The sequence below is a fragment of the Haliotis cracherodii genome, unplaced genomic scaffold (genome assembly GCF_022045235.1).
Source record: "Haliotis cracherodii isolate W230 unplaced genomic scaffold, xgHalCrac1.p SCAF_12, whole genome shotgun sequence".
NCBI lineage: Eukaryota > Metazoa > Mollusca > Gastropoda > Lepetellida > Haliotidae > Haliotis > Haliotis cracherodii.
Window position 1 is genome coordinate 12,085,623 of NW_027266267.1, and position 72,089 is coordinate 12,157,711.

The 72,089-nt window shown below is 40.4% G+C and overlaps 4 protein-coding genes across 4 annotated transcripts; all 4 read right to left on the reverse strand.

Moving 5' to 3' along the window:
• Positions 1-928: 928 nt before the first annotated feature.
• LOC139457551 (hemolin-like) lies at positions 929-9,999 on the reverse strand. The gene is made up of 9 exons (XM_071238927.1): positions 9,945-9,999; positions 8,688-9,008; positions 8,093-8,416; positions 7,393-7,713; positions 6,585-6,884; positions 5,692-5,805; positions 5,345-5,454; positions 4,355-4,744; positions 929-991 (listed from the first exon to the last, which is right to left on the reverse strand). The coding sequence occupies exons 1-9, from the start codon at positions 9,997-9,999 to the stop codon at positions 929-931; spliced, it is 1,998 nt and encodes a 665-aa protein (XP_071095028.1).
• A 5,740-nt stretch (positions 10,000-15,739) lies between these two features.
• On the reverse strand, positions 15,740-23,945 carry LOC139457552 (uncharacterized). The gene is made up of 9 exons (XM_071238928.1): positions 23,867-23,945; positions 22,941-23,261; positions 20,788-21,108; positions 20,090-20,410; positions 19,327-19,623; positions 18,119-18,145; positions 17,677-17,781; positions 17,102-17,117; positions 15,740-16,670 (listed from the first exon to the last, which is right to left on the reverse strand). Exons 1-9 carry the CDS (start codon positions 23,943-23,945, stop codon positions 15,740-15,742), a joined length of 2,418 nt encoding a protein of 805 aa, XP_071095029.1.
• Positions 23,946-28,354: 4,409 nt separating this feature from the next.
• On the reverse strand, positions 28,355-41,096 carry LOC139457553 (uncharacterized). Its single transcript, XM_071238929.1, has 9 exons — positions 41,024-41,096; positions 37,877-38,197; positions 34,103-34,429; positions 32,885-33,205; positions 31,374-31,673; positions 30,717-30,734; positions 30,140-30,238; positions 29,771-29,786; positions 28,355-29,018 (listed from the first exon to the last, which is right to left on the reverse strand). Exons 1-9 carry the CDS (start codon positions 41,094-41,096, stop codon positions 28,355-28,357), a joined length of 2,139 nt encoding a protein of 712 aa, XP_071095030.1.
• Positions 41,097-61,044: 19,948 nt separating this feature from the next.
• Positions 61,045-72,052, reverse strand: LOC139457025 (uncharacterized). The gene is made up of 4 exons (XM_071238473.1): positions 71,698-72,052; positions 70,922-70,969; positions 61,768-62,094; positions 61,045-61,376 (listed from the first exon to the last, which is right to left on the reverse strand). Exons 1-4 carry the CDS (start codon positions 72,050-72,052, stop codon positions 61,045-61,047), a joined length of 1,062 nt encoding a protein of 353 aa, XP_071094574.1.
• Between the last annotated feature and the right edge of the window lie 37 nt (positions 72,053-72,089).

Sequence of the window (72,089 nt, forward strand, 5' to 3'; positions counted from 1 at the left end):
GCTGACAATGCTGCTGTTAACTCGTCTCTGGGTCAATAGATCTTAGTCCCTCTTTGACTAACACAAGGAAGAATGCATTTGAAATATTAACCATTCATAATCAATGTCGATACAAGTTAGAATCAACCATGGGAGGTATTCTGTAATGGTGAGTTTCGAATTGTTGTCTCCGTATGTAAGTAAAACATTGTAAGGAAATGAAGCAGTGCCGAGTCCTTTATTCAGAACATTTCACAGACCATAGCCAATACTCACATATATAGGGTTTATTCGCTTTTGTATTAAGGCAAAAAAGTGTCACTCATGTATAACCAGTTGTGTGGACACTCGCTTGTGTGAACACTCGCTTGTGACATTTGGAGTGCTTTCGGTAACACTACCGAAGTCTACCAAGTCCTAGGTAATTACAACATTCCATTGACAGACTGTGTTTCGCCAATGTTGTCGCGAAGCAAGCTCTACGATCGCATACCAAGCCACGACAGGGATGTGTCATTTACCATATGATTTGAAGTCGGAACACATGTCATATTCTGGTTGAAAGAATCACATGCTTTACAGTAATACAAAAGTGACGGAAGTATTTCCAGGATATCGTAGCTTGAAAATTATCATTACTTACAGAAGGAATGTGGCTTGTGAAAATGGCGGTGTTTTTCGGAAGCTGTGCAACATGTCAAAAGCCATAAATCTGTGATGTGCAAAAACATATTCTAAACTGCGTAACTCAAGTTGCTGTTGGCCACTATAAATATTTCAAAATAGGTAAATGTCGCATGGTGACCATTCTTCCAGGAAGGTATGTTCAGGAAAACCCTTCCATTATTGCTGACTTATTTCAAGGAAAATATAATCCGTCCAAAGAAAGACCACAAAATGGGGGAGACCAAGTATTTCGTTCATGTTTTTAGACATTATTGCCATCACACTACCCTCGCACGATGACATCTTCGTAAACGTCATTGTTTAAGTGCCGGGTTTCATCAGCTAACTGGATATCTTCATCGACGTCATTGTTTAAGTGCCGGGTTTCATCAGCTAACTGGATATCTTCATCGACGTCATTGTTTAAGTGCCGGGTTTCATCAGCTAACTGGATATCTTCATCGACGTCATTGTTTAAGTGTTGGGTTTCATCAGCTAACTGGATATCTTCATCGACGTCATTGTTTAAGTGCCGGGTTTCATCAGCTAACTGGATATCTTCATCGACGTCATTGTTTAAGTGCCGGGTTTCATCAGCTAACTGGATATCTTCATCGACGTCATTGTTTAAGTGCCGGGTTTCATCAGCTAACTGGATATCTTCATCGACGTCATTGTTTAAGTGCCGGGTTTCATCAGCTAACTGGATATCTTCATCGACGTCATTGTTTAAGTGCCGGGTTTCATCAGCTAACTGGATATCTTCATCGACGTCATTGTTTAAGTGCCGGGTTTCATCAGCTAACTGGATATCTTCATCGACGTCATTGTTTAAGTGCCGGGTTTCATCAGCTAACTGGATATCTTCATCGACATCATTGTTTAAGTGTTGGGTTTCATCAGCTAACTGGATATCTTCATCGACGTCATTGTTTAAGTGCCGGGTTTCATCAGCTAACTGGATATCTTCATCGACGTCATTGTTTAAGTGCCGGGTTTCATCAGCTAACTGGATATCTTCATCGACGTCATTGTTTAAGTGCCGGGTTTCATCAGCTAACTGGATATCTTCATCGACGTCATTGTTTAAGTGTTGGGTTTCATCAGCTAACTGGATATCTTCATCGACGTCATTGTTTAAGTGCCGGGTTTCATCAGCTAACTGGATATCTTCATCGACGTCATTGTTTAAGTGCCGGGTTTCATCAGCTAACTGGATATCTTCATCGACGTCATTGTTTAAGTGTTGGGTTTCATCAGCTAACTGGATATCTTCATCGACGTCATTGTTTAAGTGCCGGGTTTCATCAGCTAACTGGATATCTTCATCGACGTCATTGTTTAAGTGCCGGGTTTCATCAGCTAACTGGATATCTTCATCGACGTCATTGTTTAAGTGTTGGGTTTCATCAGCTAACTGGATATCTTCATCGACGTCATTGTTTAAGTGTTGGGTTTCATCAGCTAACTGGATATCTTCATCGACGTCATTGTTTAAGTGTTGGGTTTCATCAGCTAACTGGATATCTTCATCGACGTCATTGTTTAAGTGCTGGGTTTCATCAGCTAACTGGATATCTTCATCGACGTCATTGTTTAAGTGCCGGGTTTCATCAGCTAACTGGATATCTTCATCGACGTCATTGTTTAAGTGCCGGGTTTCATCAGCTAACTGGATATCTTCATCGACGTCATTGTTTAAGTGCCGGGTTTCATCAGCTAACTGGATATCTTCATCGACGTCATTGTTTAAGTGTTGGGTTTCATCAGCTAACTGGAAATCTTCATCGACGTCATTGTTTAAGTGTTGGGTTTCATCAGCTAACTGGATATCTTCATCGACGTCATTGTTTAAGTGTTGGGTTTCATCAGCTAACTGGATATCTTCATCGACGTCATTGTTTAAGTGTTGGGTTTCATCAGCTAACTGGATATCTTCATCGACGTCATTGTTTAAGTGCCGGGTTTCATCAGCTAACTGGATATCTTCATCGACGTCATTGTTTAAGTGCCGGGTTTCATCAGCTAACTGGATATCTTCATCGACGTCATTGTTTAAGTGCCGGGTTTCATCAGCTAACTGGATATCTTCATCGACGTCATTGTTTAAGTGTTGGGTTTCATCAGCTAACTGGATATCTTCATCGACGTCATTGTTTAAGTGCCGGGTTTCATCAGCTAACTGGATATCTTCATCGACGTCATTGTTTAAGTGCCGGGTTTCATCAGCTAACTGGATATCTTCATCGACGTCATTGTTTAAGTGCCGGGTTTCATCAGCTAACTGGATATCTTCATCGACGTCATTGTTTAAGTGCCGGGTTTCATCAGCTAACTGGAAATCTTCATCGACGTCATTGTTTAAGTGCCGGGTTTCATCAGCTAACTGGATATCTTCATCGACGTCATTGTTTAAGTGCCGGGTTTCATCAGCTAACTGGAAATCTTCATCGACGTCATTGTTTAAGTGCCGGGTTTCATCAGCTAACTGGATATCTTCATCGACGTCATTGTTTAAGTGCCGGGTTTCATCAGCTAACTGGATATCTTCATCGACGTCATTGTTTAAGTGCCGGGTTTTATCAGCTAACTGGATATCTTCATCGACGTCATTGTTTAAGTGCCGGGTTTTATCAGCTAACTGGATATCTTCATCGACGTCATTGTTTAAGTGCCGGGTTTTATCAGCTAACTGGATATCTTCATCGACGTCGTTGTTTAAGTGCCGGGTTTTATCAGCTAACTGGATATCTTCATCGACTTCGTTGTTTAAGTGCCGGGTTTTATCAGCTAACTGGATATCTTCATCGACGTCATTGTTTAAGTGTTGGGTTTCATCAGCTAACTGGATATCTTCATCGGCGTCATTGTTTAAGTGTTGGGTTTCATCAGCTAACTGGATATCTTCATCGACGTCATTGTTTAAGTGCTGGGTTTCATCAGCTAACTGGATATCTTCATCGACGTCATTGTTTAAGTGTTGGGTTTCATCAGCTAACTGGATATCTTCATAAAGGTCATTGTTTAACTGCCAGGTTTCATCAGCTAACTGGATATCTTCATCGACGTCATTGTGTAAGTGTTGGGTTTCATCAGCTAACTGGATATCTTCATCGACGTCATTGTTTAAGTGCCGGGTTTCATCAGCTAACTGGATATCTTCATCGACGTCATTGTGTAAGTGTTGGGTTTCATCAGCTAACTGGATATCTTCATCGACGTCATTGTTTAAGTGCTGGGTTTCATCAGCTAACTGGATATCTTCATCGACGTCATTGTTTAAGTGTTGGGTTTCATCAGCTAACTGGATATCTTCATAAAGGTCATTGTTTAACTGCCAGGTTTCATCAGCTAACTGGATATCTTCATCGACGTCATTGTGTAAGTGTTGGGTTTCATCAGCTAACTGGATATCTTCATTGACGTCATTGTTTAAGTGCCGGGTTTCATCAGCTAACTGGATATCTTCATCGACGTCATTGTGTAAGTGTTGGGTTTCATCAGCTAACTGGATATCTTCATCGACGTCATTGTTTAAGTGCTGGGTTTCATCAGCTAACTGGATATCTTCATCGACGTCATTGTTTAAGTGTTGGGTTTCATCAGCTAACTGGATATCTTCATAAAGGTCATTGTTTAACTGCCAGGTTTCATCAGCCAACTGGCTATCTTCATCGACGTCATTGTTTAAGTGTTGGGTTTCATCAGCTAACTGGATATCTTCATCGACGTCATTGTTTAAGTGCTGGGTTTCATCAGCTAACTGGATATCTTCATCGACGTCATTGTTTAAGTGTTGGGTTTCATCAGCTAACTGGATATCTTCATAAAGGTCATTGTTTAACTGCCAGGTTTCATCAGCTAACTGGATATCTTCATCGACGTCATTGTTTAAGTGTTGGGTTTCATCAGCTAACTGGATATCTTCATCGACGTCATTGTTTAAGTGTTGGGTTTCATCAGCTAACTGGATATCTTCATCGACGTCATTGTTTAAGTGCCGGGTTTCATCAGCTAACTGGATATCTTCATCGACGTCATTGTTTAAGTGTTGGGTTTCATCAGCTAACTGGATATCTTCATAAAGGTCATTGTTTAACTGCCAGGTTTCATCAGCTAACTGGATATCTTCATCGACGTCATTGTTTAAGTGTTGGGTTTCATCAGCTAACTGGAAATCTTCATCGACGTCATTGTTTAAGTGCTGGGTTTCATCAGCTAACTGGAAATCTTCATAAACGTCATTGTTTAAGTGCTGGGTTTCATCAGCTAACTGGAAATCTTCATCGACGTCATTGTTTAACTGCCAGGTTTCATCAGGTAACTGGATATCTTCATAAAGGTCATTGTTTAACTGCCAGGTTTCATCAGCTAACTGGATATCTTCATAAAGGTCATTGTTTAACTGCCAGGTTTTATCAGCTAACTGGATATCTTCATCGACGTCATTGTTTAAGTGTTGGGTTTCATCAGCTAACTGGATATCTTCATCGACGTCATTGTGTAAGTGCTGGGTTTCATCAGCTAACTGGATATCTTCATCGACGTCATTGTTTAAGTGCTGGGTTTCATCAGCTAACTGGAAATCTTCATCGACGTCATTGTTTAACTGCCAGGTTTCATCAGCTAACTGGATATCTTCATCGACGTCATTGTTTAAGTGCGGGGTTTCATCAGCTAACTGGATATCTTCATCGACGTCATTGTTTAAGTGTTGTTCTTCATCTTCAAGTGTCCTGTTCATCTGAACATCTTCATATGATGAATGGCGCAATCCACCCCATCTTGACCACGTCACATCACTGCTAGCTGTAATATAACATCCATTACATATGGTTTAAACAGGCTTGCTTTTGAAACATCAGTAACATAATGTTATCAAGTAGAGGCACAACTGCAGTCCGCTATAGTCACGGATGTGATATCCATTTACGACACGTGTACAGCTTTATCTAACTATCAGAGACGACTTTCAGAAACCCCAAGTAATACCATTATTCCACCCAGTGTACACTTAAGCAGATTTAGAAGGTTCCCTTATGTTACCTCTGTTTGTCTTCCATCGAAGGAGTAACGCCAAGACGACAAGGGCGACTACTGTGATAACGACAGTTGAACAGCCGATGATAATGAACATGGCACGTGAGGTCGCGGCTGAAACTTATAAACAGTCATACAAATAACGTATGATGGTAAATTGACTATACATCTACCTAAGCTGATTAGATTACCAAGTAATTAAAATCAAAGGACGCTCACGTGGCCAATTATCTTTTTCACTGTATACATTTATAGCTTTAAGCGATGCATGGTCTAGGCAATGTAGCTCACTTGGTGCAATCAAAATGATCAATCCATTCTTGACAATTCGCATTCATTTGCAAGATGCAGGGTATATGATCAATTTCCATATTGAAATATATATGGTAAATCAGGAAATTTTTACAATACCTCGCTAATCAATTACACCTGTGTCATTTAATTGTTGAACAAGGATAACTCTTTGCAATTGCGCTCAGATTACCTAGAGGTTTCTTAACACGACATCCATTTGGCTCTGTTCTCTGCAATTGCTGCATGTATCCGTATGAGACCAGACATGAAGACGTTGTTTGCAGAGAAACAACATGTCTTTCTTATTGAGATAATCAATACTCTACATTTGATCATGTTACGTTGTTTTCCCTGCCTCAGTGAGAAATTACTTCTCAGAGAAATCTTATTGAAACCTTTATATCGTCTGTATAACTATTTCAAGAGTGCATAACTGTGTCCAAACGAGTCTTCATGTCAGTGTAAAGAGATTGATTCTGTACATAATCCATATGGATTTACCATCCTTCAGAAATCGTTAAAAAGTGGAGCAAACTTTATGTAATATATGAAGACATCTATAACCTTGCACACTGTTTATATTGTGTCAAAGTAGTGAAACATACGCTGTCGCACAATGAGGACAAAGTTGCTGCTCCATCCTGACACCTGTCCACCCTCCTCTGTACCCTGACATGAGTAGTTCCCACTATCCTCCTCTCTGACATCAGCGATTGTCAAGGTGGAGCCTGACACCTGATGCCTTCCTCCACTCAGCAGCCTGGCGTTGTTTCTTCTCCAGATGTAGGACATGGTCAGATTGTGGTCCCGGGGAAGACTCCGGGACGTGGTGGAACAGGACAAGGTTAGGTTCTCACCCACAACAGTGAGTTCAGTGGCAGTGATGTGTGTGTTCTCTGGCTTCCCTGGAATACACAGCAACGTATGTTTTGAAGGGTGACATATCGACGAGACAATCTTCAACGTTTGCATTTAAACAGAAGTAATTACGTCACAGTATACTGTAATTTTACCAATTCCTCCAGTTATTGAGCAATGTTAATATTAAAGTAGTGGAGAGATATGGAGATATATTACAAAGTGATATTACTAATTTATCAAGGACATAATCTAGTATTTCAAATTCCTTTCGAAATACCACATGTAAGTACATTGAAAGTCCTTTAAGTACTTTAAATATATTATATAATATATATTTTATATTATTTCATGTGGTTAACTGTCGACTTGCAGATACCTCAATCGTTTACCAGCATATTTCCCCAATTTTTTCTCTTTCAATATATCAAATAGATTAATCACTCTGAATATATATATCGAATTAACAGAAGTATTGACATATAAATATGAAATATTTCCCCTTTCATTCTTTACGAGAACGAACCAAAATATTGACAGTTTGTATTCACTTACTTGAGACAATCAGGGTATGTCCACACTGAGGTACACGGCGATATCCGCTGACACAGAAGTATTTGCCAGCGTCAGCTGCTGTGACATTATATAGCAACAGACGTGCAAGGACAAATTCAGATGAAGGACTAACTCCCTTGATCTGCAATCGTGAGGTGTAGATATTCCCAACGTTCCATTTATCAGATAGCGTCCACATAAAATGTGGACCAGAGGGCGACGTGATGTAGGACCCGTTCTCCAGGGAGGGCATCTTCCACGTCATCATGGCATCCTCTCCTTCAGACACCACAGTGTAGTTCTTGTTATCATCAGACCAGTCTGTAATATATTTACTTATTGTAGTTAACATGAATGTCAATTTACTTGAAACTACCAAAAAACGGTGATTCAATCATAATCTACATTTCGCTTTTACACTTAACGTGATGTACATATGATTCAGTGACTTATTGAGTTTCACAACACGTTGAACAGTTTTTAAGTAATAGCCATGCTTGGCATCATCTTGTCGGGGTAATGGCCAACGTTACTCTGGTAATATATATTTACTATCCACATTACTCAAGATACCGCTCACCAAACACACATGATCGGGGTGAATGTTGGTATGTGTAGTTAGATCACTCGTCATTACTCGTGCGCTTTATCTCTTGACGAAAGATCACAAATAATTGATCTGCATGTTGACACCACTCACTTATAAGGACAATCTCCACACTCGACTCAGACTGTATCTCCCCCACTCCAGCCTGACACTTGTATCTGTCGTTCTCCCGCCAACCATCACGAATTGTCAAGGTGCTGGTGTGGTTTATCTGTCTCCCATCATACACGTAACTCCTGGTCTCAGATGACGCCATGTGATTCCTACCTCCACTATACAGACGGGCATCGTTTTCTCTCCATGTGATTGACACAGTTGGGACGCTATCCGGATAGATCCGTAGTCTACAAATACAGGTAAGGTTTACAGGTCCACTGTTTTCCACTTCTTCGGCTTGGATAGAGATGTCTTGAAACCCTGTAAATCAGATTTCTTTTGTTATTTCATGACCTATTATTTGGCACATTATAAAGTATAAAGTGATCGCGTCTCAATAACATGTTTCTATAGCCTCCATGACTACACTGTTTGAAACGTTAGTTTAAGTAGCTAGTGTGTATTTCAAAATTCCAACAGCATGTACTTGGCTATATAATCTTGAACGCGACCTTAAACCTCTCTGCAGCTATTCTGCAGTTTATATCTGGCTTGTGACAGGTACAGATACTTGGATGCAGATAACTCTCACCAATAACATAAAGTGTTTGTCCACAGTTCTGCATCCTTGTTCTTCGATACGGCGGACGTGTCGGGTCCAGGTGACAGCTGTACTGACCAGCGTCAGAGGGGGTCACGTTATACAGCTGGAAACTGAAGGTTCCACGTGTGTAGGACAATGAGTCTCCATTAATCCTGGTCCTCAGTTCCTTATCAGCAACTGTTACTTTATTGCTGCCTGTTATCTGAAACACTACCCTGTAATCCTTCATCACCTTGAACTCCCTGATGGGAGACATTGCCCACGTCACAGTCACAGGATCTCCAAGGCGAGCATAGGCGCCTACAGCAGCTGAAACAAAGGCCAGTACTGATCGGTGTAAATATGGAATTTTATTTACAAAGTCACAACATATAGTGGAATATATGGTTTTCAATTAAGAAATAAATACATATGCGATTAATTGTATTTACGTTGTATTGACAATAATAAGTCTACAAGCTCAGTATTTCTGAAGCACTTGTTTATTGTTATTAGACTATATTGCCTATTGTTTTAGGTGTCTATTACGGATACCCACAGCTACAGCTATCGTTGATGTCGTATATGCAAGCGCCCACTAGCTGTGTATAAATAGACCTTAATTGTAACTCGATATTTCGAAACATTACAACTCGTTTCTGATCCAATTTGGTTTTGTCTCTACATGTGGGGAGAATTCACTGATTCCTAACATTGAGAAAAACTTGCATCTCCCCTGGTCTGATGTGTGTGCCTGTGTGTTGGTGTGTGTGTATGTGTGTGTGTGAATGTGTGTGTTAGTGTGTTAGTGTTTGCGTGTGTGCGTATGTGTGTGTGTCAGTGTGTGCGTGTTTTAGTGTTTGCGTGTGCGTGTGTGTGCGTGTGTGTGTGCGCGCGCGCGCGCGCGTGTGTGTGTGTGTGTGTGTGTGTGTGTGTGTGTGTGTGTGTGTGTGTGTGTGTGTGTGTGTGTGTGTGTGTGTGTTGGTGCGAGTGTGTCTGTGTGTGCTTTAACGATGTATTCAGCAATGTTCCAGCTATATGACAGCCGCCCGTAAATAATCGAGTATGGACCAGACAACGATGAATAACGATGATGCGCATTCAACCAAGTAATTATTCCCGACTACCCGACCGATTTGATCGCTGCCAGCATAGGTTCCCGGGGTTCATTTCATACCCGGAATCCCCACTGGATAGAAATTCATGTTATTCCCGTGTGTCCTGGCTAAACGAGCTTTGTTAGTTAAACGTATCAAATTCACTCACTTGAAGCTCTTGTGGTTATCCAAACACACAGCAGGGAACACCAGACATGATACATTGTGATGTTTATCCCAGCAGACGCAATCCCGGTCTAAACATCTCCACTCATCCAGATCTAATGTATTTTAGACAGCCAGTGCCTCTTTTCAAAGCTTCAAGAAAACTTTCCGCATTTTATAGTACTGTAGTTTCATTTGCCGTTAGCTGACACAGAGTACAGACATTTCATTAAGGAGCAGTACTAGAATGCTCTTCCTGACTGAAACTGATTCAGCGCTGATATTTCAGACAACTCATGGTCATCCATATAAGGTATTTCTTGTGGAAATATGACAAAGTATATTATATATATTTGGATGGCATCACAACTGATGGAAGTGTTAAGTTTACGTGTGTCATGTATAGCTATAAAGAGTTCAAAGAAAATAAGTTCATTGAGATAATGTCAAAGCATGGCACAAGTGACAAGGGAAATCTGAGGTTTGAACTTTGTAGTGTAAGAGTAGGAGACAGTTCAGACTTCATTTTGAGATAAATATAAGTGGGTGAGCAATTTGGGTTTAACGGCGCTTTTAGCAATATTTCAGCAATATCACGACGGAGACGCCAGAGATGTGCTTAACACATTGTATCCATCTGGGGAGAGAAGACGTTTTTTGGTATTGATTGCATGCATAGTTAAGGTATGAAGAACATATTGAAATCCGTATAATTATCAGAGTTGAAAACAAGAAGATATCAGTAATACATTCATTTTCTCAAGTCAATGTGAATATTACCAAACTTAATCCCTGTTATGAAAATTATATTGCATATGTCTGCTTGTATGTAGCTTTTTCACTTGATTGTACTGTCGAGTATTGGAGTTCGATATATCGAAATAATTGACACGATACAACTCGAAATTATGACCAATATTTCAAAGCATCAACGAAACGGGGTTTTGTGAAAAAAAACAAAAAAAACAATAGGTAAATGAAATTCAACAGGTGACCTATTAATTTGGGCAAACCTGAATGGGAACAGTTCTTCAACTAGGATCTCTGGAGCATAATGTCTCCGAGTTCGGTATCCATCTAAATAGAAGGCGCTCATGTTTGTCCATTGGCTTAAGCACACATGCGTATAGAAATTATGAATTGTTTGTTAACGGTTTATCCATATGCGTATACAGCATTTAACATGCATGCAATATTGCTTGATTACCCTACATGCCTACATAGTATAGTGTGAATATTGAGCTGCAGTTAACAAGTACAACCAGAGCAATAGCAAGTAACATCCTTCTTTTAATCATTTGCATGGCTAAATTCTTATGTACCATCTAGGTAAAGTTTAGAAAGTAACGTAGAAAAGATTATGCAATCTCAATACAGACCAAAGAGGTATGTTATCTAGAAAGTCAAAAGACACCTATGATGTAGTGTATACCCATGCGCAAAACTGTCACAGTGTCCTTTTGTATCATATGTTTAAGAAACACAAATTCTGAAAGTGTATAAGTCCTGGTGGTTATTTGTAGTAAACATTGAAACCTCGCTTTTTCATTCCTGATAGTGAGTGAGTGAGTGAGTATGGTTTTACGCCGCTTTTAGCAATATTCCAGCAATATCACGGCGGGGGACAGCAGAAATGGGCTTCACACATTGTACCCATGTCGGTAAAACGAACCCGGGTCCTCGGCGTGACGAGCAAACGCTTTAACCACTAGGCTACCCCACCGCCCCCATTCCTGATAACGACATCGGTGAAACCTCAGTCCTCATTCGACATGTTCGACAATGTGTACAGGATAAGTGACGTGATGTGTGACGTTCTTACTCATTAGAGTTCAGGTTTCAAATGTCAAGGTATCAAGTAATACTTGTCTATCATGACAAATTATTTTTGCGAACACAGTTAAAAGTGAATATGATTAATCTTTTTAATCAAGTGAAAATAGTCAAGACGCATACATTAATATGATCACAGCTACGTGTGCCCCTAATCATATGCTTGTTGGACACTACTGTTACGTAAAAGATGAGTCTATCAAAATCGCAAATTCCCGACCAATCAACTTTGTTATGTTCCACTGTTGAACAAAGATTACTTAAAGATGTTAAGAACAGGAACATGTTCCTGCCTACTCTTCTGTACCCATTCCCATAGGAGGATGAGTTACAAAATATAGATAGATACCGTTGGTCCTCAAGGTGGAGATCAGGTATATGTTCACTGGAAAAGTCCAACCCACTAAGCAACACAAGCTGACTTGTTTCCTTTGGTAATTGACTATTACATCGGGGCCTCATTCACTGTGATCGCATCATGATTTCAGGAATACCATGTGCTATATTTGGAATTACTCTCTCTTAGAAAATTGGGTGAATGTCAATATAAGCAAACTACAAATTACATTTTACTTATGTAGCAACGTCAGGGCGGTGCTTGGTTGTGTTGTGAAACTTTCAACATTTGATATTATGTATTCTGCGCTATCATGTATTTAAGTAATAACGACTCGTTGCCGTTGTCTTTATTTATCGTAAAATATAACACTGCTGGGAGATTAACCATGGATCTTTTTGCACATATGTAAATATTGTAACATGAAACAGAAGAGGTAGTTTTACTGGTCTCTTTTTAATCTAGCTCAGGTGAGTAGATCAATGGACGGGAATTGGCTAGTTGACAACTTTGAACGATATGAGATCATCGACATGCAAACCTTACTAACTCCGCCTTAGACACGTTTCCACAGTACGCCTTATATCGCCCCTCTATCCACGATACAATCTTTGCTGGAGCAGGTCTTAAATGCGACACATTATAGTCCTCTGATATCTCAGTCAAGTCATATTTGTTACGTGTGTTCAACATGTTCTATTCAACTCAGTCATGTCATTTCTTCGTTACTTGTATTTTGAAGATGCATTACTTCAATCAAAGAGATATAGAAGACGTCTGTTTCTCTGTTTCATAACATGAGTAATATCTCATGCTGGCTGTAACAAAAGAAAACAAACTCCGAAAACTGTATCCTATTTTGTTCACATGGCATTTTAAGATACATAAACACATGACAATTATTTTAATGCTTACGAGTATTGACACAGATAAGTACATATGCGCCCGTACGCACTATAGAACGATGGACACGAACGTATATAAGTTGTATCCACTGTCTGTTTAACGTCATGTAGGATCACAACGTGCTTCCAAAGTAAACTGTATAACAACAAAACATAACGTTGATGACATTGAAATGACTTTCGTAAAAATAGTTACAATTCTCCTATACATCTAACAAGGACACCGAAACACCGAGTGTAAAACTAATTACGCCTGTGATAACTCATCACGGAAACAGAAAGTCCAATTGCAAGGTCAAGCGGTTTTCGACGTTGTGAGGCAATATGTGTCTTATAATGACGACATCCTTGTATGGTTGGCGGAGGCTTGGTGGTAGATCGTTAAACACTTCTTGGATAAATGATTGATTCTTTGTTCATTAACACGGACATGGTGGCACATTTACACAGTGTAGGAACAACAAACAGGGGATTCGTTCATGATTCTTCCTTCATAAACACTGACATGGTGGCACATTTACACAGTGTAGGAACTACAAACAGGGGATTCGTTCATGATTCTTCCTTCATAAACACTGACATGGTGGCACATTTACACAGTGTAGGAACTACAAACAGGGGATTAGTTCATGATTCTTTGTTCATTAACACGGACATGGTGGCACATTTACACAGTGTAGGAACTACAAACAGGGGATTCGTTCATGATTCTTCCTTCATAAACACTGACATGGTGGCACATTTACACAGTGTAGGAACTACAAACAGGGGATTAGTTCATGATTCTTCCTTCATAAACACTGACATGGTGGCACATTTACACAGTGTAGGAACTACAAACAGGGGATTAGTTCATGATTCTTTCTTCATAAACACTGACATGGTGGCACATTTACACAGTGTAGGAACTACAAACAGGGGATTCGACCATGACTGGCCCCAGTGATGTGTATGTAGGAAGATGTACTGTTTGACACTAGGCAACAAAACATATATGTATGTTCCCTGCAACCACTCACTGATATCGATGTCATTGGGAGCCGGGCGTTGTATGCCGTAATTTTTAAATGAAGTGAGTTAGGTAGTAGGGCTTAACGTCACATTGATCAGTATTTCAAATATGTTAATCGCGTCGTCTTTGAAGGAAATGAATTCACGACATACTGTAGGGGCTCTCGATTCATTGAATCACGTGAGCACGGTTAATTACAGCCAAACCACCATAATCAGAAAATATCGGATCCTGACACAACTACGTAACGTCACTTTGCACATTGAACTAAACGACTGGACCACTGGTGTTTTCACTTACTTTATCACAACTATTATGTGTAGGAGGTAATCGTCCAATACTTGTTGTAAGGTACGGTTAAGACAATCAACCGTGCATATTCTTAAAATTCACTTTTCATCGTTGTACTTCATGAACTCCTCGCTCTAACAAATTGCCTTATCCTTCACAAATGCAAGTTATAATCTGCTATCACGTGATACCTTTAAACGTCCACAAGAATCCAAAATATATCACGACTTCTAAATTTGTCTTTTGCAAATAATAGAACTTTGAAGACTAACGGCATAACATCAGGTTATGTGAATATGCACACACACATACACTCGCACCCACCCACACCAACGTACATTTAGATGCTGCGGTTTCGGTCTGACACACATAGAGTTGGTTCCACTCAGACCAAATATATATATATGTGTTTGCATGTTCGTGCAGCTGTTGTCAACGATGTTTGAATCCCTTATATACGTTAGGATGGAGTCATGTCATGGTAATATGATTTTAACCTATTCTCCATAATTAATTTCCCGAGCATGAGATCGGGTCAACATTATGTATACAGTGAATTTCAAACAGAAAGTAAATGGATTTGTCCAAGAAAATATAACAAAATACTGCTTCGTGCCCTGATAATTATAAAATAGGTCAACTGAGCCTGTCACCAGGAGGATGTGAAACCATGCCCTAGATGTGAAACAGTGACCTGTACATATTGGAACCTGCTCCATCCAAAACAATGGTTGATAGCATGAGCTACTTCTGCAGGTCCACGTGTGTTATGACATTGTGGCTTCATTTATTCTGCATGTTACAGGTAGAATGTTAGTCTATGGAATTTCTTCTTTTGGAATTATAGAAAAACAAGTTTAATGAGAAATTTTATTAAAAACGAACTGTGTTTATGGTGATTAAATATCGCAACCTAGTATGAATGAAACGATGTGACTGATTATAGTTATGAAATACACTAAAATATGAAGAATTATTCAAAACAGCTTTGCATTGAACATAATGACAATAGAAACTTGCTATGTACACAAATCATATTGAGTTCAAGCCGTGACAAAAGTTGACAGTTATCCAAAGAGAAAACATTAAAAACAGCAGGTCGAGTATGTCAGTTGACACGGGACAACGGTCATCTTATGTGAGAACAATAGCAAGCGTATTCAACACTGTGGAATATGTGACATGTATTATCAAAGTAAAATAACACAAACAGAGAACTTAGTACACAGAGCAAGGCAACATCCCTATTTGAGAGTGATTGTCGTATCGCCGGACCCGCAGCCTACATGAATCTGAAATGTGAACCAAATACTGGGAATAGGACGTGCTCATCAAATGCATGTGCTGTAACCTCAGATAACGGCAGATGACGTACTAATGTTCGGTTGGCTTGGCTATTAGTCCAATGAGCTTCATGCAGGTTATAATACTTCATAGTCATGGCACTGACCTTGCCCCATAAGACCTTCATATCCGTCATCGCACGAGGGTTCAGTTTCATCAGCTTTGTTTACATCTTCATAGAGGGAATTCTGCTCCATGTCAGCACTGTGTTTTGTACTGTCAATCTCTGATAAGACCTTCCCTACCAACTCCTGATGTGCTTCAGCATTCTCGCTGATGACATCTTTCTCATCATTGCTACACCTCCCTTCTCTTGGAGTGTTAATGGGCATTGTTTCAGTAATGACATTGTCTAAGTCAGACATGATTTTCAACTCGGTGTGTGATTGAGCATCTACGGGAGATCTGACTGACTCAAGGTCTTCTGAGGGGCGTTGAAAGGAGATTCCAATTGCATCTTTGCTTTCATCAGGATAGTATGTCTCGAGATGGTTTAACATAATTACAGTAACACCATCGTGGACTGTTTCAGGTTCCTGTACAGTCATACCGTGTTGCATCACAGACATATTTTCATCCACTTCGTTTTTCACGTGCCTTCTATGTACCCTGCTCTCTGAGTCTGAAGTAGTTTCTGGTTCAGTATGATCCAAATGTCCTTGGTCTGGTTCCGTGGGTGCTTTGGGAGTCAACAAACTGTCCTCTTGACAGCCCAGGCTACAGGTAGCATCTGCCTTTTGTTCTTCAGCTGCTCCTAGGCGTGGCATATACATTTCATCGATGATATCATAACCAGGAGGCATGTTTTGGAGTGTCATTTGGTCCATACTGAGAGCTCCAAATGAAACCCCTTGACAGGCCGAGCTACTTGAAACATGTGGTCTGTGTCCTTCAGCTGAGTCTTTTTGTGGAAGACATGCATCCTCAATAACATCATACTCTGGATCAGTCATTTGGTGGAGGGATAGATTTGTATTGTCAGTAGGTGTGATGTACCAATCACGAAACCTGGGGATATATAAACGAATAATATGTCATTTGCGATACGGCACACTCTCAACTATTACAGCACTACTAAAGAATGTTAAACGTATGAATGCTATGACAATATACTATATGTCTACAATATACTAACAGAACATGACCGATTCCGTGGCCTAGTGGTAGAGCGTCCGGCCGGTGAGCGGAAGGTGCGGAGTTCAATCCCTGGTGATACCAAAATACGTTAAAAGATGGCGCTTGTTGTTACCCTGTCTGTCACTCGGCATTAAGGGGCTAAACAACCCATGGATACATCAAATCCATAACTGTTTGTCCACATAACGAATTGCATAAACTCAATCAATGGACAGGTAATTATTCAATTATATTCTTAATACATTTCACTCACTCACAGGGTAATATTTGTACCCATTAAAAATCAACACAACATGACGTACCTTCGATCGCAGTATTCTGCAAGAAAATACCAAAACCAACATGTTTTATTATCAATCTACTGTCCATAATACAATTAAATCGGCCCACATAATATAGAGGCACTGGAGGGACAATGGTGCTTTGTCGGACCAATACGGCTCTTCCTTACATTGCAATCACAGCAAGGCAATAAATTGCTGCCACCACACTTCGTTAGAGCGTGGATCATGGATCTTGCAAATAACTGGTACTACTTGGAAACATATAATTAAGATCGTAAATTAATAGATGTCATTGAATGGGTGTATGTGAATAACCCTGGGCCCATAGCAAGGCAAATATGACAAGACCTGTATAATAACATAATAATACAGTTCCTTCCTTAAATCTATATGATACCATATATGTTACAGGTACAATCAAAACCCGACATCTTCATAGGACGGAATTTGGTGTACAGATAAGCAATATCCATATGCCGATCAAAATATTCCTGACGAACTACCAGAATCATTTGATTATACAATTACAAGATCAGTATATTTACATTTACAGATTGCATTTTACAGCAGTGGTTTAGTATTGCAAATCTTACCCCTGATAGACTTCCGTCTGAGAAGGACCACAACAGCAATGGCAAACAGAGTGATAACCTCCACTGAACAGCCAATGATGAAGCCAATGGCAGCTGTAGTCGTATCTGAAACATCTACAAAGGTTTAAGTATTTACATGTATCAAAATACAGAGCAGACTTACAACTGTCATGTGAAACATCAACTTGGAAAATGTGAGCATTAGTGTGATTCTAGAGCTTCTTGACAGCTTTGAAACACAGTATTTGTCTTCTGTGTAACGTAGTTGTATATTGCTGGTCATGTGTCACTTCAATTCAGATGAATTTGATACTTATAAGGAAGAGAATTTATTGATGTCAACTTCATTATTAAGAGAGACAACGTTTCGGCGTATATGCTTACTCCTTCATCAGCATATGCTCCGAAGAAGCTGTTATACCTAAATTTGAAATAAACTTACATGTGCCTATGAATGTTGAGTTTCTTGCTGTAAAAGAAGATGAATTCATGAAATTGTCATCAGTAACACAGTACCCATATTTAGTTCCAAATAACATGAACATGGTAGAATAGATCTTCTGGATTTGATATTAGTTGAATAATGTCCGCCAGATGGTTTTAATTAGGGACTGACTTTTACGTATTGTGAGTTCATTGGCGTATGAAGGTTCATACTCCAATGAACTCGCACAAAGTGAAAGGTAATTCTTTCGAGTTGTATATCACTGTTTTAAACCTCGGATAATGTATTATGCAACTTCATGCAGTACATGTGACTTCATGTTTACACTGACAGCCATACAATAACCAACTGTAACACAGAATAAGATACTTCATCAGAAGGAGAGGTGACATGAGCGTATGTATGTGCCAATTGCTCTGTAGTTTAGTTACAACAAATAGATTCTAATAATATCATCAGTCATCCCTTAAGAACTACCTCAGTGTGTCGTAATACATTTAAATCGTATATAGCACGTCAAAATGGCCGACACTAAAAACGTGAGGGGAGAGATTTCCAAAGCTGGTCATGAACCTGTGGCGATTACACGTGTCAGCCATCATTGATTACTAAGCAGATCATTGAAAAGTGATTATGTAGATCTATCAAATAGATACTGAGGTAAATATATACTGTTAACTGTCAATTGTCAGTCTTAACAAGGATTGAGTCCAAGGTTTGGATGTGCATTTCTTCATATAGTTCCCTAGAATGGATCGCAGTGAGGTCAATCGTGAACGGACATGCAGGTAAACTCTCTGATGTATCCCAATGTATATAGTAAAACAAAATGATCAAGATACTAGGATTGACATGATCTGAAACAACGCATAGGTAGTTATTCGTATTCCATGATCGAGTGTTGAAGTCATTTAAGAAACACAATCTCATAGAATACGTCACAATGTATTCTTCATACAATCTACACTCGTGGTCATGCGCAAAAGCCAGAAAAAAGAATATTTGATTTTCCTACATTCTCCATATATAACATCCATCTACTACCTGGAATGGCCAATGAAGATCGCTGATATGAAGCTCAAGCATCCTTGGCCATGTGACTCTCATAAGTATCTTTTGAAATTGAGGTTTACAAGACACATTCTTATATGTACACAAATAAAAAAATAGTCATATATTAAGAGAATATAAGACAGTACACATACTTTGGCGCACAATGAGGACAAAGATGCTGCTCCATCCTGACACCTGTCCACCCTCCTCTGTACCCTGACATGAGTAGTTCCCACTATCCTCCTCTCTGACATCAGCGATTGTCAAGGTAGAGCCTGACACCTGATGCCTTCCTCCACTCAGCAGCCTGGCGTTGTCTCTTCTCCAGATGTAGGACATGGTCAGATTGTGGTCCCGTGGAAGACTCCGGGACGTGGTGGAACATATCAGCGTTCTGTCTTGATTCAGATTGATCTTGGTGGCAGTGATGATTGGCTCCTCTGGTTTTCCTGGTGGAGGATGGGAACTTAATGATTTATTTTACTCCCAACATTACAATTGGTTGCAATGAATCTTTATAGAACAGAATCATACAAATTGCGTTACAATTGATGAGTGTACATCACAATGTCACATGATATATGAATCCATTTACAAATGATCATATCTTCTGTAAGAAAATCACTGGCGATTATTTATTTGATTCCGACTGAAGCTGTCGGTGTCAGTGATGTCTGGCTTTTCTAGCTTTCCTGGGGTTACAATGGGACGATTGTCCATGCGTCTTGATATATTTCAAGACATAAGGTGCCCCCAAAAGGACAAACATTTTTCCTGCCCGATAAACAGCACCCGCCTCACGCACAATTTGCACAGTGAAGTAAGGGTTTGTTCTTGGCCTAACGCCACAGACAGCAAGACTCCTGCCATACGACGGAGGTCTGTGAACAATGGAGTCTGGTCTGAGCTACTTACGTGAGACAATCAAGGAATGTCCACACTGAGGGATGGTGTGATATCCGCTGACACAAAGGTAGTTGCCTGCATCAGATGCTGTAACATTATGAAGCAACAAACGTGCAAGGACAAATTCAGGTGAAGGACTAACTCCCTTGATCTGCAGTCGTGAGGTATAGGTATGCCCAACATTCCATTTATCAGATAGCTTCCACATAAAATGTGGACCAGAGGGCGACGTGATGTAGGACCCGCTCTCCAGGGAGGGCATCTTCCACGTCATCATGGCATCCTCTCCTTCAGGCACCACAGTGTAGTTCTTATTATCATCAGACCAAACTGTAAAATAGTATTCTTTCTTTTAGTATATGCGTATTGTTGTTAGTATATGACAACAGTGTCTCCAATCACAGAAGGAATTATTTAAACTTAGTTTAGTTGGAAACGTTTAATGATTCTGTCATGATACACATTCTTTTTTACACATTTCTGAATGCCTTGTTTGAATTTCACGCCCGTTGAACACTATTTGGTAAAATCCCTGCCTCGTTAAAATGAGCATGCTGCTTTCAAACCAGATTTAATTAACTCGACCAACAACAATGTATACTGACATTGACGTTGATCTTGCGTTGGACTCGTCATTATTAATCCTTTAAAATATATAACTGGAGTAAAAATCATTTCTAATTGACCTGTTTGTTCAAACAACTCACTTATAAGGACAATCTCCTCACTCCACTCAGACTGTATCTCCCGCACTCCAGCCTGACACTTGTATCTGTCGTTCCCTCGCCAACCATCACGAATGGTCAAGGTACTGGTGTGGTTTATCTGTCTCCCATCATACACGTAACTCCACAACTCAGATGATGCCTGGTGATTCCTCCCCCCACTATACAGCCTGACATTGTTTTCTCTCCATGTGACTGACACAGTTGGGACGCTATCCGGATAGATCCGTAGTCTACAGTTGCATGTCAGGTTCACGGTTCTGTTATGTTCCCTTTCAAGATGTATGTAGGGGTGATGAAAATCTAAAATGCAAAGCATCAATTCTAGACAGTTGACACTTGGAATCACAAAGCAAACCGCATAAATGCTGTCTGTTCTTGATCATAGAATACACTCAATTAAAGACAGTTTCTGCAATGAATATGAACGTACGCGATTCTGATTGGTCAATCGGAGGTTTGAAACCACAGGAACCAACACAGTTTAAAAGAGCTGATTTGACATCACGTTGTCCGCTGTGTTGATATTTACAGAAATAGGATATACATTGTGCTTACGGCAGTATCCAAATTATGCGTGACAATACATTTTGAGCAGAAAACGCGTATTTCGACTTTTCGGGACAACACAGGGCTTGGAATTTGGCGGTTTTCTACTTCCCACTTTCACCTTTCCACCTCGATATATTTTGTCACTCCCACATGACGCTGACATACCGTGATATAACTCGAATACTGTTCAAATTGGGGTTTAACTACACACTCTCTAATTATCACAGTGAATAATTATAGTTACATGTGCTGTAGAATTAATCCATGAAAGTCTTGCTGATATAATAATAAGTATGTTAAAACATCAGTTGTAGCACATGCATGCTGTTTCAAATCATTTGACTCAACCCACAATGCCCACAATATATTTGCTAACACCAAACAGTTGGTGTTAAGTATGGTCATGAAAAACGGAGATGAACAACTGTTATTTTGATTAGGAGATAAACATACTGTGTTTTCAATGTAGAGCTAGGTTACCTGTAGATTTAACCCCGCTAAATTCAATTTGGAACCGAACGCGCAACGTGAGGTTTCAAATGTTAAATTTAGCGCGGTTAAATCTACGCGTAACCTAGCTCTACATTGAAAACACAGTATGTTTATCTCCATTCTACCATGACTAAATAAAACGCGAACACTTTGGTGTTAGCAAATATACTGAGCGAAGCGATATGGGTTGAGTTCAGTGTTTTGGGTGGGTTATCGATCTGAATTACGGAATCACCGAACAAAATATGGTGCCGTATATACTCAAGTAGTTTGTTTACACCGTAATACTTTACTCGAACATATGACAGGCATTGAAAGCATATAAGCACGGCAACTTGGTTAAGTTAACATGGGGTGGGCATCCCTAAAGACAACAAAGCAAGCTTTGCAAGGCTTTCGCTCTACATCGCGCGTCACCATTATGACGTCATATCGCTCATTGTGACGCAAAAGATATGACGTCACAGTCGTATATAGAAAAGCGCCAAAATTCCAATCTCTCTGTTGTCTCCAAAACGTAAGTACATTCCCTTTGTTGATTTCTGTCGTGTTTTTCTGCACGAATTGTATTGCCACACATCCTTTGAATATTGTAGTAACCACATCTGTGCATTTTGTAACCTGTTATTGTAGATATAATTATGTAAATATGCCTACCGACAATGACTGAAAATAGTACTATTCTATGAATATTAGCTTCCGCGGTGATGCGGCCGTCAAACCAGCTGTTTCAATCAGAGGGGGTTCATTGTGATTTAAAAGCCTCTGATTGACCAATCAGAATCGAGTAAATTCCAAATTCATGGTAGAATAAGATATAACCGCGCTAAAAAGGGAACTGAAACATTTGCGAAACTTGCGCGATTGGGTCAAAATAAAAATGTGCTCGGTTCTCACCTATAACATCATGGCATGTCAGCTAAATGTTGGAGGAGTGTTCGAAGTGACTATTTACCATCTTGCCGAAACCTAGAAGCATGTTTACAATGTGCGCAAACCAAGGATCACAAACAGGGCGAACTTTGGGGTCACATCATTAAGCTCACATAGACATTGCAATAATAATTCAGAACCCTCATGCAGGTACTCACCTATAACATAAAGTGTTTGTCCACAGTTTGGCATCCTTGTTCTTCTATACGGGGGACGTGTCGGGTCTAGGTGACAGCTGTACTGGCCAGCGTCAGAGGGGGTCACGTTATACAGCTGGAAACTGAAGGTTCCACGTGTGTAAGACAATGAGTCACCATTAATCCTGGTCCTCAGTTCCTTATCAGCAACTGTTACTTTATTGCTGCCAGTTATCTGAAACACTACCCTGTAATCCTTCATCACCTTGAACTCCTTGATGGGAGACATAGCCCAGGTCACAGTCACATGTCTTCCCAGGCGAGCATAGACGCCTGCAGCAGCTGAACAACACAAAACGGATTTCATGATATTGAGGAAGTATGAGTGAGTATGTTTTATGCTGTTTTAGCAAATATCACGGCGGGGCACACCAGACATGGGCTTCACTCATTGTACCCATGTCGGGAATCGAACTCGGACCTTCGGCGTGACGAGCGAACGCTTTAACCACTGTCCTTGCCGACCGCCCCTTTGGAAGTATGGACCAGGAACACAGTTAAACCTTGCTCAATATAATTTCAATATAAAAGGCCAATTCTGTATAATTTTTCTGACGAAACATCCAAATACATCTTACAACCCTTGTTCATATACCTTGTAAGTCAATGGGTTTACCGGCTCTTACTGAATGGCCTCTGCAGCAGTAACCACCAAGAGAAGGCCTGTTTCGTGAGATACACGAGATTGTTTAACCTCAGGTGTTGATTACATGCTTGTGTTGAGGTTTTATAGTAACAATGTATTTCGATACACAATGCCACTTCTCTTTCACTTTTTTAACGAATTCCTTACCCTTTTCCCAAAGGCCTGCTGCTATCATGGACATACATCTCAAATGCATACATGACGGAAGCGATGTCAGTAATAATATTTTTAGTTTTCTTACTTGTTGCTCCAATGTGGCTGTCATTCAAAAGACAATACACGACCCAAGAATAAAGAAAGCAGCTCCACACACGTTGCATTGTGTCAGTGCGCCATCCAGACTATTTCACATTGATTTGATGAAAGTTGTGTTTAGAGTGCAGATCGAGGAAGACGTGTATGTGAACGATAAAAAACACTGTTTCCGTGTACGTTGCTCTTGTTTAATTTACCTCAAGGTGATTAACGCTATATTTGAAATATGAAACATGCACACAATAAAATTGCTTCCTGGTGATTCACTTCCTTTAGTAAGTAAGTAAGAAAGCAAGCAAGCAAGCCAGCCAGCCAGCAAGCCAGTACCCTAGCAAGCATTTAATTTGATTTGGGTGTATCAAAATTTATATTGGCGAGAAAAAAAGTCAAAACATTGATTTTATAACATCAATATCCAATACACTAAACTGCGGTTATAACGAACTCAAAGGGACCACTAAATTTAGTTCGTAATAACCGTAGTTCGTGACAAACATATATACAACTGATTGAACTGATTTGATCTACTTTTTCCCGAATATATCCTGAACAACAAATTGGCCTGAACCTCCGAAGATATGTAACTGTATCAAAGGAATAGGTAACCATATACATGGTTTTAGGAACATATATATTTTGCTTATGATAAATAAATGCATCATATAAGTTCAAGTGTATATTTAAAAGCATGCATATTATCTTCAGGTGTAACTGTGATCATATATACCCACGTATTATACATATTTAATGAAATATGTGTCAAAAGTTACATAAGTGTCAATGATATTGTTTGATGAATTACTGAAGATATCCCTGTGAAACGAGCAAGACACTCGGCGAACTCTGAACGTTGTTAACCTGCCTATTTCATATGTCGTGAGACCGCCTCCGTGGTCTAGTGGTAGAGCGTCCGCCCGGAGAGCGGTTCGCGGTTCGCGGTTCGATCCCCGGCCGCGTCATACCAAAAGACGTTAAAAGATGGTACTTGTTGTTACCCTGTCTGACGCTCGGCATTAAGGGGCTAAAACAAGGACTGGTCGGCTCGGAGTCAGTACACTGTGTCTGAGTGGGGTATTCATGTTAAACTGCGGCATGGTATCTCAGTGAGCTAGCACTATAAATCAGCATCAGTGCGGACTAGTACAAGCAGCCACACACACACACACACACACACACACACGTACATGCACGTCGCTATATAAGTGTAATAATCTTGGACGCGACGTTAAACCCCATTTCACACCTCATATGTCGTGATGGGGCAAAGACAGCCATGATTTGTTTCTGGTGACACGATGACATGGAACACAGTGTCAAACTGACTACTTCCGTAAAATCCAACAATCATTTATCACGGAAACAGAAAGGTCGATGTCACATGTCAGTTGATATAATGTCAGCTAATATGTGTCTTATAATGATGACCTCACTGTATGGAAGATGGAGGTTTGGCCGGAGAACAAACATTTATCGAACGCGGATGTGTTTCGTCGTTATTATATTCTGACATGGTGGCACATTTACAAAGTGTGGACCTTAGGAACAGGGGATTCGCTTTTGATTGCTCCAGGTGGTGTGCATATGCATGAGGAAGTTGCATAGTGCAAGCGCTACTTTTGGTTTGAAAATACTGTCACTGACATAAAGTATTAGGTAACAGCAAGTCGTGTGAACACGCACACACGTATTTTACATGTAAATACGTACTCTCTCCCACACACAAACACGCACACACACGCGCATATACACATGCTCACACACATACACATACACGCGCACACATACACGCACGCATACATACACACGCATGCACGCATACACGCACACACGCACACACACATGATCCCATACGCACATACACGCACACACACATACACGTACTACACACGCATACACGCACATATACACACACGCATCAATAACAAACACACATACGCAGACACACGCACGCACACACGCCCATACACATACACGCACACACACATACACGTACGCACACACAGGTACAGACGCATACACCCGTACACGCACACACATGCACTCATACACACATACACATACACGCACACACATATACACGCACGCTTACATATACACACACATTCACACGCATATACGCACATACACATACACACGCACGCACACATCCATGAACGCACGCACACATACACACACACGCATACCCGCACCCACACGGACGCACGCACGCACACACACCCACATTCACTAGAGCGATAAATATGCACGCACACATAGATAGATAGGTCTGAATGTGCAATGCCTTGTCCAGTGTCACGATAACAGCCGGATCGTCGCACATGACGACCACCGGATTCCCTGTCAAAACCTCCTCGGAACTGATGTTATTATGTCTTCTTACTACGAACACCACCACTGTATTAGTGAAATAGAAAACACCACAACTCGCCTGTAACATTTAAGTTTGTTTCCTTGTTGACTTATGTTGAAAGGTTCATACAATGTCAGCTTACGAAACGACGTTCTGTGTGTAACACGATTGCATTCAACCCCGGAAAGTATGTTTGTGATTTTACATACGCCTAAAGATTACTACAATGCAATGAACAGACCAAACGAAAGAATATGCGGAAGTTATTTAAGTGATGAATAATATTTATTATATCCTCGTAAATGTTACAGCTAGCAACTGTGTAATATAATTTCACATCTATAAAGTCATAACTTCGTCTCAGACGCGGCTGAAATAACCTGCTGCATGGACATAAAACTACTGAAAAAAATGTGTCAACTACATACACAGTATTCAGTCAGTATGTACATGGACATGTACACGGAATTGTCCAGGAAAATAGCACAATCACTCTATGTGGGGAGATAATAATGAAGCAACTGGGCTTTGCGCCAGACAGTATGTAACTGAAAGGACATGTCATCTCCCAGTTCTATCTCAGTGGAAAGGAAATATCCATGAACAACGTCTACGCCGAAGCGCGGTCAAGCATCATAACTAAAACATATCGTAGCCTGGTTAAACAGGTTAAAACGGTAACTATCAAAAGACGAAGATGCGGTATGGGACATGATCTGACACGAAATCTACATGGCGTCAACGACAAGTTAAATATGAATGCATAGGTAGACTTCATTGTGGTGGTTAACTCAACAAGCAGTGATCAGTGAGAAGCTAAACAATAACTAAATGTGCTGCACTATTCATGTCTGTGTATGCTATAACATCAGTTCACAATATTTTATGTATTTTACATATTTTATGTAGGATTTTCCATGACAAAAAACTTATTTCTTTGGTAAACAACAACTAAAACAATACAGCGTTTAATAAGAATTGTGTTCAATACACATTATTTTTACGGTGCATAAATAGAGAATCTCACAGTGTATTTTGATATCAAACATATCAACATGAGTTGATAAAAGTGGAAAAAATCGAGGCTTGCCGAGGATATTTGCCACTTTAATCAATGAGTGTTGATATATTTGATATCAAAAGTCACGAGGGTGAGATTTTATTTATCATCCAACATCATTCTTCAGTTTGTAGACAGTAATAAGCAGTGTCTTAAGTGTAAATAGAACTGCTAACAGCTTCAATAGCAGAGCCATTAGTGATGGCATTTAATTGTGACGTCATGGTAAGTAATGACGTCAAAATGGTCTGCAAAGCATTGTGATGCAATTTCATTGCAGCGATAACTGCAATGAAGATATCGCTTGATCTGACCCTAGCGATATCTCCTGTCGGAGCCAGTTTTGGATGACAAACGCCATAAACGCACCATGCATGAAACTCTAAAATATGACATTTTATTCACAATGGCATTGCATTAAACATAATTACAATATATATTTACTATGTACACACTGTGACCAATACAGAGGCAATATAACATCAACACAAGATGGAGTACATCCCTGGACGACACGGAAGCAATCTATCATTTGTTTAGGTTAACACTGTTGAATATATACGATATGCCATTCAATGAATCTAAAATACACAAAACTGCACAAAACTGTGTCTAGTTAGGGGATATGTAGGCGTGATGGGCGCGTGCCTCATCCTTGTGAGAAGCTGTCTTGTTAGGGGATATGTAGGGGTGACGGGTGGCGTGCCTCATCCTTGTGAAGAGTTGTCTAGTTAGGGGATATGTAGAGGTGATGGGGGGCGTGCCTCATACTTGTGAAGAGTTGTCTAGTTAGGGGATATGTAGAGGTGATAGGGGGCGTGCCTCATCCTTGTGAAGAGTTGTCTTTGAGCGTTGCTCTCTCTTCAGTGTATTTTCCCAGCCTCCCTTATCCCAGATTATCACGTGGTCAGTTACTTCAGCGCACAGGATCCACAACACAACATGTGACTCTGTATATGAAGGCTCACGGAGGAGAACGGGTATGTTAGACAATGTACGTGTTGCATCCACAGATAAAGATAGATGACAAGTTAGTTGAGCTAATTCAGAAGGATGCGGTCGAGTTATAACACAGTTTTGTCATCGCACTGACCTGGCACGATCAAGCATTCCGTTTCATCAACTATGTTTCCATTTTCATTGAGGGAAAGCTGCATAATGTGTTCTTTACTGTCCAGTTGTGTCGCCATAATATCACTGTTCTCTAATGATACTGTCCCCACCAACTCCTGGTTTGCCTGAATAGTATCTCTTTTGATACCACTATCAGTATTGCGTTGTCTCTCTTCTCTTTGTTGGATAATGGACATTGTTTCAGCAATGATATTGTCCAAGTTAGATATGATTCTCAACACTGTGTCGGGATGAGCATCTATAGGAGAGCTTATTGACTCAGCTTCAGTTGAACTGATACCATCATGTACTGTCATACCTTGTTCCCCAAATGAAACATCCACTTCAGGGGTTTCGTTTCGCATTTGTCTCCTCTTCTCTCCAATCCCAGATTCTGAAGTAGTTTCTCGGTCAATACAGTCCAAATCTCTTTGGTCTGGTGCCTTGGTTGCTTGATGTTTCAAACTCTGGGATGTCGATCTGACCGCTTCATCTACCTTTTGTCCTTCAGATGATTCCGCTTGTGGCATATTGGCCTCAACAAACTCAGCATAGGTTATGCTTTGGAATGACATACCTATATTGTCAGAAGGCGTGATAGGCGACTTGCAAAACCTGTGGATACAATGTCTTCTGTCATTTCCTATATGGCCAACATATTTAAATTTAAATTATTCCACAGCTATTGACACTTTACAATAGCGTTGTTTATTATTAAACATACATTGACTCTATCCTCTTTAATTGTTTTGTCATACATGTTGGTATCTATAATAATGCGAAATCTTATATGTTCCGTCAATGTTGAGAGGGTTGGTCATTTATGACCCATAGTCCCACACTAATCCCCTAATTGTGGATTTTGTCTAGAACATAGTAAACTTCTGTGACATGCATCACACTTAGGTATTTCTCCCACATGAAATGGAAATGCCCCATAAAACTGAACTACTGTTCGAGGTGGTGTAACTCAACTCATTCACGCACTCACGTCACCAAGTTTTCAATGACAGTTTCTAGTTTTTAATTAAAATAACACACAAACCTGATAGTAAGAATAAAACCTTGTATCCTTCACACTATAATGCCAAACACAGTGTGTCAGGATGCTACATTATGCACAGATTGTCATAGTTTGTAAGGATATGTCTTTATGAGACTGTAATTCCTTGCTCTCTTGAAGACGGGGTGCACAAATGGTTAAAACACTTGCTCGTCACGGTCGAAGACCCGGGTTCGAGTCACCATATGGTAACCATGTGTCCCCCAAGGTGACGTTGCTAGAATATTGTTAAAAGCATCGAAAACGTTACCCACTCCTTTCAAAAGATGATATGTATACGGTATATCAGAACCAAAGAACCTACCTTCGATTCCAGCGTTCTGCAATAAAACACCAAAAATATGTTTTTTTATTCAATTTATCTTTTGAAACATATATTATTGGGTCGATCGTCTACGTGGTCTACTGGATAGAACGTCTGCCCAGAGAGCGGAAGGCTGGTGGTTCGATCTCGGCCGGGTCATACCAAACAACGTTTAACGATGGTACTTGCTGTTAACCTGCCTGGCCCTCGACATTTATGGTATAAAACAAGAAATGGTTGACACTATACAACTATCTACATTATCTGTCTGAGGTGCCTTTTTCAGTAGCCATTAATAATAGAAATAAACCGATACAATTACGAATTTTATTATATCACAGATTAACTATTAATATTTGTTAATCTTACCTCTGATGTTCTTGTTTCGGACGAGCACCACGGCAGCAATGACGAGCAAGGTGATAGCCAATATTGAACAGCCAATGGCAATGCCAAGAGAGGTCGTATCTGGAACATGCACAATGTATTGTATAATAATAACCATCATAATACCGGTAAGGGTAAGGGTCAGTCTGAGGGCAAGTTATTACATGCATGAAAATAAATCAGTGACATTAGATAACATTGTTAGTGAAAAGTGGAACAATTTCATCATGGGAAATTGTGGTATTATTCCAATGATTGAGCACTTTTACAAAATGAATATTGCTGATGTATAGAAAAATATCATTTAAAAACAATAATAGTTTATTGCGTAAAATAATTAATTTGGCGCTAAACGCTGATGGACAGGATGACATTTGTGCGAACTGTAATTTCCTAAAAGTAGCTTCTTATAGAATGAACAATGGCTTTTAGGTGAACGACCAAGGAAATTCGTCACGATTCTAAAACATCAGTTATTGTCAATGAGAGCTCATTATGAATTGGTTATACAAGTGTTTGTCATTTTCAAGGTTACAAATCACAATTAAAATAAACTCACGCGTATTCGTGTTGCTTCCTGCAAAGTGAGGAAGGAGATTACGTGAAAAAGATAAAAGATAACAAGCATTTCAAAGTCATCATCTAAGCAATGTAAATACACTTGCATGACACAAGTTATCATCATCTTGCAATATATATCTTTATTAAAGCTTTTTGAAAACTGCCTACATCTTATGGGTGAGTGAGTATGGTTTTACGCCGCTTTGAGCAATATTCCAGCAATATCACGGCAGGGGACACTGAAAATAGGCTTCACACATTGTACCAATGTCGGGAACCGTACCCGGGTCTTCGGCCTGATAAGCGAACGCTTTAACCACTAGGCTACCCGACTGCCCCCTATATCTAATATGACATTAGAAGTACCCAAATTTAAAATTCGAATCTATAATTTCAATAATCTGCTACTTTGAGTTACACGTGATGGGAATACACATGGCTCATAGGTGTTTGGGTAAATATGACCCATTATGCAACAGCGCTGATACATTTCCATTGACATAACATGCAGCTGGATTTCCTGAATTATATTCATGGCCATTTGAAACCCTTTGAGTTTGAAAGTCTCCTAACTATCAGATATATGGTGTCTATCAAAATAATAAGTAAGTCAATCAGAATGAATATATTCATATATTTAGGACAGTATACATACGTAGTTGAACATCCAGGACAAAGTCGCTGCTCCATCGCGACACCTGTCCACCCTCCTCTGTACCCTGACATGAGTAGCTCCCACTGTCCTCCTCTCTGACATCTGTGATTATCAAGGTGGAGCCTGACATTTGGCACCTGGCTCCACACAGTAAGCTGGCGGTGTTTCTTCTCCAGATGTAGGCCATGTTGAGACTGTGGTCAGCTGGAAGACTCCGGGACGTGGAGGAACACGTCAAGGTTATGTTCTCACCCACACCAGGCAAGTCGGTGGCAGTGATATTCGTCTTCCCTGGCTTGCCTGGAATGCATGGTAACATATGTACATCAACGGGGCAATCTTCAACGTTTGATTTTAGGCATAAATATATCTCGATTTTTCTTCTCTGACATTAGTGATATTCAAGGTGGAGCCTAACGTTTTGCACCTTACTTAACTGTTCTAAGATGTAGGACATGGTCAGATTGTGATCGTGGTGAAACAAAACGGGACGTGGAGGAACGTTGCATGTCAGCCTTGTATCCCGAGTCAAATTGAACTCTTCTTTGTTTTACGGTGTCAAAGGGAACTATCAGCTTATCATACTCCTTACACTCGATTATAGCATAGAGCGCCTCCGTGGTCAAGTGACAGAGTGCCCCCCCCCCCCCCCCCCCCCCCCGGAGAGATCACGTTCGCGTCTTACCAATAGACCTTAAAAAATGGTACTTATGCTTCCTGGAGCTCGGCATTAAGGGGCAAAAACAAGAACAGGTCGGCTCGGTGTCAGTATACTGTGTCTGAGTGGAGTTCAAGTTAAACTACGGCACGGTATCTCAGTGGGCTAGCACTATCAAATCGGCATTAGTCCTGACTAGAACAAGCAGCCACGCCACACACTCACGTGCAAGCACGTCGCTATATAAGTTGAACGTGAAGTTAAACCCCATTTCACCTCACCTCTCCTTTTGAGTATAATTACTGCATGGGATGCTAACAGAATAGAACCATACAAATAGTGCTGCAATAGTGGAGTGATACAGGTTTCTATCCGCAATGCTGCTTGATACCTTCAACGAACGCAATGCTAATAGTGGCTGTCAATTCTTGTAGGAAGAGTCAGTCACGTTATAAATTCAATACGTCGACGTTAGAGAACGACATTGATGAAGACTACATGAATGGATCACCGACAGAGCGACGATCTCAGATGCCCCGCGAATCCGGCAAACATTTCCGGCTTCACCGGCAGCAGCCGCCACCCACACAATATGCATATAAAAGTAAGGGTTTGTTTGTTGGCTATCGCAGCACCCAGAAAGACTCCTGCCATACGACGACGGTCTGTGAACAGTGGAGTCTGGTCTGAGCTACTTACGTGAGACAATCAAGGTATGTCTACAATGAGGGATGGCGTGATATCCGTTGAAACAAAAGTAGTTGCCAGCGTCAGCTGCTGTTACATTATGTAACATTCCCCTTTCATTCTTTACGAGAACGAACCAAAATATTGACAGTTTCTATTCACTTACGTGAGACAATCAGGGTATGTCCACACTGAGGGATAGTGTGATATCCGCTGACACAAAGGTAGTTGCCTGCATCAGATGCTGTAACATTATGAAGCAACAAACGTGCAATGACAAATTCAGGTGAAGGACTAAGTCCCTTGATCTGCAGTCTTGAGGTGAAGGTATACCCAACGTTCCATTTATCAGATAGCTTCCGCATTAAACGTGGACCAGAGGGCGACTTGATGTAGGACCCGCTCTCCAGGGAGGGCATCTTCCACGTCATCATGGCATCATCTCCTCCAGGCACCACTGTGAAGTTCTTGTTATCATCAGACCAATCTGCAAAATAGTATTCGTTTGTTTAGTCGTTCTTGTCCATGGACAAAGATGTTTGAAATGCTGTAGGTGTATATCGTATACATATAGTTTACGTGGTCGACTGTTCAGTATGTTGTATGGCAGTGTATTTTATAACAATGACTGAAACTTTATTACATAGCTATTTTTTAGATTCGGTCGACGCTCATTGCATTGTGTTTAGACAGTGATCCGTCGTGAGGAATATAGTGCTTTTTAATGTTAGCAGTCGTCAGGAAGTTACTGTGTTTAGACGCTAATGTGGTGTGTGATGTGTGGTTAGGTATACCGTGGACGGTGATAGTGTGTTATAGAAACATGTGGAATGACCAAGTACCGCTGAACTGAGGGCACTGTGTAGAAATTTCCGATGGCTAGCTAGGTTGTATATAAGGGAACATGAGCCTGTTTACGCATCGCTCACACTTTTCATCACATCAAGACCAGCTTTCGTGTGTGGATCACTCATCATCCCTGGATCCCCGCCTAAGTGCGTCTCGGAAGCTTGACCGCTTTTGCCGCTGGGTGAATATATATTATTATCACTGAGGTTTGCTATTACTACTATATTTGTATATTTGATACTGACCACTGCCATCATATTATATATTGGATAGTGTACCACCACTCTATTTGGTACTGCCATTGTAAGTGTTGTGCAGTAATTTGGTTTGATTTGTAAACCTAGTTAATTCAATTGTTAATTAATAATTTCACACCAAATTCTTGTACATACAGATTTCTGGGTTAACATTTCGTTTCAATTTGGGAATCGACAGGTAACAAGTAGAATCAATGACAATCTTGCATCCACATGTTTACTGCTCGAAAAGTAAAGGATGCATGTAAACTACACTGAGACATGTTCAAACCACTCACTTATAAGGACAATCTCCTCACTCCACCCAGACTGTATCTCCCCCACTCCAGCCTGACACTTGTATCTGTCGTTCTCCCGCCAACCATCACGGATGGTCAAGGTGCCGGTGTGGTTTATCTGTCTCCCATCATACACAGAACTCCACGTCTCAGATGACGCCATGTGATTCCTCCCCCCACTATACAGCCTGACATCATTTTCTCTCCAAGTGATTGACACAGTTGGGACGCTGTCCGGATAGATCCGTAGTCTACAGTTGCATGTCAGGTTCACAGTGTTGTTGTATTCCACGTCTTGTTCAATTAGGACATAAGGGTCTTGTAAACCTCAAAAACAAGGTATCCTCTCAATACATAAACAAATATACTATCAAATTTGTATTCTACATTTCAGTATATTAGTTATGTGTGCATCATGGGAAGATTTCTCAACAGTTTCTGGTGATTCCCCACACATCTATAAATAGATAATTAACCAACTTTAACTTTCACACGTTGTCAACAGCATGGTGTGACAACCACGGGTGTATATTCCAAGGAGCTACAAACGCCACAGAATAAGTAACACTGTTATCTACCGAAAGAAATGCCATAGAAGACAAGCTGGTGATGGAGATTACATGAATGAATCATTGAAAATCAGTGATAACACCTAGTGTTCACAATATTAATGTCAACAAATTTATCACAGCTTATTGTGATGTGACACATTTTAATTTATTAAAAACCGATTAATGGGTAACTTAATGCCTGTGAAAGGTAAGATTTCAACTTGAATAACGAAATACCCGTTTGCCACTCGGCACAGAACTCTACCCATCCCTTGTGAATTGATGCGTTGTCTGTTCCGTGACAATGAAACATAGCGACAAAACCCTTGCCATATCCAATAGAAATATATGCATAAAGCGGGTCGATTGTACAATTCCGACTATATCATGAGCATGTGTTTATGAATCACTATCAAATAGTAATGATACCAGGTATTCGCGACAAGGTGAGCGTATCCTGCCCACCGGTGGCACCCGTCAAACACATGCAAAGACACGTCAATTGTTTACCTGAAAATATGGTAACAAAATAGGGATATGCACTGGACATCAATTTTGTCACTGATGCGTCAAATTGTGGACAAATGCGTGTCAAGCTAAACGTGCTGAATCTCCCTCACCCGGTGATATACGTCGTGTTGTATTGAGTAGGTGTATTTAATTTCAGCACGCCGTTTATATTGTTGTATGGAGGACAGTTGGAAGTGACATTTACCATCTTGGAGAACACCAAAGGTAATACAGAGAACGAATCTTTTATTTAAAAGGTAAAGTCGATAGTATGATCACATTAAAGTGAGTGAGTGTGTGAGTTGGGTTTAAAGGGTCACTGATCTAACGCAATTCCCCGGACTGGTTGTTGACATTGTTATTGTTTTTTTCCCCGTGAGTACCCGGATGATACGCAACGCAACTGAGCGTGACCAGAGACTGGGCTACCTTCTGCATGGACAGCTAAATAAACTTGGAGGCTGGAGGCAATATTTGTTTTGTTTGATTGGTTAACTGTGATCCATAAAGATTTCGACAAAGGGCGCATGTTAATTAATTTCTTCAGCCTAAACAAACAGACAAAAAGAACAGCGGAGCTCATCGGATGTCGTCATTTGGAAATACCCCAGATAGTTATAGTTTATACTAAAAAAAGTATCCATGCAGTGAAAGCATTTTCGGATTTCGGCGTCGATAATACGATTAATACTCCCTTGTTGTCATCCACGTTTTCTCGTATAACCCTACACTTGTGTATTTGTCGTCATTCACTTGATGCTCAGCTAATGAATTTATTACAGGTACAATTAGTGGTAGCACCACTTAGATTACCTGACAAAGGTTCACATTTGGCATTTATTGTGTCTGGGGTAATTATTCAATCTAAATCCAGCTTTGAAGTGAGGTGAAATGTGTGTTATGTAATATGCACGTGGCAGCCCAGCAAGAGATGAATGATCAGTTGATTTACTTTTTTTTAGTAAATCAACGGATCGTTCCTAGTCATCAAAGGATTAACAGAAAATACGTTGATTGATTAATCACTGTTATCTTGCACGGTGGATATGTCAAGAGTGAGTGTTTACATGTCTAGGTTTACTAAAACAAAGTGAATCCACTCATATCATGGCGTGAAGGGCCGATGTAAAAACAACATACTTTGTTCAAAGGGTTAACTGATAATACGTTGATTGATTGATCATTGTTATCTATCACTCAATGGATGTTTTAGGAACCAAATTATGAAAATAGTTGTCACGTGGGCTTTCTCAGCCGACCATTGAGACTTGACACTTATGTAAAACACCTGAAACAATTCAAGTGATCAGTTGAGAAACGAATACGGGTTATAATATCCTGAAACGATATATATCTTTTAAAATATTTGATTGTTACTGAGACACGTGACATCGAATAAGTTTCTTTGTACAGCTGCAGACGAGTGGGATATTGTTCTTTTGTGTGGATATTCACGGATACATTCCTCGAACAAGGAAGCTGCCTAAAATTTATACACATAAATTTGGTAGGTTGTAATTATGATATTTGCATTTTGTTTTCCTTCATTTGAAACGATACGTTCTTGTTTTTCTACGTCTTGGTTGGGAAATTCTTCCATGCGCGATAGACGTTGTTTTCACAGGTCTTTTCCTTTGTAAGCGTGTATATATTACCGTCAATTTGTAAAATGTGATTCTCTCAGGCAATTTATAAAATGTGTAAATATTTCAGTCATTTTGACTAAAAAATCTGTCCAGATTGATTAAGACGATCAAAAGGGCCTACTAACATCACAACAGATTATTATGTAGGATTAAAAGCCAAACAACATAGAAATGTACTTTTCAACATAACATTTTCAGTCTCTTGGTGATGACATTAACATCAAAATGTTTGGAATTCGTTATCATAATAATACAGATGGAAATGTTTTTCAGTCACTTTGTAAAATATCTGAATATTTAGACGTTTAATGAATTTGTTACACATTTGACAGTAAAAAAATATACACTATAAAAAAAGCAATGCTCAGGTGAAATATTTACTTTGTGTTGCAAGTCAAAATAGTGTAAACGAAAATCGAAAAATTACCAAGCAAGAGACTTATCAAAACGTCGTCACCATTACCGATGCTACCCACAAAGATACCTACATTTCCTTATTATCTCGAAAACTGTATTTCATTTTGTTGATCAATGTGACCCTACGCCCATATTACTACCCATACGAATGGCGCAGCAGAGGTCGCGAACTAGTCTAGATTTCTGCTATACATCCAGGTACTCACTCGGAAAAAACGATAACAAAGGCAACAACCAGTCCCGGGGAATTGCTTTAGATCAGTGCCCCTTTAACGCCGCTTTAAAGAGTATTCCAGTTATATCAAGGCGTATCAGCCTACTGTTGGAGGAAAGCCCGAAGTGATGCAGGTCTCAGACGTTTACCACTCCGATGAAACCCACGAGCATGTGTATGGTGCTGACAAACCTAGAAACATAATCGGGGCGAACTGGGATTCGAACCCACAATCATAGGTTTCTGGCGTGCCCCAAAGGGACGCAACTCTGCAGTGCGAATCGCGGCGCCTTAGACGACTGGGCCACCCGTGTCCCCTGATCACATTAGAACTGCAGTAGTGAGTGAGTTAAGATTTTACGTCACATCGGCAATATTTCAGCTATATAGAGACGAACTGCAGTAATATAATAGACACTCTCACATGGGTACTCACCTATAACATAAAGTGTTTGTCCACAGTTTGCTATCATTGTTCTTCGATACGGGGGTTGTGTCGGGTCAAGGTGACAGCTGTACTGACCAGCGTCAGAAGGGGTCACGTTATACAGCTGGAAACTGAAGGTTCCACGTACGTAGGACACTGAGTTGTCTTTAAGTCTGGTCTTCAATTTCTTATCCGCAACTGTTACTTTATTGCTGCCAGTTATCTGAAACAGTACCCCGTAATCCTTCATCACCTTGAACTCCTTGATGGGAGACATAGCCCAGGTCACAGTCACAGATCCTCCGAGGCGAGCATAAACGCCTGCAGCAGCTGAGACAGAACAACAAAACATGTTTCATGTGACCATTGAAATAATACAGTTTATATATGATACCAAATACTACACATTGGAAAAGTTTTATGCATTTTGGATGTGATGGAGTGAGTATTGTTTTACGTCGCTTGCAGCAATATTCCAGCAATTTCACGTCGGGGGAAACCAGAAATTGGCTTCACACATTGTACTCAAGTCAGGCATCGAACGCGGGTCTTTGGCGTGACTGGGCGAACGCTTTAACCACTAGGCTACCCGACCGCCCCTATGCATTTTGGAACAAATCAAATGACATATTCATAAAAAAATATGTATTCATGTGTGCTGAATGATCCAAATTCATGAAATAAAATCTAACAGAAACAAAATGATAAAACTGTCAATGAATTACCCTTACGACACGATTAAGTCATTTACTGATTATATGAAAAATAATAATTGATGAAATGTGAACATGAATAGATATGTTCGGTGGATTGATGTTCCTTGGTGCTGTGCCATATTCCCTCTAGTTTGTATTACTAGAAAGGTTTTAACAAAGGCTTAATGCCTCTTCTCCGACCCTTAAACCAAAACAAAATGTTGTTTAGATTGTTGATTAAGACATCACAGTCAACAATAAAACAAGGAATAACCATCAACCTTGCACATTTCTTTATTGCCGAATGCTAAAATGACAGACAGCCTATTCAGGAAGCAGTCAAAGCAGACAAATTTTAGAAACTTACGACTACAATTACGACTGCTATTAGAGCTATTCATGAAGTTGTCTTAAACCTTTCGCAAAGTTATCTTACTCATGACACACATCTCAGGAAACACATTGAGCTCTTTTGTGACGGAGGTAAAATAATGGTGTTTCCCAAAGACGCCATTGATGATTCCAGGAATTCCCTAGATTTAAATTGTACCAATATTTATATTAAATTATATATAGGTTTTAAAGATAATCAGTTAATCTGCTATTGAAGATAAATGTAGATGTTATGATGAATGATGTAGCCTCATGTTATTGTTATGGACAACTGATCTATGGAGGATATCATTATAAGGCCGTTCTCTTTTACTGACAGATATAGCAACCACTGAATATTGATACATAGAATTCGAAAGGATGATGCGAAAGAAAACAAAAATGTGACAAAACACTAATAAGTTCGTACATTATATGGGTATGGCCACATTTCAAAGATTGCATCTAACATTGTTTGGCCAGATGTGAGAATGAAACTCGGAACATAGAACAATGAAACCTACACAATGTCCCCGGAACATAGAACAATGAAACCTACACAATGTCCCCGGAACATAGAACAATGAAACCTACACAATGTCCCCGGAACATGGAACAATGGAACCTACACAATGTCCCCCGAACATAGAACAATGAACCTACACAATGTCCCCGGAACATAGAACAATGAAACCTACACAATGTCCCCCGAACATAGAACAATGAAACCTACACAATGTCCCCCGAACATAGAACAATGAAACCTACACAATGTCCCCCGAACATAGAACAATGAAACCTACACAATGTCCCCTAACTGCGACGTGTTTTTTGCAACGCTTCCCGAGTGTGAAATCAATAATTTTGGAAGGTATTTTGTTTGAATCTACCCACGTAGATTGTAAACCGACCTTAAATATTTAAAGTATGTTTTACACAACTTCAATCGTTTACTTTTATCATTCGTAATTGAATATTCATTCTTGGGTTAAATGATGTCACAAAACACGCCATCTACCTACACATAATCGACAAGGTGTTCAATGTATTGGACGCCATGTATTTCATATGTTGTACTCGTAGTCAAAAAGATACCACTGTGTCTCTCATTTTCCATATAAATTGACAAGAAAAGGCTTACGGTCAATGCGACAGCATGCACATACGCTGCTCGTGTTTCAACCGAAACAAACGAAAAAGGTGCATAAACTACCTTTATAACGAACACGCTTATAACGAAACGACGGATATAACGATTGTTTTTGGTCCCGTCCTGTTGTTGAATATATGCTGTATATATGCTTATAACGAACTTCGGTTATAACAAACTAACTGTGTGAGTTATAACCGTTTTGCATGTTGTTTGATGTAACATTTTTTTCTGGAATGATTGTTAAGCTATCATCCGTTATCGACTCGCGCTTACATCATCAGTCAATACAATATTTCAGCGGTGTCTGTTGGGGTATGTTGTTCGTTTTGTGAAAGTAAATGTGGCAAACACTCGGTTTTGTGTTCAGAAACGATACAGTGGACCCATACTGTCAAATCGTTTTCTTCAACATGTATCACGTCGTGATCTCATAAGACAGGTCTTAATTTTTGTAGTAAACTTAAGAAAACCTAGCGCTACGGCAGCTCCAAGTACAGACTAAGCTAAGATTTGTTGCTACGACACACTAACGCCAACCTTAGTGATAATTTTAAGACAGCTTCGTGAATAGGCCACCAGAAGGTCATTTCCCAACACTGAGCCTAAATACGATTGTGTTACCCAATGCATATTTCCTGATCCCTGCATGTGGAATGACCATCCGTAAGTACAGCTGTGAACACATGTTTTGGAGTTGTTGGACAATCCAATTTTGAAATTAATGTTTGCCTTTGTTCATCGTTGATATATGATAAACAGAAGATCCAAGACACATGTGCTCATTGAATCAAACCAAAATATTTATTTTCTTTATCTCCACTTAACTCGACATGCCAATTCGGGACTTGAAGAACATGCTTGTGACAGCTAGGATAATACACCTAAACGTGGCGAGGAGCGAGGTAATTATAATATATAAAATGTCAAATCACTCACGTGTAGCCCCCGTACAGCTGTCGGTCACTATACTGCAGACAACACAAAGTATACACCACCACGAGGGTCGCATAGTGTGAGATTCATCCAAGTGTAAACTGTCCACGTACTGTCCAAACTAAGTCCTCACGGCTGAGCGAATTTGAATCTACTAGCGTTTATTTCAACACGTTTATTGCAACGTGATGATTCAACGCGGATTGCTGCCCACCTTCCGCCTCAAGTTTCCATTACCGTGACGTGACTAAAGGTTTCATTAGGTTTGCGTCAGACCAGAATTTATAATTATCTTTAATGATGTTAGTATTTCTGTTGTTATAGTTCAGCGAAGGAGGGTCGGGTGTCCCTGGCAGTATCAGGCTTGCTAGACTCATCATAAGCTCAGTCCCCTCTACACGCAGCCCAGACAGCGAATAGGACTTCTCCCATGAAGCGCTGCCTAGTCGAACCCACCTACAACGTTTCGGAGAACGTGAAGACTTCCCAACAATGCAGCCTTCTGCATTACCCAGATTATCAGAACAGCTGTATTCCTGACAGCAAACTCGGGTACCTGGGTAATCAGTCAACAGATTGGGGGGCTCTAAAACTACGGCACCGATAACAATGGGGAGTCGGACAATTTCGTACTTGGGATGAGACATTTCATTAGCAAGGTCTATGTTTTTCCCCAATCTTGTCAGTCACACTATCAACAGGGAAAGAGAATTCGATGATATACATGATTTGTTTGGATTTATAAGGGACAAAATCAGGTTTGTTGTATATGGGTCTTGTTCTTGTCACAACCAGGACCAGGCTTATAATAACTCAACACTTTATTGCCTGTCCTCCAATATAAATAAATAACATCGGGTGGTGAGGTTCTGTTGATTGGACGACTGTGTATGCCGTTAGACGTTGCTCATAATATCAATCACTGCTTTTTCTTTCTGACCCTCATCGATCTGACCTGTAAAACTAACATTATGAAGTCTAAATGAAAAACACATAATCCTTTACATCAGACAATGATGCATATCGAAGTAGCAGCTGATGAGTTTCCCACACTGTATCACCCATGACACGGAATACAATGTCTGACCCAGACAGGCAATGGACACCAGTCTGTGGAGCATTTCTCCATGGATACCATCTCACAGTGCAGCATTTGTGTAAACACAGTCAGCCTTTAAACAACACGATTTCCCCGATATGTCACCATCTCACAGTGTAGCATTTGTGTTAACACAGTCACCCTTAAAACAACACGGTTTCCGCAATATGTTACCATGTGTTAACACAGTCACCCTTAAAACAACACGATTTCCCCGATATGTTACCATGTGTTAACACAGTCACCATTTAAACAACACGATTTCCCCGATATGTTACCGTGTGTTAACACAGTCACCCTTAAAACAACACGATTTCCCCGATATGTTACCATGGGTTAACACAGTCACCCTTAACACAACACGATTTCCCCGATATGTTACCATGTGTTAACACAGGCACCCCTAAAACAACACGATTTCCCCGATATCTTACCATGTGTTAACACAGTTACCCTTTAAACAACACGATTTCCCCGATATCTTACCATGTGTTAACACAGTTACCCTTTTAACAACACGATTTCCCCGATACGTTACCATGTGTTAACACAGTCATCCTTAAAACAACACGATTTCCCCGATATCTTACCATGTGTTAACACAGTCACCCTTTAAACAACACGATTTCCCCGATATGTTACCATGTGTTAACACAGTCACCCTTAAAACAACACAATTTCCCCGATTTGTTACCGTGTGTTAACACAGTGACCCTTAAAACAACACGATTTCCAAGATATGTTACCATGTGTTAACACAGTTACCCTTAACAAAACACGATTTCCCCGATATGTTACAATGGGTTAACACAGTTACCCTTAAAACAACACGATTTCCCCGATATGTTACCATGGGTTAACACAGTAACCATTTAAACAACACGACTTCCCCGATATGTTACCGTGTGTTAACACAGTCACCCTTAAAACAACACGATTTCCCCGATATGTTACCATGTGTTAACACAGTCACCCTTAAAACAACACGATTTCCCCGATATGCTACCATGTGTTAACACAGTTACCCTTAACACAACACTATTTCCCCGATATGTTACGTGTGTTAACACAGTCACCCTTTAAACAACACGATTTCCCCGATATGTTACCATGTGTTAACGCAGTCACCATTTAAACAACACAATTTCCCCGTTTGTTACCATGTGTTAACACAGTCACCCTTTAAACAACACGATTTCCCCGATGTGTTACCGTGTGTTAACACAGTCCCCCCTAAAACAACACGGTTTCCGCGATATGTTAACGTGTGTTAACACAGTCACCCTTTAAACAATACGATTTCCCCGATATGTTACCATGTGTTAACACAGTCCCCCCTAAAACAACACGGTTTCCGCGATATGTTAACGTGTGTTAACACAGTCACTCTTTAAACAACACGATTTCCCCGATATGTTACGTGTGTTAACACAGTCCTCCCTAAAACAACACGGTTTCCGCGATATGTTACCATGGGTTAACACAGTCATCCTTAAAACAACACGATTTCCCCGATATGTTACCATGTGTTAACACAGTTATCCTTAAAACAACACGATTTCCCCGATATGTTACCATGTGTTAACACAGTCACCCTTTAAACAACACGATTTCCCCGATTTGTTACGATGTGTTAACACAGTTATCCTTAAAACAACACGATTTCCCCGATATGTTACCATGTGTTAACACAGTCACCCTTTAAACAACACGATTTCCACGATTTGTTACGATGTGTTAACACAGTTATCCTTAAAACAACACGATTTCCGCGATATGTTACCATGTGTTAACACAGTCACCCTTTAAACAACACGATTTCCCCGATTTGTTACCATGTGTTAACACAGTTACCCTTAAAACAACACGATTTCCCCGATATGATACCATGTGTTAACACAGTCACCCTTTAAACAATACGATTTCCCCGATATGTTACCATGTGTTAACACAGTGACCCCTAAAACAACACGGTTTCCGCGATATGTTACTATGGGTTAACACAGTCATCCTTAAAACAACACGATTTCCCCGATATATTACCATGTGTTAACACAGTCACCCTTAACACAACACGATTTCCCCGATATGTTACGATGTGTTAACACAGTCATCCTTAAAACAACACGATTTCCCCGATATGTTACCATGTGTTAACACAGGCACCCTTAAAATAACACGATTTCCCCGATATGTTACCGTGTGTCAACACAGTTACCCTTAACAAAACACGATTTCCCCGATATGTTACCATGTGTTAACACAGTCACCCTTAAAACAACACGATTTCCCCGATATGTTACCATGGGTTAACACAGTTACCCTTTAAACAACACGATTTCCCCGATATCTTACCATGTGTTAACACAGTTACCCTTTTAACAACACGATTTCCCCGATATGTTACCGTGTGTTAACACAGTCACCCTTAAAACAACACGATTTCCCGGATATGTTACCATGGGTTAACACAGTTACCCTTTAAACAACACGATTTCCCCGATATGTTACCATGGGTTAACACAGTTACCCTTTAAACAACACGATTTCCCCGATATCTTACCATGTGTTAACACTGTTACCCTTTTAACAGCACGGTTTCCCCGATATGTTACCATGGGTTAACACAGTTACCCTTTAAACAACACGATTTCCCCGATATCTTACCATGTGTTAACACAGTTACCCTTTTAACAACACGATTTCCCCGATATGTTACCATGTGTTAACACAGTAACCCTTTAAACAACACGATTTCCCCGATATGTTACCATGTGTTAACACAGTCACCCTAAAACAACACAATTTCCCCGATTTGTTACCGTGTGTTAACACAGTGACCCTTAAAACAACACGATTTCCCCGATATGTTACCATGTGTTAACACAGTTACCCTTAAAACAACACGATTTCCCCGATATGTTACAATGGGTTAAGACAGTTACCCTTAAAACAACACGATTTCCCCGATATGTTACCATGGGTTAACACAGTAACCATTTAAACAACACGATTTCCCCGATATGTTACCGTGTGTTAACACAGTCACCCTTAAAACAACACGATTTCCCCGATATGTTACCATGTGTTAACACAGTCACCCTTAAAACAACACGATTTCCCCGATATGCTACCATGTGTTAACACAGTTACCCTTAACACAACACTATTTCCCCGATATGTTACCATGGGTTAACACAGTCACCCTTTAAACAACACGATTTCCCCGATATGTTACCATGTGTTAACACAGTCACCCTTTAAACAACACGATTTCCCCGATTTGTTACCATGTGTTAACACAGTCACCCTTTAAACAACACGATTTTCCCGATGTGTTACAATGGGTTAACACAGTCCCCCCTAAAACAACACGGTTTCCGCGATATAATAACGTGTGTTAACACAGTCACCCTTTAAACAATACGATTTCCCCGATATGTTACCATGTGTTAACACAGTCCCCCCTAAAACAACACGGTTTCCGCGATATGTTAACGTGTGTTAACACAGTCACTCTTTAAACAACACGATTTCCCCGATATGTTACCATGTGTTAACACAGTCCTCCCTAAAACAACACGGTTTCCGCGATATGTTACCATGGGTTAACACAGTCATCCTAAAAACAACACGATTTCCCCGATATGTTACCATGTGTTAACACAGTTATCCTTAAAACAACACGATTTCCCCGATATGTTACCATGTGTTAACACAGTCACCCTTTAAACAACACGATTTCCCCGATTTGTTACGATGTGTTAACACAGTTATCCTTAAAACAACACGATTTCCCCGATATGTTACCATGTGTTAACACAGTCACCCTTTAAACAACACGATTTCCCCGATTTGTTACCATGTGTTAACACAGTTACCCTTAAAACAACACGATTTCCCCGATATGGTACCATGTGTTAACACAGTCACCCTTTGAACAATACGATTTCCCCGATATGTTACCGTGTGTTAACACAGTCACCCCTAAAACAACACGGTTTCCGCGATATGTTAACGTGTGTTAACACAGTCACTCTTTAAACAAAACGATTTTCCCGATATGTTACCATGTGTTAACACAGTGCCCCCTAAAACAACACGGTTTCCGCGATATGTTACCATGGGTTAACACAGTCATCCTTAAAACAACACGATTTCCCCGATATATTACCATGTGTTAACACAGTCACCCTTAACACAACACGATTTCCCCGATATGTTACGATGTGTTAACACAGTTACCCTTAACAAAACACGATTTCCCCGATATGTTACCATGTGTCAACACAGTCACCCTTATAACAACACGATTTCCCCGATATGTTACCATGTGTTAACACAGTCACCCTTAACACAACACGATTTTCCCGATATGTTACCATGTGTTAACACAGTCACCCTTAAAACAACAAGATTTCCCCGATATGTTACCATGTGTTAACACAGCCATCCTTAAAACAACACGATTTCCCCGACATGTTACCATGTGTTAACACAGTCACCCTTACAACAACATGATTTCCCCGATATGTTACAATGGGTTAACAAGGTCACCCCTAAAACAACACGATTTCCCCAATATGTTACCATGTGTTAACACAGTTACCCTTTAAACAACACGATTTCCCCGATATGTTACCATGTGTTAACACAGTCACCCTTTAAACAACACGATTTCCCCGATATGTTACCATGTGTTAACACAGTCACCCTTTAAACAACACGATTTCCCCGATATGTTACCATCTCACAGCGTAGCATCTATGTTCACATGGTATGTTTATGGTAAGATCAAAACATGCGAAAACATCAGCACAACGCTGTGAAGATTTTCCGTTATCCCGTTTCCGTTTTCGTCTAAATTTACGCTGTAACAACCAATTCGACTTCCCACACAGGATGACACAGAGCCAGAAGTAAAACGACCTATGCGGACCTCGAGGACCTATGCCGTAGATTGTGAAACACTTCCGTAAAGAACTTACATGTGATGTTCAATCATGGACTCAGACATGGTGGTACGCTGTATTGTGTTGGGTATACAAGCAGAGCATCTGCTAATGAGTATCTGGACTGACATAACTGGAGGAAAAGGTGCTCTATATTTAATTAATGAACGATTAAATCAACCAAACCTGTTTTTTGAACTGAGTATCTACCAGGTGGAATTTAAGAATTGACTCAAACTCGAGCTCGAAAATAGTAACTTCACAGACTGCTTTGTAAATCATTAACGCAAAAAGTGTACCACGACACGAAAACCCTACCCATTCGATTATCAGCCAATCAGGAAACTCGTTGTCCGGTTGTGGCGATGACATGGTTTATGAGACAATAAACAATTGCTTCAATTCACTTTAGCAGTGTCTTTCATTCACTATAGGTGAAAACGGGTACATCGAGTCCCGCTCGACTCGTTGAGACACAGGTGCTCAAGTCCATTTGTTTCAAACCTTCAGAGCCCTCCTCCAAGATAAGAATGGTCGTATTTCGTTCACTTCTGTCACTGCAACTGTAACATACACAGATTATATTTAAACCTGTCCGTATAAAAAAGGTTTGTTGGACTTGAAATTGGAAAAAGCCAAATGGAGCCCGACTGGGAAGTCCTTACAGAAACAGAATAAACTTTTTCGAGATGAGAACATACGTTTTCGCTTCTCTGTGTATAGTACCCAGGTTGATTTTTCCTGTAATCATTCCTGCATGTTTGACAACTGGAATTGGTAGTAATACTAGCTGTGGATCAAGATTGTACAGAGTGTGAACCTACAGTTGGTCCCTTCAATAGGTAATTCAAAAAGTGTCAAAAGTAGTACCACTCTATGACTAAGTCATTGGAGTATATGAAAACCTATCTATTGAGCAAACATATCATGCACCAGGTGAACTACACAGCTAAGTTACCCAACGAATCTTATACTCCATGAAATGGTGAATGTGGCAGGTATCCACTTCATACTATTTATTATGTAAAATACATTAAATACTGGTTTAAGATTTTGCAAATGAGTCCAAACAGATACCCATACCAGTGTTATAAAATGTTATTATCCATTGCTGATAGAAAACGTCCTAACTGGGCATCGCATATCAGACATTTGCTAAGTCATTATGGTTTTGGGGATGTATGGGCTGCACAAGGCGTTGGCAATGCAGAATTATGTGTACATATGTTCAGCGAAAGAGTTAAAGATTGTTCGTTTCAAGATTGGCATGCATCTCTAGGCAGCAAGACCCTCTCATTCTATAAACTGCTTAAATCTAATATCGTTTGTGAAAAATATTTATCAAATATTAAGCATTGTGAATATAGAAGGCTAATAACCAAATTTAGATGTGGACAGAATACTCTTGGTATTCATCTTATACGTAGGGGTGTTGCTAATATTGAGGAGGATGCCGTCTCATGTAAACACTGTCATGTAATTGAGGATGAACTTCATGTTATATACAACTGTGCTCTTTATGCATGTCGGCGGGAAATGTATATCCCAAAGACAGTTAATCATAATTATTTTTTTTAGAAAGACTCTGTCAAATATCCAGCAACGATGCAATGAACAATTTTGCAAAATTTCTAATGTACGTGTTCTTAACATTAAGGGGCTAAAACAAGGACTGGTCGGCTCGGAGTCAGTATACAGTGTCTGAGTGGGGTATTCATGTTGAACTGCAGCATGGTATCTCAGTGAGCTAGCACTATAAATCGGCATCATCCCGGACTAGTACAAGCAGCCCCACCCCCCCCCCCCCCCCCCCCACACACACACACAAAAGTATCAATTAGGTAACTCTTAGATAAATATAATGTAAATGTATTTTGTATAATGGGTCAAATAGCCATATACAAATAAATCTGTCTGTCTGTCTGTCTGTCTGAAAGGTACGACGCCTAATTATGACGATTTATGAATATGCTATTCATACACCGGAAGGATATTATGAGGAATGTGCTGTTATTTTCTAAAGCTTGTTGGCGCGAACTTAATCGAAATATTGCCACTGTTATATTAAATCCTGTAAGTTCGTGTCGGCCTTACTGCTAATATCGTATGGAAAGGTTCAAAATAACATTAACTGTTGTAAGAGGATGTAGGTCATAGTGGAACTAACGAAGTAACATTCACTGTTACCATCTAATGATGTGGTTTCTAAAGAATTATTGAAAAACCCGTTAATAGTTAACATACTGATGTACACTCATGTCGAACTGTTAAAAAAGTAAGACAGAATTGTGTTATATGTGTGATCATTTACATTTGGAACCATCTAATGTAAGGGAGATAACTCAGTGTAAGTATACTTGACTGATGTGGATGACACCGGAATGCGGTTATAAAGGGAGGGAACTCCAACTGACTTAGTACCATGACAGGCTGAAAGCGGTCTGCTGAATATGTTCTGTGTTTCAGTGGAACATCATTTTCTGTAATAACCTTAATGAGTAGTAACCCGTCAAAGTTTAATTTGCTGCTAGCCTTTCATCCCGTTGCCGTACAAGACACACATATACGTTTACGACGTCTGGCTCTAAACACCCCCAATCTCTCTACCGTGACAGTACAACACAACATCACACCAACATACATTCCACACTGACAATACAACACTGCCTAACACCTGCACACATTCCACATTGACAATACAACACAGCCTCACACCTACATACATTCTACACTGACAGTACAACACAACCTCACACCAACATACATTCCACACTGACAATACAACACGGCCTCACACCTACATACATTCCACACTGACAGTACAACACAGCCTCACACCTACATACATTCCAAACTGACAATACAACACAGCCTCACACCGACACACATTCCACACTGACAATACAACACAGCCTCACACCTACATACATTCCACACTGACAGTACAACACAGCCTCACACCTACATACATTCCACACTGACAATACAACACAGCCTCACACCTACATACATTCCACACTGACAGTACAACACAGCCTCACACCTACATACATTCCACACTGACAATACAACACAGCCTCACACCTACATACATTCCACACTGACAGTACAACACAGCCTCACACCTACATACATTCCACACTGACAATACAACACAGCCTCACACCTACATACATTCCACACTGACAATACAACACAGCCTCACACCTACACACATTCCACACTGACAGTACAACACAGCCTCACACCTACATACATTCAAACATTGACAGTACAACACAGCCTCACACCTACATACATTCCACACTGACAATAAAACACAGCCTAACACCTACATACCTTTCACACTGACAATACAACACAGCCTCACACCTACCTACATTCAACACTGACATTGCAAAACAGCCCCACACTCCGACAAGTGTAAATTGGTACGGCTCCCATGGCCGATAGCTATGAAGACACAATGCCATTAAAAAAATGGGAAAATGTAACAAATGTTATATTTGGGATAACACTCGTAAAGTATATATTCTAGTACTTTTGTTGAGTTGTGTCCTGTCCCGTTCGAACCCACACTGCTAGAGTGAGGTATACAATCACCAGCACACACAGTCAGCGAGCTAGCCCACCCAGCCACCGAGGCTTCCACAAAATGAAAGTCGAACAACTGGTAGTCTAGATCACGTACTTTGTGTACCCCTCTGATAGTGTAAGGCACTGCAACCGTGGGTTCGAATCCCAGGTAGGACCCAGTCCCAAAACTGGGATCTGTACTTTACTAAGAAAATGTTATCTCAAATATAACATTTGTTAACTGACAACCTCCAGCGGCAAAACATTACCAGAATGCAATGGTTAGCCATGAGACCTGATCTTTCCCCCTGGGCCTTACACGGGCAACGAAGCCCCGCAGTGATATTGCTAGTATATTGCTAAAAGCGGCGTAAAACCAGACTCACTCACCCTAATCATTTGGTATTTTCGAATATCCTTTACTTTATTTGGAAAGTATATAACTTACTTCGTGAAAGAAAAACTAAGAATACTAGTGGCTCATTTGTGTGAGAGATCCTCTACTACCTGTAATTTTAAACAATTAAATAAAATTATGTTAAATATAATATCATTCAAAGACATTGAGAACATGTTCGATCACCTCAATTTAAGGCTTTGAAACCGGTGACATCCAGCCCAATTCGGCCCAGACAGCCAAATTGGGTGTTTTACTGTCAACACCTGGAAAGAACCTACAGGCATTATTCTGTACAATGTTTAAACAACTCAATTGTCTCTGACCCCATACAGCTGACTCATAGGAGGAGGAGTACAAGAAGAAGAAAAAAACTTATTTATTAATGTTATACACATTGCATTTACAGTGTATAGAGATCTGGATGATAAACTAGGTTAAACAAGCACAGCCTCACAACGCTTGTGAGACACATGTACATACAACAATCAAATACTATTAAAATAATGTATATTCAGTGATACACACAACATGATTGAACTAAAGAATAAGTAACAATTTAGATACATCATTGAAAAAATACATGGTAAAAGGAAGACACGCAGCGCTTAGTAAGAGTGAGTATTCAGGCTGGAAAGGGTTATTCTGCAATTTATTAAAAAAAAAAAAACATCTACGCCAGATGATAAGCATTCTCGACTATTTGCGGCAAACCCTTCCCTTGGGCGTGAAAGGCAAAATAGCTGTGAAAAGTATTTGAATTAATAACTAAAAATAACATTGTAGGTCAAACCAGTAAACGATTTAGATTTACCTACAATAACATCGAGTGTTCGGCTGACAGATTCAGGAATTTGTCTTACTGCAAAATTTAAATCAAGATTATCTCGTAGCCAAATCCCTAGACACTTATAGCCACTAATGTAGTGTATAACATTATCGCTAATATTAAATACAAACTGAGTTCTGTTCATGCAATGAGTACTGCAATGTACAATGTGGTCTCTAACATGCACAAAGGATTCGCAATTACAACACGTGTTATGCTTCCCGCTTGGATTATCTCAAATATAACAATTGTTAACTGACAACCTCCAGCGACAAAACATAACCAGAATGGTTTATCTGGTTATGCTTCCCGCTTGGATTGGCATAAGCATAGGTAATCAAATGTCCATGACGCAAGTAGATAATATTATAGTCAGCATGACGAGCTGATATATACATGTTATATACATGCTATATACACCAGATAATGAGTAAACATAAGTACTAACAGGGTGGATGTAACGATTATCTTCATCACCCGCAGTGGCGGCAATGCCGTGGTGGATATAATAATCCTCATTTTCTCTCTTCCGAAACTACAGCAGTTGTGAATAATGGAACCCATGTTTTGTTTTGGTTTACAGAATATACCCGAACACTTATTGTGCTGGGCTCTCTCTTTGCATAATTACTTCATTTTTTCCTCAAAATGACAGGTTAACCAAAGTAATCACGACTCTTGTGACTATCCTTATCTCTTAAAGGGGCGGTTGGGTAGCCTAGTGGTTAAAGCGTTCGCTCGTCACGCCGAAGACACGTGTTCGATTTCCGACATGGGTACAATGTGTGAAGCCCATTTCTGGCTTAAAACCTCACTAACTCACTCAATTAACATCAAATCATTCAACTTAATCATCCGCTGTTTATCTCAAAGGACAAAGGACGTCGTTTCCTTAAACGACGAGGTTGCCTCAGAGGTAAACAGAAATATAATTGGTTCAACAGCACGATAACACTCCAGCTGACTCGTCATTTCTCTAAGTGAGAAGCAGTGTTATTCCTTTGTTTGATAATAATTCCTGTTTGATAATAATTGCTGTCCTAGGCCTGGCCTGTTTTAAAGAAATACTGTTCAGTTTGAGTTTTCTGCATCAATGTTATCAACAGTTCCTGGTTCAGCTGACGTTTGAGCGTCAAGAGGAGGAAATGTTCTAACTTCCTCATAGTCGGAGCTGCTGGCACGTGGTGACTGCAGGTGATAATAGACCGAGCCGGAGCCATCTGTGTCCTCAATGACAGCGTATTCGTCAACCCCCTCCTGTTCATGTGGGCCATGCGCAGTCTCGTTAGGTGTAAGGTACGACTGATGGGTAGGTGTAAGATGCGACTGATGGGTAGGTGTAAGATACGACTGACGAAACCTGTGAACAAAGAAACAACATTTCCTGTACATTTTCATACAATGCATGACTATATTCTGAGATAAAACTGATGCGATAATGAACATGTTTCCATAAAAAATGTCATCATGTACCAGAAAAAAATCCTCTTTCTTACTGCCTCATCACTTAGTGTAGAAATCACAAATTCTACTTCCTGACTCAATCTACCTGCACATCCATACCTTAGTCACAAGTAAGAATAGTACAAACAAATATGTCTAATAGCCAACAGGACCTACCTGACAGACCAGTATTCTGTAACAAAGGAAGAAACAATTTTGATGTTATATAAGACCATATGCCTGCGATCTATATATTTTATTCATAGGCTGGGACATTTAGTTAAACTCTTGCAAAGCACGTACGAGTCAATCCAACTTACAAAACCGAACTGCAGTGCAGATTCGTCTGCCTCTTTATTACATCCACATGAATGGGGGCGGTCGGGTAGCCTAGTGGTTAAAGCGTTCGCTCGTCACGCCGAAGACCCGGGTTCGATTCCCGACATGGGTACAATGTGTGAAGCCTTTTTCTGGTGTCCCCCGGCGTGATATTGCTGGAATATTGCTAAAAGCGGTGTAAAAAACAAACTCACTCACTCACTCACTTTACACTCGTACATCCAGCTTAATGGGCTGCGACATCCAGTGTGTCCGTCTCTAGGTTTGAAAGGTTTCAAAAAATTTTGGTATCCCTACCAGAATATTGCAAACAGAAAATAAATCAAATGTGTTTTCAGTAAATATACGAAACTGTTTAACACAGGTATGCACTGGATATGAATGTTTAGAATTTAGATCCAATCTAAACATTTATTTTATTGATTTCGTATTTCGCAATTTCGGTTTCTGTAAGCAAGAAGTTTCATATGTGCTTTTAGCGGTACGTGTTTTATAGGTCACACGACATTCCTGCACTCATGTTGGCTATAACAGTTTCAACATGCCAGTTATTCCATTCATACTTGACAGTGCATGGTGTATTTTCTAATCGTACGGTATCCTTTACATCATCTATGAGATATTAGATTACAGGCATATAATTAATCTCAACGCTGTTGACTACTGATATTTTGTTTTAGTAACAGAAAAGTTCAAATAATCCATCACACTACACCCTTGTTAACTGATAAAGAAAAAGAACCACCACCGTCTCCGACAACACGCCCATTGAGGATTTACAATCTTAATATATAGGAAAAGTTCAAAAGTAAATTTACGAATGTATTAACCCAACTATCACTTGAATTCACATGAGTTTAGCAAAGTGATATAACACGTGGCTACTGATTGCTGTGATGCATTAGTTTTTAAATAACACTTTCTTCCTAGTCGATTAAGTAGTTGCAATGTAGAGTACAGCGTTGCGTCACTCATAGGAGGCGAGGCATGATCTTATTTCGAATGTTCGTGGGATTCACCAAAGGGGTCCTGCACCACATCGGGCCCTCCTCACACATTAAGCGGACTGCAATGATATAACTAACACATTGCTCAAAACGGTGTAAAACACAATTCAGTCACCATTCATATTTCACCCAGGTATCAATCTCACCTCTGATATGCTCCAGTCGAATGAGAAATATGGTGGCAAGAAGGATCAATGTTATGGCTACTATCGAACACCCAACGACAACAGTCACATCAGGGGAGCTTCTCTCTGGAACTGACAACAAGTAACAGTATGGGTTTTGTAGCTAAGTCTGACGTGTACATATACTGACAAAAACATTTCTCATTGAAGTGAAAAAATTGACGGATGTATTTTAAATACCAAAATACCAATGTATGTAACAGGCGAAAGCGTATCAGGGATATTTATAATAATTATGATCTCTGGTTTGGCTTCAACATAATTATTCTTTTGATCATGTTATCAATTAATATATGAGTGATTTTTTTTATTTCCTCCAAAGTTGAAACATAGGCAAATACATTATTGGCAGTAAAGTATTATATTACTTGAGTACATACAATGAAAGCATGTGAACAGTGTTCATGAAAATCAATTTACAATGTACAATTTGTGAACAGTAGGTGTATGTGTCTAATAGATGTACATGCGGTGTTTCTTTAAATTCCACATAAAGTAGCCAAAATACAGTTTGATGTATTCCAAAGTATCAAAATCAATTTCGTCAGTTAAATCATGAATATCTGCACCGAGAAACAATGAAAGCATATCATCGCCGTCAAGCATACCTATTTTCACATCGACATCAATACCATGTTTTTCAATCAGACATAAAAAGAAATGATTTCTGTCAGAAAAAAAACATATTTACACTGCAAAATAATGTGGCAATTATATTCATGGCTATTACAATGTTTACATTCTTTCGACACCTTTGCTCTTGATCCGAATTTAATACAAAAGTTGTAGGGGTTGTCTTAAATGTGGATAGAGATGCATTGTATTATAAGGAACATGCATTTGTAAACATGTACGAATTTAATGCTATCACGAGAGATCTGGTCTCTGTTCTAAGTAAGAAATAGACGAATCTGTTGGGTGTCTTTTCCCGAGCATGGATGGCGAGCAAAGTTTTGTTTTACTTTAAAAAAAAAAAAAGTTTTAGTTTTTTAATTATTCATCTATTCTTCTCTTCATGTTTGGGATTGTTATTTATATTCTTGACTATAAGTAAAGGACACAATTAATGAAAGACATTCTATATGACATTTAACATGAAACATTTACAATTAATATGAAATTAGGGGCATGAGTTGCCGGATAACCGGAAGTACAGCAACACAATAGCACTCGTAGCTGAAATACTTTGGAAGGCAATTATAAAAACTACAATGCACAAACTCACTGATATAATATGTGTTCTGTTTTGTAATTGGCTTTTCACACGTTACGACTTAACTTATTTCACTGGACGTATCACTTCATATATCATTTATAGAACTATTCCACAAATTGATAGACACGTGAGGATTCCGGGTTAGAATTGTTTCCCAGCAACCTTTGCTTTTCGTCAGAAGCTACTAAATGAAACGTGGGGTCAGGTTCGCTGACTTGGTTGATGCATGTCATCGTATCCCAATTGTGTGGATCCGATGCTTATGAAGTCAATCACTGGATTGTCTGGATTAGTGCTGGAGTTGCAACAAACAAGCAGGCTACGTAATTGTGCATTGTCGAGATTGTCTTTGTTAGCTGGTTACATTCAGGTTTGAATGTGTCAGCATTTAGCACTCTAGTAATTCTATGACTGCTAGCGGAACGCATATTCTCGAGAATATTAAAACTTATATGGAATGTATAAAAAGCTGATACGTTTTAATTGGCATATTAGAAAGCTACATTTGTCAATGAATGGCCAGTAGATATATATCAGTGTACATTGTACCCATGTGGGAAATCTAACAATCGTCACGCCCAAGACCCGGGTTTGATTCCCCACATGGTCAATGTGTTATGCCCATTTACTCCATTTAACCTACCTGGCCATTCAATGACCTGATATATTATGAAGCTACTTGGCTTTTCAATGACATGTTATATAATGAACATATTTGGTCATTCAATGACACGATATATATAATGAACCTTGGCCTTGACATATAATGTAATTCCTTGGCTATGTAATGGCATAGACAGACAGGCAGTTTATTCAGTGAAAATGCCATAGGCCCATACCCCAGACAATGTTAGATTGCATGACCTGTGCATGTCAATATGTAATATACAACATCACAGTTTTCAGTTAAAAACCATTCAGTCAAATATGTTACACATTGAGACGTGTATACTGTTTAAGATACATACTTCTTACAGCTGAATAATAACATACACATTACAGCAATACTTGAAATTCATCTTCAATAACAGATCTACCATTTTCTATACACTATTTGCATAGTCGTTAATTGAATTAGACATTTGTGTATCTCACCAAATCAACTGCAAATATAGACCTGCTACATCTGAAACGAGTCCTACATATCTCTGATGTACTGGAATGGGGAGTGTAAGATTTTTCAACATTTAACAGGGATTTATAATGTTTACAATAAACGGTAGCAGATATGCTATTTATAGAACTACACCTTAAATGTTGAATGTATCAAATAGGTTTTGTTTAAAAGGATGAATGAATATCTGCATTTTGTGAACATCAAGTGTTAATCGATAAGTATCCAAATATTAATTTAAAGAGAATATGTTCAATATGAGTAGCCCATGTAGTTTGACCAGAATCGTCCAGTGATTTGAGCATTATATAGCATTGGCGAGGTAGTCTATGATCATCCAAGACAGCATCCTGCGCCAGTATATGATGGGGAGAGGTTATATCACACTCTCACAAAACCATGGCATTGTCTGTTGTTTTACACGTTCTGTTCTGTACAACTTCAATAATTTTACAAAATGAGGTGACACGATAACAAACTATAGGCACAATGATAGCATCAACTATCTTCAATAAATCTTGACCATTACCAGCATTCTTTTGCTGTCTATATAATGTCATAATAGCTTTGTTACTTTGTAAAAGTTAGTGTCTCATTCCAAACAAGTTTGGGCAAGAACACAATACTCAAATATCTATACAATGACACAGTTTCATAAACTTTCCACTTTTCATTATGGAGGAGAGGTCCGCCATTCCTGAAGACCATAACTTGAGTAAACTTCAAGTTTACCTTCATACTTTAGGTATTGCAATGACATACTATATGAGAAACATACATGGCTACCTGTTGAGCCTACGTGCTATTGTCCGTTCATGACGATGTTATGAGGGACATTGAGTCTTGTTGTGCCATTAGCGGACACACAATTGCAAATGAATATTACAAGCTACACAATACAACCTTTGCACAACACGCAGGTCATAATATAACCCAAGTGTTGAACAATGGATTACAAACATTCCACTGTACACTTCTATACTTACCCATAACAGGCGGTGTCATGACGGCGTTTGAGTCTCTGACGTCATGACCTGAAATAAATGATATTGTAAATGAACATGATATATCAACTTCTTTATGCACCAATCGTATTATAAGCCTAACTTTTACACATTGCAAACACCACTCGCAAGGCACCTCATGGAATTATATACTACATTCACATGAAACATGCAACGGGTACTACATATTCACCTTTATAAGTTACAGCCTACTATTTACATCAACTATCGAGAGTGAGTGAGTGAGTTGGGTTTAACGCCGCTTTTAACAGTATTCCAGTTATATCACGGCGTGTCAGCTTAATGTGGGAGGAAAGCCCGAAGTGATGCAGGTCTCAGACGTTTACCACTTCGGTGAAACACACGAGCACGGGTATGGTGCTGACAAACCTAGAAACATAATCGGGGCGAACCGGGATTCGAACCCACAATCATAGGTTTCTGGCGTGCCCAAGGGACGCAACTCTGCACAGCGAATCGCGGCGCCTTAGACGACTGGGCCACCCGTGCCCCCTTCAACTTTCGAGAGAATGCATTCCCATGTTAAATATATCAACAACCGTACAGTAACACTATTGTGGGCATTGGTAAAGTACATGCACAACAGCCTGACATCAAGCAGTTTACGATCATCACTGACATGGTGTATCTCTGTGATTGGATAATATTAAGTTTATGTCCCGAGCGCAAACTGAACGTTATTTCAAGAGGGACATACACAAATAACAGAGAAATAACAAAAACAATTTCAGTACCCTCTCTACAGCAACCAAAAGAAAGGTCAAGATTACAATATTTGCTGTAACCAAAGCGGGAGTCAGTAATGCCATGGCATTAAACAAGATAATTTCTACTTTACACAACATGGTTATATGTCGTTACAAAATGAGACACCGTGGTAGGATTCTAACAATGCAGTCGTGCTTTACCTTTAACTTTAACTTTAACCTTTAACTTTAACTGAGAAAACGCTAGTAAAAGACATTAGTTCCCAGGTGCATGGTCGGCAATGTCGCGAGCTGAAAACGACCAAATATCAAGGACTATGCGATGTGGTTAATAGTCACTTGCGGCTTTACATTCTGTGTTTGATGTTCCTTACAGGTCATTCACATGAGCGCGAAACTATTTGAGATTGGAGTTAGTTGCCAACAGGGATTAGCAGCAACCTGCCCAGCACACCAGGTTTCATGACGAAATACTATGCTATCAGTAACAGTGGTGCTAAGCAAAACATAACTGGATAATTTGACACTTGCTTAATTACCCAATGACGCAGGTATAATTTTTTCTAACAATATTTGTCTTTGCTAAAGATAAAAGTTATTTCACAAACTTCAAACAATTTATATCAAGTTTATGTTCCGAGGACAAACTGAAAATTATTTGTCGAGGGACATACATTTCATATCAATTTGAAGCGAGTGTATTTTTCTATTTATTACCACAGATGTACTTTAAAGAGGGAACTGCATAGGAAAGAGTTTTCCTTCCATATCACGAAGAACACCTTTTCACCGCTATTGTGCCTTTTACTCCAAACTGGATAATCGTGATATTTACATTTTGGAAGTAAAATACCGTTCAGAGTGGAGATAAGCTTTTATATTTCGACAGTTAACAGCAGAATAGTTGACTCAGTACCTACAACGCTGGTCGTTATTATGAACGTAAGAGACACGTACTTGAGACTTGAGCTGACGCAATACACATAACACCGGATTACAATTGTTAACGTAAGAGATACGTACTTGAGACTTGAGCTGACGCAATACACATAATACCGGATTACAATTGTGAACGTATGAGACACGTACTTGAGACAAACAGGTCGTGTATACACCGAGTCATTTGGTAGATCTTGGTTGCACTTTTCTCTATCCTGCAACTGTATCTCCCAGCATCAGCTAGTGTAACATTGTAGAGACGAAAGACATAGGTGCTGGTGTTACGGGAGGTAACAACCTCTACCATCCTGGTTCTGAGCCAGTACTTAGGAAGAATGTAGACCTTATTGGAATCCACTGCCATCAACTTATCCCCATTAGGTGTCATGATGTAGAATTCATATCGATAACGAGGCATCCTCCAGGCTACCATGGCATGATCACCTTCAGGCACTTGTGTGTAGTTTGGGACTTCTTCCATCCTTGCTGTAAAACATATACGTGTACCATCCACACTACTTAAGTTAACCATGTGCATGTATGAGTAAAGGCGTACTGGCTTGAGCGCGGGATCGTGATTTTATGTTGAAAGCGTAATGTGTAAGCTGCTAAATCAGTCGCAATATGAATAATACTGGGAGGCAGGCATTAAATACACATCTCAGTTGTTATACACATGTATTCATAAGTGTAATATTTTGAACGGATATGTTTTGAGATATATTAAGAACTAAAGTGGAATTCATCTATAACAGGAAGCTTAGATAGAAAACTGTATTAAGTTTATGGACTGAGATATGTGAAAAGGACGCAAATAAGTTGTTTTTTAGTAGCAACACGAGACTGGCTATTAGATAATAGCACGATGGTGTGGATCATGTATTGTGACACATGATAGCTATGTGCCGTTTATATAGAAATACTTAATTTATGCCATGTTGTTTTCAGAAAGTAATACTTAACATGTGGATTCAGCCTTCCATTATGCGTACTTTTTTTAATTATTATAATTTTATACAACCAATAAACGAACTTGTGAAGTAGCAATTTGAAGTAGAAGAACCAATTCGGCCATGTAACATATTTCCGTATATGTTTTATTCAATATCATAAAATCATTAAGATCTTCAGTTGAACTGTATTAAAATACATATGATACAACTTGACTACCTGTCTCTTATGTTGGAGTGGTTTAGTCACTTACATTTGGTCGACATTCCAAATTCTTCACTCCAGTCAGTTTGAACATTCCATCCCACCAGTTCAGCTTTACACGTGTATCTGCCTCTGTCATCATCCTGTCCTACATCACTGACTGTCAGAGCGCTCTTGTGGTAGAAGTAGTCTCCATGTAACTTAGAAACTGCTAAAGGAAGTCTTCCTATGTTTGTCGCTTCGACTTCATTCCGCCTCCAACTCCAAGTAATTAATGCATGTAAGTACCCTTTCACTGCGACGTAACATGTCAGCGTGACAATTTTATCGGCTTCAACTGTCTGAGGGGCGACGATGTAGGGAACCGCAATATCTGTTCATAAATATAATGTATGGCTATTGGTAAAGGTACAATGCAATGATCGTTACAGGGACCTAAACTCATATTTGAGTAAAACTATATAGCATAGTCATCATTTCTAAATGAAAATATACACATGTCACAGAACATTTTTCAAACAAGTAATAAGACAAATGTGCTGGCAAAATGTATGTTCGATTGAGCATGAGGACATGAGAATCCCTCTCGTGACATGGTATATGATATATTCTGGAACAGGTACATTTTGGTGATTTTGTGAGTGAATATCAAAGGGAGATGTCCAGTAGTTTTGATTTGAGATAACTTGTTTCAACTACATTTGTCTCATTTATCTGTTTTTTGTGCTTGGTTGATTGTACTCATATTATTAAATCATACTCACATTTTACAAATAGCCGTTGACCACAGTCGTACACTCTTGACCCGGTCGAGCCTGGTGACCCTCTGTGACATCTGTACTCTGCACTGTCTGGCCAGTCCACATTATACAGCTCGAAGCTGAACACCCCAGATCCTGAGGAATTCATTCTCCCGGTGAATGTTGCTCTGGACTTGTATCTGTCAGTGACATTCAGTTGATTATAGTTAGTTATGTGGAACAGAGATTTCGAAGATAACCGTCGCACTGTAAATTCTCTGAGACCAGGTCGGGGTAATTCCCATGACAGAAAGGCAGTACTTCCAAGGCGAGCATATGCAGGCGACACAGCTGAAATAATACAATGCACTGTAAAACACACCCGAAGAAAAACAGAAAGCAGTAGTTCTGCGTTGAGTAGCCGATACAACTGAAGGTCACGGTGCCAGTCATTTGGCCGATCACTAAAAGGTTATTGTAAAAATGTGTTCGCGAAAAGGTGAGCGTATCCTGCTCCACCGGTGGCACATTGCACAACCACATGCAAACAACATGGGAACATATGGTACAAGTCAATATAAGGAATTGTTTGAAATGTCCCCCACATGCCTTCCATAAAACGTTTTGAAAGCTTTACTGAGGCATTAAATGTTGTAACCTTGATCAAACAACTTCTGAGCAAGAGTCGTATGACGCTCTTTGAAATCTTGGTAGAAAGAGTATGCTCTGTTGTATCTCAGAAGTTGTGAAATGTAAACACCTAAGGCTGTAGTTGCTGGAATATTGCTCGTCATGTAGGGAACGTTGACTGTTGGAATGTTGAAGTCATCTACCTTGTCAAACAGTTTGGGGAGAGTATTTTGTCACCCTGAATCTTTATGCCGAGATCTACATATGAAACAGATGAGGCGGTCTCACACTGGTCTCCTTTATTTCTTGTTCAAGTGGGTAAATCAGTGGAAGGGAATGGGCTATTTGATTGTCATTGTGTATTCGTGCTAGATAATTTCCAGGGGTTCCCCCAGGAATGTGAAAATAGTCCGTCAGTGTTTACGTCATTTCAAGAATACAGTCTCGAGAAAAACGTATGAACGTTATACTGTGTCGTCCATACACTTATGAACGTCAGTTTCGCGGTCATGTGACCGACTTCTCGCTCAATGGAAAAGCCGTATATCGTTTAAACTTCACATTTATAATCATACAGCTTTAAACTATCATTTAGTAAAATAGAAAAACGGTACCCATGACTTGAATTTCTTTTAAATGGATGGTTGTAACTGAAATCAGTTTGTTTGTTCACACAGTACATCATATTGGTTACTGTACATTTAATTTTGTTTCCAAATCAATCAGATAGCAATCAATCTGTTTGCGCTGAATGAGCACACGATTTGCCGTGCTGCGTATAGTCGCGATGGCACATTTAAGTATTTTGTCCTTTCAAAGTGAGGCATGTTGTTTCCTCGCCAAATATATATGTTCTGAAAAAAACTTAGGTTCGATTTCCCCAATACTTCAGGGCTCGCTATTTTTAGTTCATGTGGATGGTATGGTATGTATGGGGAAGTGATGCTGTGGTATGTTTACATTTTGCATAATTAGTTTCATAAACATTTCATAGACATGTATATTACGTGCTTATTGCGTAATTATATTGAACATTCCTTTAAAATCATTGGTAATAAAATATATAATGTACACAGTAAATATTATTAGTACGATATATTTACGATCCCAAAACACAGAAATGTTACAACTTCTTTTGTAGTTAGTTATTTCGTACATCCGATTTGGAAGCCACAAAGATATTTATGATGCGATTTTAGATTGAAATAATTATATATTAAAAGTAATTAACAAGTATTGACATTATAAATGCTTGAAAGTAGTGTGGAAGATGAAAGCAAATGTCTTCTGAACTTTAGGAAAGGACATTGAGGTAAGACGGCACCTCCATGAGCACCAATGGTGCTTTACATCCAGTTTTTTTGTGTTGTTTCAATCAAACCAAATCATTAACTTAGATAAACGATTTCTTTATCGCAATTTTAGTAAACCTACACGGCATTCAAATTCGAGAAGTGGACATTAATTGTTAGGAATAAGCCTCCATCTGTAACAGCTATGATAACATACCTAAACGTGGAAGCGAGGTAAGTAGTAATATAACAAAATCACTCACGTGTAGCCCCCGTCCAGCTGTGGGTCACTATACTGCAGACAACACAAAGTACACACCACAACGAGGGTCGCATTGTGAGAGGTTTATCCAAGTGTGATATGTCAAACACCGTCCAAACTAAGTCATCCTAGTTTGGCGAATGTGTATTCACTCATGCTTATTTCAACACGGTTTGTTTTCAGCGTTATGATTCAAAGCAGTTTTCGCCAAGGTTCTTTCTATTACCGTAACGTGACTGAACAGAAGCGGGAACAGAATGTTCTTCCTCCCTATAAATGATAAACGACCAAAGTTTCACACATCAGAACTCAATTCAATTTATTGCTTGTCCTACGATACAGCTTAATGGGATCGGGTGTACTGGATCGTGGATTGGACGACCCTGCGTCAGTGTACACGACAGCGTTCGACGTTGCTCAAAATATCAATTACTAGTTCCTCCGACTATATCTGACCATATCTTATCAAACATCGGGGGTTATCACCATTGGGCGGGGATTATCACCATGGGGCGGGGAATATCACCATGGGGCAGGAGTTATCACCATTGGGGCAGGAGTTATCAACATGAGGCAGGAGTTATCACCTTGGGGAGGAGTTATCATCTTGGGAGAGGAGTTATCGCCATGAAGCAGGAGTTATCACCTTGGGGGGGAGTTATCACGATGGAGCAGGAGTTATCACCATGGAGCAGGAGTTATCACCTTGGGGGAGGAGTAATCACGATGGAGCAGGAGTTATCACCATGGAGCAGGAGTTATCACCATGGGATGGGGGTTATCATCTAGGGGCAGGAGTTATCATCTTGGGACAGGATTTATCACCATGAAGCAGGAGTTATCACCTTGGGGCAGGAGTTATCACCATGGGGCAGGAGTTATCACCATGAGGCAGGAGTTATCACCATGGAGCAGGAGTTATCACCATGGGCAGGAGTTATTACCAAGGGGCGGGAGTTATCACCATGGGGCAGGAGTTATCACCATGGGGCAGGAGTTATCACCTTGGGGCGGGAGTTATCACGATGGAGCAGGAGTTATCACCATGGGGCAGGAGTTATCACCTTGGGGCAGGAGTTATGGGTCAGGAGTTATCACCATGGGGCAGGAGTAATCATCATGGGGCAGGAGTTATCAACATGGGGCGAGAGTTATCACCATGGGGCGGGAGTTATCACGATGGAGCAGGAGTTATCACCATGGGGCAGGATTTATCACCATGGCACAGGAGTTATCACCATGGGGCGGGGGTTATCACCATGGGGCGGGGGTTATCACCACGGGCATGAGTTATCACCATGGGGCATGAGTTATCACCATGGGGCAGGAGTTATCACCATGGAGCGGGGGTTATCACCATGGGGCGGGGGTTATAAACCATGGGGCAGTAGTTCTCACAATGGAGCAGCAGTTCTAACCATGGGGCAGGAGTTCTCACCATGGGGCAAGAGTTCTCACCATGGGGCAGGAGTTATCACCATCAGACGGGGGTTATCATCTAGGGGCAGGAGTTATCACCATGAAGCAGGAGTTATCACCTTGGGGAAGGAGTTATCACCATGGGGCAGAAATTATCACCATGGAGCAGGCGTTATCACCTTGGGGGAGGAGTAATCACGATGGAGCAGGAGTTATCACCATGGAGCAGGAGTTATCACCTTGGGGGAGGAGTAATCACGATGGAGCAGGAGTTATCACCATGGAGCAGGAGTTATCACCATGGGGTGGGGGTTATCATCTAGGGGCAGGAGTTATCATCTTGGGACAGGATTTATCACCATGAAGCAGGAGTTATCACCATGGGGCAGGAGTTATCACCATGGGACAGGAGTTATCACCATGAGGCAGGAGTTATCACCATGGAGCAGGAGTTATCACCATGGGCAGGAGTTATCAACAAGGGGCAGGAGTTATCACCATGGGGCAGGAGTTATCACCATGGGTCAGGAGTTATCATCTTGGGGCAGGAGTTATGGGTCAGGAGTTATCACCATGGGGCAGGAGTTATCACGATGGAGCAGGAGTTATCACCTTGGGGCAGGAGTTATGGGTCAGGAGTTATCACCATAGGGCAGGAGTAATCATCATGGGGCAGGAGTTATCAACATGGGGCGAGAGTTATCACCATGGGGCGGGAGTTATCACGATGGTGCAGGAGTTATCACCATGGGGCAGGAGTTATCACCATGGAGCAGGAGTTATCACCATGGGCAGGAGTTATCACCAAGGGGCAGGAGTTATCACCATGGGGCAGGAGTTATCACCATGGGGCAGGAGTTATCACGATGGAGCAGGAGTTATCACCATGGAGCAGGAGTTATCACCTTGGGGGAGGAGTAATCACGATGGAGCAGGAGTTATCACCATGGAGCAGGAGTTATCACCATGGGGTGGGGGTTATCATCTAGGGGCAGGAGTTATCATCTTGGGACAGGATTTATCACCATGAAGCAGGAGTTATCACCATGGGGCAGGAGTTATCACCATGGGACAGGAGTTATCACCATGAGGCAGGAGTTATCACCATGGAGCAGGAGTTATCACCATGGGCAGGAGTTATCAACAAGGGGCAGGAGTTATCACCATGGGGCAGGAGTTATCACCATGGGTCAGGAGTTATCACCTTGGGGCAGGAGTTATGGGTCAGGAGTTATCACCATGGGGCAGGAGTAATCATCATGGGGCAGGAGTTATCAACATGGGGCGAGAGTTATCACCATGGGGCAGGAGTTATCACGATGGAGCAGGAGTTATCACCTTGGGGCAGGAGTTATGGGTCAGGAGTTATCACCATAGGGCAGGAGTAATCATCATGGGGCAGGAGTTATCAACATGGGGCGAGATTTATCACCATGGGGCGGGAGTTATCACGATGGTGCAGGAGTTATCACCATGGGGCAGGAGTTATCACCATGGCACAGGAGTTATCACCATGGGGCAGGGGTTATCGCCATGGGGCGGGGGTTATCACCACGGGCATGAGTTATCACCATGGGGCAGGAGTTATCACCATGGGGCAGGAGTTATCACCATGGAGCGGGGGTTATCACCATGGGGCGGGGGTTATAAACCATGGGGCAGTAGTTCTCACAATGGAGCAGCAGTTCTCACCATGGGGCAGGAGTCCTCACCATGGGGCAGGAGTTCTCACCATGGGGCAGGAGTTATCACCATAAGACGGGGGTTATCATCTAGGGGCAGGAGTTATCACCCTGAAGCAGGAGTTATCACCTTGGGGAAGGAATTATCACCATGGGGCGGGGTTATCACCATGGGGCAGGAATTATCACCATGGAGCAGGCGTTATCACCTTGGGGGAGGAGTAATCACGATGGAGCAGGAGTTATAATCATGGAGCAGGAGTTATCACCATGGGGCGGGGTTATCACCATGGGGCAGGAATTATCACCATGGAGCAGGAGTTATCACCATGGGGTGGGGGTTATCATCTAGGGGCAGGAGTTATCATCTTGGGACAGGCTTTATCACCATGAAGCAGGAGTTATCACCTTGGGGCAGGAGTTATCACCATGGGGCAGGAGTTATCACCATGAGGCAGGAGTTATCACCATGGAGCAGGAGTTATCACCATGGGGCAGGAGTTATCACCAAGGAGCAGGGGTTATCATCTAGGGACAGGAGTTATCATCTTGGGACAGGGGTTATCACCTTGGGGGAGGAGTTCTCACGATGGAGCAGGAGTTATCACCATGGGGTGGGTGTTATCATCTAGGGGCAGGAGTTATCATCTTGGGACAGGAGTTATCACCATGAAGCATGAGTTATCACCTTGGGGCAGGAGTTATCACCATGGGGCAGGAGTTATCACCATGGGGCAGGAGTTATCACCATGGAGCTGGAGTTATCACTATGGGACAGGGGTTATCACCATGGGACAGGAGTTATCACCACGGGGCAAGAGTTATCATCATAGGACAGGAGTAATCACTATGGAACATGAGTTATCACCATGGGTCGGGGGTTATCATCTAGGGCAGGAGTTATCACCATCAAGCAGGAGTTATCACCATGGTTCAGGAGTTATCACGATGGAGCAGGAGTTATCACCATGGGACAGGAGTTATCACCATGGGGCAGGGGTTATCCACATGGGACAGGAGTTCTCACCTAAGGGCAGGAGTTATCACCATGGGGCAGGGGTTATCACCATGGAGTAGGAGTTACCACGATGGAGCAGGAGTTATCACCATGGAGCAGGAGTTATCACCATGGGGCAGGAGTTATCACCATGGGGAAGGACTCAGTCCACTCCATTTTCCATCCAGTTTCACATGTGATCTCGCACTTCCCCGTTTTCAGTTACTGTTTTTATGAAACTATGTTATTGATTGCTAGCCCGGCAGCTAACCGCAGCTACTTTCACACTGTTAAATTTGCTAATTTTCAGGATGACATGAAACAGGACATGTTTTAATGTCATAAAACATTTGAATGGGTTACGCAGATCATATTCCAGCTGGGGTCAATTCTCGAAAATACGTTAATCATATTAATGAATATAAGGCTTCTTTGTACGTGACTTCGAGTGACTCAGTTTAACGGCGTATCAGCATGACGTGGGAGGAAATCACGAGGCCATGCAGGTCTCACACTTTCCCCACTGTGGTGAAACCAACGAGCACGGATGTGGTGCAAACTTTAACACATATTCATTGAGAACCAAGATTTGTACACAGAATGACAGCATTCTGCCAAGGCTAAGAGACACAACTCTGCATAGGACATTTTGGCGTTTTGGACGAAAGGGCCAACCTGACCCTGCTGCATAATGAACACGAGAATTGTTGCAAAGCCATAATTTATTTGAAACTAATTACACAGCTGTAATGTGAATGGACAATTAAAGAAAGTTCGTGGAATGCATAACAAAAGTGTTCTCATTTGGGATATGTACATCAGGGCCCACTTGCACAAAGCGATCTTAGCGCTAAGATGATCGTAACTCCCATACTTTAGCATAGGCTTACAATAGTCTTAGCGCTAAGATCGTTTGTGCAAGTGGGCCCAGGTCACTGACATGATCTTTATAAGAGATACATACTGCTATGGTGAAACCTAAGCCATGGTTACAACTTATCAACAACGTTCTGTTCTCTGTATGTGGTACCACTCCCATACTATAAACAGAACATATCGGAACCATTACCTCAATACTATCAATTACTGAGACATACTATTGACCACCTTTTGCTTGGCCAACTCATCATAGTATACTAGATGTGTGACATTGCACGACGGTAACATTTCCGTAGATATGTTCCTCCATGTCACACGTCCGATCACTGTTCTCGTTCCGAGGCAGAGGCGTCATACTACAAGGAACAGCCGCCGTATGTATCATCTGGACGGTCACACCATCCGGCGCACATTGTCCTGCTCCAGCGCTGTCTGGTTGCCATGGTAGCTCATCTTCTTCTCCACTACACACGTCCGTGTTACTTCTCCTGTCGTCTTCATGCCGTGACCTCTTGCATTGAGTACAGAGAGAACGCCTTCAACAGAAATAAGCAGTGATGTACAGACTCGCATACAGGTACCAGGTAGACAAACAAGGGAAACAGTAAAACATATTGTTCGTGTTACAATTTCAAATACAAAATATTTCAGCGTAGGTGAAATTGGGTTTATTGTCGCGTCCACGATTATTCACTTATATGGCGACGTGCATGTGTGCATGTGTGTGTGTGTGTGTGCGTGTGTGTGTGTGTGTGTGTGTGTGTGTGTGTGTGTGTGTGTGTGTGTGTGTGTGTGTGTGTGTGTGTGTGTGCGTGTGTGTGCGTGCGCGTGTGTGTGTGCGTGTGTGTGTGTATGTGGCTGCTTGTACTAGTCCGGGATGATGCCGATTTATAGTGCTAGCTCACTGAGATACCATGCTGCAGTTCAACATGAATACCCCACTCAGACACTGTATACTGGAGCCAACCAGTCCTTGTTGTAGCCCCCTAATGCCGAGCACCAGACAGGGTAACAACAAATACCATCTTTTAACGTCTTTTGGTATGACGCGACCGGGGATAGAACTCCGAGCCTTCTACTCTCCGGACGGACGCTCTACCACTAGACCACGTGGGCGGTCTTTTAGAGTAGGAGTAACAGCTTCTTATTCCGAATAGATGATCTCCAAAGAATACATGCGATCAAAGTGTGGTCTTACCGTTTGATAGCAAATACAATGAGAACCGCTACCAGGATTCCTATAAGAACGGCATATCCATCTGTAAAAAATAAATTATCATTCATTTTACATATACAATCAAATGGTTGGTGAGAAGGATTCCAGTCGAGTGTTCACCACATTTTTTGGCAGGGAGAACATTTTCACGAGATATTATAAACATGGCCTAAGCATATGCACTATAATATTGATATCGATATACATTTGCCAGTAGGTAAGATTCTGGATAAAAAAGCGCCAATGAAGAAACATTCGAGTCCAATGTACGATTGCGACTATATCATGAGAAAATGTATATATAATCAGCATGTCAAATAGTGATGGTAGTACGTATTCGCAGAAAGGTAAGCGCTGGTAGCACCGTCATAAACACATGGAAAGGAAAGTCGGTTTGGCTAATCTTGTCACTGATGAGACATATTTAGAAAAGTCCTCCACCTGTCTGTCATACAAAATGTAGAAAAGTTGACTTAGGTCTTGAATCATTTCATATAACCAAGTACATACTAAGCACTACAAAGTGTATGTTACATGTTGAAAAACGTACACTACCCGAGTATACACTGTATACAGAGTAACGATAGACTGCTCCTGTTTGCACTGTTTCTCCTGTATCTGCACTACATATAACAATGTACACTATACACAAGTCGAGTATGTAGACTTACATGAACGTGTGGGCCATGAATAGCACAGTCTACACGATATACGGTTTACAGTAAATACAGGTCACAGTATAATCTGTGTACGAACAATGAATTGCAACTTTTCTACTCTACACCATACTTATATACTAACACTTATTCGGCGATGTCATAACTGGCTTTGTTCCTGTGGCTTCATGACCTGAAATGTATTGAATGTTACATACTAAACATCACTTTGCATCAATATATTACAATCCATATTTTTATACATTACAAAAACAAAACTCACAAAACACCTATTACTAGTATATAACTATTACATTCAGAATGCATGCATTCAACAACTCGCAAAAGACAAAAAAAGTTTGTACCTTAACAAAATACATCTACTATTTATATCAACATTTTCTTAGAGAATACATTCTTATGTTAAATATTTTGACATACTTTCAGTGACACAATTGTAGTCACTGCCTAATGAAGAAGCCTACAATATGTTCTATTAACATGATTTATCTTTGCTGAGGGTGATAACTTTATGTTTACACAAACCTGAAACAATTTAATATCAAGTTTATGTGCCGAGGGCTAATTGAAAATTTCATATCAAATCGAAGTGAGTGCATTAATAGTCCATTTATATACCACATACGAGTATATACTTCGAAGAGGAAAATGCATACGATAGGGTTTTCCTTCCATATTATGGCTTTTCACTGCCTAATTTGCCTTTTACGCCCAATAGTATCTGTTTCTTCGGAAACTCACTCACTCACTCATTTTTAATTTGACAGTTAAGTAGCACAGCTGACGCAATACACATAACACCGGATTACAATTGTGAACGTAAGAGACACGTACTTGAGACTTGAGCTGACGCAATACACATAACACCGGATTACAATTGTGAACGTATGAGACACGTACTTGAGACAAACAGGTCGTGTGTACACCGAGTCATGGGGATCTTGGTTGCACTTTTCCCTATCCTGCAGCTGTATCTCCCAGCATCAGCTAGTGTAACATTGTAGAGACGAAAGACATAGGTGCTGGTGTTACGGGAGGTAACAACCTCTACCATCCTGGTTCTGAGCCAGTAGTTAGAAAGAATGTAGACCTTATTGGAATCCACTGCCATCAACTTATCCCCACTAGGTGTCATGATGTAGAATTCATATCGATAACGAGGCATCTTCCAGGCTACCATAGCATGATCACCTTCACGCACTTGTGTGTAGTTTGGGACTTCTTCCATCCTTGCTGTAACATAAACATGTACCATTCACACTACTTAAGTTAACAATTTGCATGTATGAGTA

Bases quoted from the DNA above. Each gene is read 5' to 3' on its own strand.
- LOC139457551 (XM_071238927.1), bottom strand. From the start codon at position 9,999: ATGTATCATGTCTGGTGTTCCCTGCTGTGTGTTTGGATAACCACAAGA. The intron at 7,714-8,092 runs GTGAGTGGTGTC...AATATATTACAG, and splicing joins TGTGGAGATTGTCCTTATAA to ACTGGTCTGATGATAACAAG. The intron at 5,455-5,691 runs GTAACATAAGGG...GTTATATTACAG, and splicing joins TCGATGGAAGACAAACAGAG to CTAGCAGTGATGTGACGTGG.
- LOC139457552 (XM_071238928.1), bottom strand. From the start codon at position 23,945: ATGCAACGTGTGTGGAGCTGCTTTCTTTATTCTTGGGTCGTGTATTGT. The intron at 23,262-23,866 runs GTAAGAAAACTA...TGTGTTGTTCAG, and splicing joins CAGCCACATTGGAGCAACAA to CTGCTGCAGGCGTCTATGCT. The intron at 19,624-20,089 runs GTAAGTAGCTCA...ATCCTCCACCAG, and splicing joins ACATTCCTTGATTGTCTCAC to GAAAACCAGAGGAGCCAATC.
- LOC139457553 (XM_071238929.1), bottom strand. From the start codon at position 41,096: ATGCGACCCTCGTGGTGGTGTATACTTTGTGTTGTCTGCAGTATAGTG. The intron at 34,430-37,876 runs GTGAGTACCCAT...CTTGTTTTTGAG, and splicing joins ACAAACACTTTATGTTATAG to GTTTACAAGACCCTTATGTC. The intron at 33,206-34,102 runs GTGAGTGGTTTG...ACTATTTTGCAG, and splicing joins TGAGGAGATTGTCCTTATAA to ATTGGTCTGATGATAACAAG.
- LOC139457025 (XM_071238473.1), bottom strand. From the start codon at position 72,052: ATGGTACATGTTTATGTTACAGCAAGGATGGAAGAAGTCCCAAACTAC. The intron at 70,970-71,697 runs GTACGTGTCTCA...AATACATTTCAG, and splicing joins ACACGACCTGTTTGTCTCAA to GTCATGAAGCCACAGGAACA. The intron at 61,377-61,767 runs GTGAGTATGATT...ATTTATGAACAG, and splicing joins TCAACGGCTATTTGTAAAAT to ATATTGCGGTTCCCTACATC.